Source organism: Megascapheus bottae, chromosome 10 (assembly GCF_031878675.1).
Source record: "Megascapheus bottae isolate mThoBot1 chromosome 10, mThoBot2.hap1, whole genome shotgun sequence".
NCBI classification, from domain to species: Eukaryota; Metazoa; Chordata; class Mammalia; order Rodentia; family Geomyidae; genus Megascapheus; species Megascapheus bottae.
The window spans coordinates 29,487,643-29,559,731 of NC_143518.1; the positions used below are offsets into that span (position 1 = coordinate 29,487,643).

At 38.8% G+C, this 72,089-nt stretch overlaps 1 protein-coding gene and 1 non-coding gene across 3 annotated transcripts; both read right to left on the reverse strand.

Annotated features, from left to right (window-relative positions):
• Window positions 1-14,510: 14,510 nt before the first annotated feature.
• LOC150057814 (lymphotactin-like) lies at window positions 14,511-41,652 on the reverse strand. Of its 2 annotated transcripts, XM_090339787.1 has the most exons (4): window positions 41,220-41,652; window positions 38,549-38,667; window positions 15,635-15,749; window positions 14,511-14,874 (listed from the first exon to the last, which is right to left on the reverse strand). In XM_090339787.1, exons 1-4 carry the CDS (start codon window positions 41,222-41,224, stop codon window positions 14,706-14,708), a joined length of 408 nt encoding a protein of 135 aa, XP_090195913.1. In that variant the 5' UTR covers window positions 41,225-41,652; the 3' UTR covers window positions 14,511-14,705. The 2 variants fall into 2 exon arrangements, with proteins under 2 accessions (XP_090195913.1, XP_090195912.1); XM_090339786.1 differs by lacking the exons at window positions 38,549-38,667; window positions 41,220-41,652 and adding an exon at window positions 18,327-18,804.
• Window positions 28,177-28,283, reverse strand: LOC150057815 (U6 spliceosomal RNA). The gene has a single exon (XR_016536947.1). It is a non-coding gene; the product is annotated as a U6 spliceosomal RNA (small nuclear RNA).
• Window positions 41,653-72,089: the final 30,437 nt, after the last annotated feature.

The window sequence follows — 72,089 nt, forward strand, 5'->3', positions numbered from 1 at the left end:
AATGATTCACTAGAAGCCAAACAGACAGCTAAATGAATGCCATCATCTTAAAAGGAAAAGACAACTGGCTTTAGAGTCACAAAGAAGACCTCATGCTAGTGTGAGACATAAAGTCAGCTTTAGACATTGAACTGAGCTGGAAGAGTGGACTTCTGAATAGGATCACAAGATACAGACTGAGCTTTAGGTCTCTAAAAACTCTAGAACCCCCATTGGCTACAAAAGTAAGCAGATAAACTCATAGCTCAGAAACCGAGAAAATAATGCATAGACACAACTCACAGATATCTCAGTGGTAACTGTGTGAGTTAGATTTTACATCACTGTGACAAATAACCTAAGAGAAGCTATCTAAGAGGAAACTGGGTATAGTGGCTCACATCAGTAATCTCAGCCTCTCAGGAAGCAGAAGGTAATTTTTTCTTACTTTCAAAGTATTACATTTTATAATTAAAGATTCCTTTAGAATTATTCTGATTAACTTGATTGACGAAAAATGAGGACAAATTAAAGTAAAAAAAATGATATTGTGTTAATATAAATTATCTACTACTGCTGACATTTTTCTTTTTTTTATTGTAATTAGTAAAAGGGTTACATGATATTTGCCAGATAGAAGGTGCATTAATTCACATACATTGATACCCTTTCACATGTCTTGGTACCCATTTCCCTCCCCCCCCCACACCCCCCACCCGTCTTGGTTTTCCCCCCTTCCCTATCAAATTTCAAATATCCAAATACAAATAAATTCAATATATCAGATAACAAAGTGAGATACTATACCAATATGAGATAACCAAAGGACAGTAAAGGAGATGAGAGACAACATAGTACATTAAGGACAACAATCATTCATTATATGGCTTTTGTTTCACTATCCTGGAGGTCCTTTCAATTAGCTTCACATTATATGTCCTTATGTATCAAGATTTTGCTCTATTGCAAATCTCTGCTAGTAGAGCCCAAGGTTTCTACTGATTATGACAAATGAGGGAAACCATTGAGCCTAAGTTCCTTTGAGTCTGGCTTATTTCACTTAATATGATTTTTTCTAAGTCTTTCCATTTCCTAACAAATGGGGCGATGTCATTCTTTCTGACAGCAGCATAGAATTCCATTGTGTACAAATACCACAACTTGTTGATCCACTCATCAACTGAGGGACATCTAGGTTGGTTCCATATCTTTGCTATGGTGAATAGTGCTGCAATGAACATTGTTGTGCTAGTGGGTTTAGTATGTCCTTGTTTCTGGGTGGTTGGGTAAATGCCAAGTAGTGGAATTGCTGGGTCATAGGGGAGTTCTATGTTTAGCCTTTTGAGGCACTGCCACACTGCTTTCCATAGTGGTTGAAGGAGTTTGCACTCCCACCAACAGTGTAGTAGTGATCCCTCCTGGCCACATGCCCTCCAGCATCTGTTGTCATTCGTTTTCCTGACCCTGGCCATTCTAGCTGGAGTGAGGTGGAATCTTAGAGTTGTTTTGATTTGCATTTCTTTTATGACCAGAGATACTGAGCATTTCTTCATGTTTCTATAGGCCATTTCTGTTTCTTCTTCAGAGAAGACTCTCTTTAAGTCTTTGGCCCATTTTTTAATGGGATGGTTGTTACTTTGGAGATTAGTTTTAGAGTGATTCAATTTTTTGAGTTGTTGATATATTTTAGATATGAGGCCTTTGTCCGTTGTTTGGTTGGTGAAGATCTTCTCCCACTCTGTAGGCTTCCTGATTAGTTTACTAGCTATGTCCTTTGCCATACAAAAGCTCTGCAGTTTAATGCAGTCCCACTTATCCAGCCTTTCTCTGATTTGTTGTGATTCTTGGTCCTTATTAAGAAAGTTTCGACCTTTGCCAAGGAGGCCTAGTGTATCTCCTATTCCTTCCTGTAGAGATTTCAGTGTGTCAGCTTTTACCTCCAGGTCTTTGATCCATTTGGAGTTAATTCTAGTGCAAGGTGACAAAGAAGGATCCAGCTTTAGTTTTCTGCAGGTGCTTAACCAGTTCTGCCAGCACAACTTGTTGAAGAGGCTGTCTTTCTTCCATTCTATTTTTTTGGCTCCCTTGTCAAAGATTAGGTGGCCATAGGTCTGTGGTTTAATACCTGGGTCCTCAGTTCTATTCCATTGGTCTTCAGGCCTGTTCCTGTGCCAGTACCAAGCTGTTTTGAGAATTATAGTTCTGTAATAGAGTCTAAAGTTTGGAATTGAAATTCCTCCAGCGCTGTTCTTTCTGCTAAGAAATGTTTTTGCTATACGGGGTCTTTTATTATTCCATATGAAATTTTGGATTGCCTCTTCTATTTCTTTAAAGAATGACATTGGGATGTTGATGGGTATTGCATTGAATTTGTCTGACATTTTTCTTGAAGCACCTCTGGAAGTCTCTTTCAGAGATTGGCCCCTTCTAGTGTACACCTCATCTACAGCCATTAAACGAAGAAAAACAATAAAACGTGTGTTGAAATGTTCCATTTCTATTTGTCTCAAGCTAATATTAGCCTTTTGCCTTCTTTTCCAGTGAACGGGTGGTCTGTTGCTATGATTGGTAGGTTCTATTATGACCTCAGGGGACTGGGGAACAGGTTCAAATCACAAGTGCCACTCAATAATTCTGATTTTAGTGAAATTTCAATCTCCTCCCAGAAGATGCCTGCCAAATGATCCATGGATGATTTGAATGGGATCAGCCAACTCCTATTTTAAGAGAATAGAAGAAGGATTTGCGGTGACACAGCTTATTTCATTCCCTGGTTGATGATCATGGTATGTTTTTGAGAGCAGACAGGCTCTGCTGTTGATTCATTCAGACAGTGGACCTTTTCTCTCACATGACAAGATCCCTTCCTGTAGTGGCAAGACGTACAGGCAAATGCATCTAATGCGAAGCTGGAATGCCTGTGTTCCCACTGTCCCTAGTTGCTTTTCATCTCTCATATCTCTTTTATATTTGGTTTTAGAACAAAAATTATTCATTTGGCTGAGGAGCAGTGGCAGCAAATAATAAGGTAAAGCTGACAGATAGAGCTGGCTTCGCTTTTGAGTATTATGACCCAACTTTGCCGTCCAAATTGGACTGGGTCAAGTTTGTAACAAGTTTAGCAATAAGCAGTAATGTGTGCAGAATGACATGGCTCCGTTTATGACTTGAAGCCTCCCGTGCACGCTGAGAAACCTTCCTACCACTCCGGCACAGTAGTCAGTCCTCCTATGAGGCTCGATCCATGGGCAGGAGGAGCACACATTCTATTCTTTTGTGTTCTGGGCACCTGGCTAGGAATCTACAAGATGGGCCCACAGGAGGAAAGCAGGCCTCCGCATAGAGCATGTAGGCTTGGCACTCCCGCTGGCCACGAGGATAGCCAGACGCCTGCGGAACACAGGGCAAAGCATAACACAAGCCAGGCTTTCCCAGCAGTTACAGAACATCTCGGAAGAGCTACAAGGATACTCAGGAAACTGCGTTCATAAGTGGGGTCAAACCAGACCCCATCTATTTGGAAAACATAGAACTAAAAAGGGAAGGTGCCTGGAAGACTAGAGGATGTGCTGTCAGAAAAAGGAATCATTCAGCCAGGGGTTTTCAACCTTCTATGAGAAATGCTCACATCCCACAGAGAATGGGTAAGTTCACAGATACAGAAAAAGAACTTCAGCCAATCCTCTCACCTTCATATGGAACTCTAAAGGAAAAGGGCATTTTTAGAGCTGCTTTGTGAGGATTCCTTTTTTTTTTGACAGTATAAAAGGCTTGAACTCAGAGATTCATATTCTCACTTGGCTTTCTTGTTCAGGGTTCAAGTTTTACCAGTTGAACCATTTACCCATTCTGACTTTTTTATGTCTAATTGGGGATGGATTCTCATAGAGTTTTTTGCCCAGGCAGGCTTTGAATTATGATCCTCCTTTTCTCAGCCTCCCAAGTAGCTAGGATGACAGACATGAGCTACCAGGGCCCAGAAGCTTTGTGAATATTCTTGAAGGTCTTTGTGGAATTGGGTGAATGTGAGGCTGTTCGTGTGTGTGTGTGTGTGTGTGTGTGTGTGTGTGTGTGTGTGTGAGAGAGAGAGAGAGAGAGAAAGAGAGAGAGAGAGAGAGAGAGAGAGAGAGAGAGAGAGAGAAAGAGAGAGAGAGAGAGAGAGAGATTCATCTTGTTTCAAGACACATCAAGTACCATTTCAAACAAAACAAACCATATTACTATCCCTTAAAATTGATAGAGAGTAAATAGGGCAAATATCAAGATACAAAATATATGTCAAATTCAAGGAATCTCAAATGAATTAATGCTATAAGAAGCTTTGTTGCTGATGCAGAGATGGAAGTAACACTCTTGGAGTGCCTGCTCCACTTCAGGCACCCAAAGGATGTTTTGTCTTCCATTCTTTAGATACAACAAGTCCAAAGACAAGTTGAATATCATCCATGAGTTTCATGAGTGCTTCCAGACTACCGGTTCTACTCTCCTTGTTGTTCTCCAAAGGATCCTTCTTTGAACATGTTGCTATCCAATACTTTTCTCTACCATGATTCCTATTATTGTTCTGGTTAGTTTTGATGCTCAAGTGGACTTGGTTTTAATTTCAAGCTAATCTCTCTATATATATTGTCTACCCTCCCCTAGACCCTGACTTCCAAAAGCAATATTTTGTCACCACCGAGGTACAGAAGCACATCTGTGACTTTACTTTCCTGCCAGTACATTCTGCTTTTGTATCTCATTCCTTCTAGCACCCGACTGTAACAGTTCTTCCAACTCATTATAACCCAGAACACTGGTTTTGCTGCCCTGCACTGTCTCCACTGTCCTTTCCCATGTCCTGATTCCTCACCCTTGCTCTTCCCTTTATTCTTTGACCTAACCACATTCCCACGTTTAGTCATTCTCCTTGATTTCAACTTTCCTCTTTCCTCTCTCCTTCCTAACTGATAGTATCTTCTCTCCGTCTTTCCATGTTCTACTAGTGATCTTGAAATATTTGATTGGCCAAAAGCAAGCTCCCTCGTAGTTATACCACCAAAGCTGCTGTCCTACTTGAAACATACTTTATAACCTCTACCTTCTTTTTGTGAATCCATGTTCCCTTCTGCAATATCTTGTTCACTAGATTTCACAAGAGAACGTGAGAAACATTAGGCATTCCATTCCTAGATATCTAGTCAAGAAGATTAAAATGTTTATGTCCACAAAAAGGCATGTGTGTGAATGCTCACAGCAACAATATTCATTCCAACAAGTCAATTAGTGAACAGCTAAACAAATGTGATGCAAATTGTCATGCAAGGGAACATGATTCAGAAATAAAAAGGATTGAACTACAACTTGAATGACCTTCCAAAACAGAATACCAAGAGGAAAAACAGACCATTAGCTTTCATTTGATTCTGTTTATATGGAACACACAAGAAAAGTATTCTACAGACACAGAAAGCACATTAGTGTTGTCTTGAGACTAGAAGTAGGACCAGGAATTAAATGCAAATGGCACTAGGAATCTTTGGAAGGTGATGGAAGTGTTCTAAAACTGAGTTTGTAGTGATTGCAAAGCTCTGTAAGTTTACTAAAAACATTATTCTATGTTTAAAATGGATGGATGTTTGGCATGTAATTATATTCCAACATGGTCATAATATGAACAAAAATAAATCTCAGATATAAATATTGTGCTCTTCTGCTAATCACTCCAATTACATCATTTCTTGCCTGGATTATTTTATTAGTAACTATAATCTCTCTCTTTTTTTCTTAACTACTTAGCATCTGTTCTTCATACAGTTAGCAGAAGGATTCTTTCAAAATACAAAACAAGCTGGGCGAGGTGGCTCACACCTGTAATCCCAGCTACTCAAGCGGCTGAGATCTGAGGATCAAGGTTCAATGCCAGCCCGGGCACTAAAGGACCTCAGACTCTAATTAACCACTAGGAAAAAAAAAACAGGAAGTGGGGCTTGGCTCAGGGGTAGGGCGGTAGCCTTGAGCTAAAGAGCTCAAGGTCAATGCCCAGGCTGAGTTCAAGCCCCAGCAAGTACTGCTCTGAGAGCCCCTATCTCAGACCTTGGCATAATCTTCTCCCTGTCTAGAATGTATTTCCTTGAGATATCTTTATGGCTTCTCTCCTAAGCCCTTCAAGACCCCCAGATATATCTGAGAACTCAATCTGACTCCACTGTATTTTAAAATTGAACATCACTTCTTACTCCCCCAAGCCCTCATCACATCCCTACAACACCTGATTACTCTTCTTTGTTTTTCTTTATAGTAGTCAACATCTCCTATCTCCCAAACACAAGGATTCTGCTTCTTATCTAGTTCACTCATCACTATATTTCATTTCCTTCTCATATTCACCATGCAAGTGAGGTCATCTTATTCACAGAGGGAGACAATGAGGCTCAGGGAGGTTTCATATTTTATTAATAGTGACACAGCCAGTAATTATCCAGGCTATAATCTAAAGCCAGATCTGTCTGACTCCATTCGGCATACTTACTATATCAAGTCCCAAACTGACAATATTAAGGCAGAATCTAAAGAAAAGCAAGCTAGATTCCCATTAGACAAAATTTTGTTGTTTTATTTCTTTTTAGTCATAGTTAACAGCCTTGATGATTTTGAATGTCGTGATTGTTTGTAAGACAACAGAAAAATCTGTGTAGTACTAAAGAAAAGCTTCAGCTGAACTAGTCTTTCTTACATTTGCTCTATCCTTTACAAAAAAGCAAAGCCCCATTATTCTGCAATAAATACATTTCAACAAGATTAAAAATTCCACACACTTCCATAAACCCAATTTAACATCAAGATTACAAGGTTAGAACTATATAAGATAGATGACACCAATTCATTACAATCTCCTTCCTCCAGTGCCTGATATATTAAACCTCTTGATAGCAATTCATGTGATTTATTTGCACCATCAGAAGATAACTACATTTTTAAATTGTTTTTTGCTTCAAGTTCATACACACAAAATGCAATCAAGTAAAGTATTAGTTGCTCATTTACATTTAAGCTCATCTCAATGTCAAGGCATTCTGTGTTTAGAGTTTCCTTTTATTTCTATTTCATCCTTTATATTTCAGGTATTTTCTCAATGTACCTAAGTATGGATTATGGACACCACTATTATCCCAAGCTACTCTAAGTATATCATTAATACCAGGGAGAAATAAAGGAACAAAATGGAAAGATAGCTCTCAGAACAGTGACACAGCATGACCCATGTCTCCAAACATCTTTAGAAAACAAGTATTAAGGTCCTAAGGAAGTCTTGTTCTCTAAAGTTCTAAATCTACAGAGGTGGTGCTATATGAAAAACACTGCTGTCTCACAGGGTCTTGCCAGTTACTCAGGAAGATTCTCCTTACTAATCCCTTGAGTTCCCAAGGGTGGGGGACAAAGTGATGGCCCTAAGAATTAAAAGTCATCACTATGGTTACCACAGGAGAGCTGATGCTAAGTATCTTGCAGCCAATCAATCCCAATGCAATGTAGAAGCTCAGGATGCTAAATGTACCATGAATAATCATGCCTGATGGGGAGAGAAGCTAATTAAATATTTCAGACTTGCTAGGGTAACTGCGGGAAGGAGATGATCATTTCTGTTCTTAATCTACAACTATCTTTACACAACAGTTTTAAATTCCTTGTGGAAAAATGCATATGAGACCTCTCAGGTTTCTTTCCCAAGAATTCTCAGTCTGTCTGCTGTGAAAACAGTGCAGGATACATAAGCTCTAACATCGTATGTTCTTCTCCAATAAATGGGTAAAAGCAATTCTATATTTACATATTTAAAAATTGCATTTCTTTGGTCATAGCTGTAGTTGGGACTTACTGTATCTTTGATCCATGTGTAGTATCTTCAGACTATTCACAGTGTCCTGGTTACACTGTGCTGATAGAAACTGACTCACACATTGGCTCCTGGGCCATATTTTGTCATCAGATCTTCACAGAATGTTTTCTAGTATCTCTAGAGAAAACAGAATGTGAGACTTGTTAGTCATTTTGTTTGTAATTAGGAAAACCTACCCCTAGCCACATCCAGAGAAAGATAAGAACCTGACTGAAAGGGAGGGAGAATGGTCACAAATCAATTGAAGAGGTTTATTGATCTACACTGTCCATAGCATCCACCTCTGCTATATAGAGAAGAGACACTCAAAGTTAATTGGAATATTTTCTTCAGAATCCTTATTTGTAATTTCTTTTTGCAAAGATATAAACAGAATTCTTGAATAAAACAAAAGGAAAGAATTGGACCCAACTCAAGAACTCTGGCTGAAATTTTATCTTGGCTCAGTGGACTAGCCTAAGCTGTATCCTCCTTTGTCTTTGTCTGTGAATTGTTACAATTTCTGTTCTTCCCACCTCATTTCCCCTGTCTTTTGCTGTAAAGCCTTAGTCAATTATGCAAGTAAAAATGTTCTAACCAAAGATCATTTGTAAACAAGGGCATTGGGTGTTTCAGATTTTCAAGGAATCGAGATAAATGTGCCAGTAGAGAGTATTAAGCTCTCTTCATATGCAATTTTCATTTACTTGTTGACTTTTGCTCTGCCAGGTGTTGGAAAAGCACCCTGAGTAGAACATGAGTGGATCTTGCCTTCACAGAGTTTAGAGTCTAAATGCCTCAAGTGGTAATGACTTGTGTTTATGTCCCTTTTACTCATCAAATTCAACAACCGTATCTGAATGGACACAGTGAAAAGGCCCTGCCGTTGGGGTAGATGAGTAAGACACACTCCCTATTGCTAAGAACTTCCAGTATTTTTGATAATAATAAAAAAATCCTAAATATCTATAATTAAGGGCAGAATAAAATAAACCCCATAAGAAAGTCCTGTAGGGGGCCGGGAGTTTGGCCTAGTGGTAGAGTGCTTGCCTAGCATGCACAAAGACCCGGGTTCAATTCCTCGGCACCACATACATAGAAAAAAGCCGGAAGTGGTGCTAAGGCTCAAGTGGTAGAACTCTAGCCTTGAGAAAGTCCAAGGACAGTGCTCAGGCCCTGAGCTCAAGCCCAGGACTGGCAAAAAAAAAAAGGAAGTCCTTTAGGCTTTAGAAAAGGCATTGCTCATGACCTATGACAATGTTAATTTGTTAAAATCCTCTTCCACTTTCTACCTCCAATCATCCCTTCCCAATAACATCACAATATGATGACTATATCAAGAATTAATCTGCTCATAGCCATCAAGATTCAATGACTCCTGAAAGCCAATCAATTGATTTCTAAGACCCCAACACAGCACCTTTGAGAGCCAACTTAGATTCAAACCATTCCAAAGAGGGAGCAGATAATACTCTGGGCTGCACAGTGTGACAAGAAATCAACCCACATCTCTTGTGTTTGACTGAAATCTTTCTAGGGAACTGGAAGTCCAATTTTTCTCTCATTTGAGATACTTCTAAAATTTATTCCTTGTCTTCAGAAGTACAGTTTTGGGATCTTCCTTTGGCCTCTACCTTCAGAAATCTGTTCCAATTTATACTAATTAAATAAAAGCCCTGTGGTCTCCTCCTCACCCTGTTGTTGAACTCCACCTTTCAGTCCAGCTTGAACACTGCTATTGCCCACTCAGAATCATTTCTTTCACCTTATTTCTCTTTTCTCTCATTATGGATTCATCTCTCTGCTCCTCCTTGCCTCCCACTGCCTTGTGACAAATCCTCCTAAAATAACAGTAATGACTCACTAGTGGATACTGTATTCCATTTATATGTACCTTTTTTTTACCCAAGGGGCATATAAAAAGTTTCACAGATGGTCTTATTTTTACTTCACTCTTATGAAAGGATTGTCTGTCCAAAGGGAATAAAAAATATTTGAGGCTTTGTCTGAGTTACTTGAATATTCAGGCTGATAACCAGTTTTTCTCTTCTTCATGCCTCTTCTCCCTCCTGGTGTACAGTATAAATTAGACCACATCTAACTCATCAATTATGCTGCTTCTAAACAAGTTATCCAAACTGAAACCCCCAGTGCTTTTCTATATTCCTTTCCTTTTTGTTTTGTGTTTTTAATTATTTTTGAAATGTACCATGTACCCAAAGTTGGCCTTGAATTCAGTGTAATTAAATCTGACCTTGAATTTACAAGCCTCCTGACTCAGTCACCTAACCATTGGCTGAGCTGTTCATTTAAACCTCAAATCTCTCATGTTCCTCCCTGGGCCCCTCTGGTTAAAGTCCTACCCTTTGTCCAATCTAACCTCAAACAGGCTTGCTCTATGAGCTTTTGAACCCATACATCTATGAAAGGAGCCTCTCTGCTTTGATTCATGCTCTTTCTGACAAGAAAGCCTCCTTTAGCACAACCATCTCTTCCTGGACAGCTCTGCCATAGGTTTAAAGGCACAATTCATACGCTCACTTCTGTAGAACTTCTCCTAATTTCCATAATGGATTTAAAGCTTTCTCTTCTGCATTCCCATAGCTTTTTATGGTAATTGCTAAACTAGATATACATATAAGACAGTATATATTTAAAAGAAGGTAGTGGAAACCTGACAGGTCCCATTCTGTATGCCAAGTAGTAGTAGCTATCCTGGACACCAAGTCTAGTCCTTTCTGAATTATTAGATAAGACATAAAATGAAAACTGAATAGACTATTATTTTAGGATAATATAATTAATAATAGAGATAAGCCCAGGAGCTGAATAAATACATGGGAGAGGCTGCACCTCTAAAAGTTGGTGAGCACTGAGCTAGGCTGTTTGAAGCATCTATGTGAAAATAGCTTTGATGACTGTTATAGGCTTATGTCAGCAATTCTGAAGGAAAGATACTCTATCCAATGTTTTGTCATGCTATACACATGGAGCAAATACTTAAGATATTGAATAAATCAGAAAAGCTTGGTTTGTGAATTTCTGAAACCCCACTGATACTACATGTATTGTTTCCTCCATCCTACTTCCAGTTTCCTCTGTCTGGTTGCCTCCAATTTTGTTCCCACAGTTCTAACCTTAGCTTCATCAGTAAGTAGTGCAATTCATAAGGCAAATCCCATGAGTTTTTTTTTTCCTAACTCAGACTTGGTTCCTGCAGCCAAGGAAATTAGTGATGGAGTTGTTGGCCTAGAGCTTTTTACATTTCTTGCTGAGCCATCCCATAAGAGTCAGGCAGGTTTATACATAATCACTGTGCTCCCTGACTAAGCAGAGAAAGAAAGCCTTTGTTGTACCCTACCAGGTCAAGTTTAAAATTCACTAAGTTCAGCATCACTGTCTAATTGACGTCCTGGCTTCCATCTTATTCTCTACTCTGCATCTTTCATCGGGAAGCCTCTGCATTTCCCAAAGGCTTTAAAACAAAGTACACATTGATCAAGATGCATTGTACTTATAATCTGAAATGTTGAATTGAAATTTATAACTACTTAAAGATAATTTTAAAAATGTTTTAAAGTACATATCTCTTAGTCCAACAGACAAGATGGTATCCCTTCTGTATTTCCAAGATCATCTTTGGCCCTTTTACCTCTTCTGTCTTACCTTCGTTTTGTCCTTTAGTCATAGTAAACTATTTGTATTTTGTTGCTGCGTTAGAGGCCTTTGTTTGTGCTACTCATTCCTTTTACTTAGAATGCAACAAAAACAGATAGCTGACGTCTCATTCAGGTCTTAAGTAGAGGGGCATTTTTCCAAAGAAAGCCTTTCCTGATCTTCCCTGTACAACACCTAAATCAAGTTGTTCCTGTACATCCAAAGCTCTGCATTCCATATCATTTAATATATCCAATATCTCAGCATTGGCTGCTTACTACCTCATTTTGTGTTTCTCCCAGTGTAAGCTTCCTAAAGGTTAAGGATCTGAAGGCACACTGTCTGATTTCACTTTTGCATTCCAGCGCTCAACAGAACACCCAAAACATCCTGAGCATCTATTAAGTACCTGTCCTGAGTGAGTACAGGAAAAGCTGACTCCAGTTTCTGGGGAAAGAGGAGAGATTTTTATCACCATGAAAAAGGAATGTATCTGCTTACTACTGAATCACTAGCTACTGGAACATTGTGGAACCTCAGTAAATATTCCCTGGAGGAATTATTTGAACAAACAGGAAGATCAGATAAGGTTATCATGTCTTCCAGAATGGTTTCTTCATGGATTTTTACCTATGATTTGATTGTTTGGGAACTGGCTTCTGAAGAGAGAAAGGCTTCACCATAGAGTTGTAAACACTTGGAACCTAGAATCCTGTTTTCTTGGACTCCATCAGAATTCTGCCTCTCAGTCACTAAGATACTTGAAGGAAGGACATTTATTTCTTGATATCTGTTGCTTTGCCTTTAATGGAGATCTTTTATGTGATTAAATGAGTTAGCATTGGTTAAACAAGAAAGTAGTTCTGTTTACATAAATTTTAAAAATCTAAGCATTTAATATCAAAAACTTGAAGAATTAAAAAATGTAAAACAACCAACCACCATATTATTATCTCCTGGAAACTCTTAGGGTCTGGGAAACATTTGGGAAACACCAAATTGGATTCACTCAGGAAAGTATCCAATTCATCTTTAATGATTTTGCTGTTTTTTAACTCTCATACATAGAGTATTATACTTCCTTACTACAGGCTTGTTCACTTTAAAATATCTGAAAACTACTGTGGAAAGTTGGCACAGAGAAAAACTACCCCAGACCCATGCTCCATATTTAGTTAGAAGGCAACCTTTTAGTGATTTCCAATAGGGTTAACTAGTCACATGACTAAAATGACCTGATCTCAACCAGCTGACCTCAGTTGCCTTCCAAAGGTACTAAGTATTGAGCCTTCCTTCAGGATAATTCATATTTCCCTCTCCATTGAAACTCTCCATCTAACATCTCTTCTTCCTGTTTAGAGTCAGATAGCATTGGGTACACATTGATGAGTAGAACCATAACTGAAGAACAAATCAATTTAATGAAAGAAATTTGTGTGGGGGGGTGTTGAACAACTAGATGAATATGCAGTTAAACATGACTATAGGGGTTCATATTTGTAATCTCATCTACTTAGAAAATGGAAACCAGAAGGGTCACGGCTCCAGGCCAGCCTGGGTAAAACAGTTAGCAAGGGGCCGGAGTTTAGTCTAGTGGTATAGTGCTTGCCTAGCATGCACGAAGACCCAGGTTCAATTCCCCAGTACCATATACATAGAAAAAAGCCAGAAGTGGTACTGAGGCTCAAGTGGTAGAGCTCTAGCCTTAAGAAAGTCTAAGGACAATGCACAGGCTCTGAGCTCAAGCCCAGGACTAGCAAAATAAAAAGTTAGCAAGGCCCCCTTCTCAACCAACAAAGTGGGAAAATAATGCCAGGTATGTGTGAGGCATAGGTAAGAAGATCACAATACATGGTCAGCCCAGACAAAAACAGGAAGCCTAACCAGAAAGTTAACTAAAGCCAGAAATGTGATAGAGTTTCTGCCTAGGAAGCACTGCCTGCATTCAAGCACTAGTACTATATCAAAAAAAGAAATATTGAAAATTGTAATTTATGACAGCTTTGACGGGCACTTAAAGCTTATTTGTAGCAAAATATAAACTTAAAGTAGAAATAGTTACATTAGGTGATGAGATTGTAGCTGATTGAAAATTATCTACTTCTACTTGAAGTTTCTCTATATTAACTAGACAAGATGGTTAATCTTGTCTTTTTATAATAGGAATTACAAAGAGACACAGAGAGGTAAAGGAGTCTGAGATCAGACTTGAATGAAGCCACATTTTGAGCAAGGGCCCCTCAGAATGGCAATGTGATGACAGATAATTTTCCTCACTTCTTTTATAAATAATACTCTTCTGTAATAGATGGTGAGTTGTTTTCATTTTCAGAGTTGTAACCCATGTCCCCCATTTAGAGAATCATTACCAGTTTAAATGTAAGAATAATGAACTTAGCCCTGATCTCTGTAAACCACTAATCAATATGTCTTCCATCACAGATGCCAGAGATAGAGGAGAAAGAAAGATATTGTCAAGACAAAAACAGAAAACTGGGCATAAATGGGTCTCATCTATAATCCTACAATTTGAAAGACTACTTTAGAGGCTAAGATGGGGACAATCTTGATTTGAGGCCACTTCAGGCAAAAAAAGAAAGAAAGAAAGAAAACTTCAGGATTTCATCTAAACCAATAGCAAGGTGAAGTAGTATGCACTTATAATCCCAGCCCATGGAAGACTAAAATCGAGGCCACAGTTCTAAGCTAGGGTAGTAAAGTCATAAGACTTCGTTATGATGGAGTTAGCATGGTGTTGCATATCTGTCATCCCAGCTTCAGAGAGAAATGTAAAATATGAGGATTGCAAACAGGTATCCACCCAGGTAGCAAATGAGGTCCCAGTTCAAATGTAACCAGTTCTGTGGGGGTCCCCCCACAGGGAGATTAGAGGCATGGCTTAGCAGAAAAGTATCTTCCTATCAACACATGACTCTAATTTCAAACTCCAGTGCTATTAAAAATAAATCACAAATGATATATTAAACCTTTTCTGTTTTAATGAATAGACTGTAGAATCACCTTAATAATAAATATGTATTAATTATGACAGCTAAAGGTATAAAAAAACATTTCAAATAAAAATACAAGATAATCATTTTACTCATGTAGCACTTTCAGAAAATGTAACTTATAATCTTATTCATCCATCTGCTTATAATGTGAAGTGGGCTGGTGGCTGGCTGTGCAGGGAGAAGAGTCTAGAAGGCTACTACCCAGTCAAGGTCACGGCTGTACTAGCGGTTTGTTGGGTTGTAGTAGGTTTGCTTTGAATCATGTCTTTTCTGGTACTGGACCTGTTGTCCACACTTTTGATGGCTGCTTTCACCCACTTGTCTTGCGGATCTGCACACACTTTTATGCCACGTCTGGTAATAAAACTGTGATATAAGGAAAAGATAGACAAAGTTAGCCATATTCTCCAAGCCTTGTGGTAAAGGGTTAAGATTTGATCAGACATGACAAGATCTTTCAAAACCATGTGAACACAATCCTCTTCTTCTGCCATGAAGAAGTATCTGCGGATGGTACTCAACTTCTTTGTTCATGGTTATTCACAGGTTCCTTTTCTCACAATGCTACCAAATTCTACCTAAACCAGGCATGTAAGACCATGATGTTGAATTATTACACATCTTCTTCATTTCAAATCTAAAGACACTTATCTTACTCTTTTGGATTATAGATGATGGTTTTAATGCCTTATAAAGCTCATAGTCACATTTCAAAGAGCTTGAAATCTTGAGATTTCAAACAGCTTGAGATCTTGAAAGGGGTAGAGTATGGAATCTAGTTCTTTACTTATTCTTTTGCAATGGGACAATTGATAAGTCATGACACTGCTTAAATCCCACCCTAAGCATCCATACTGTTGTGGCTGTGTGAAAACCTCCTGACCTTGGTCAGCCATCTCTAAGCCTATCCCTCAGAACTGGATGCAGTATTCATCTGGTTTCCAGCTAGACTCTTCTGTTCATAAAAAAAAATAAATGATTTGATGGGGTTTCATGAATACAAGATTCATAAAAATACTATTGGTTACACTGTAGCTTTCATGCATGCGGATCTGCTTCTTGCTACTACATTTCTGTAATTCTAGATAATCCACCATGTTTGGCTTTGGAATTTGGAAGCACTCACATGACAGCTTTCATGGGGCCCTCTTTGATGGTGTAGGTCTTGATTCTACGGACTGGCAGTCTCTGGGTTGTGAGACTCACACAGATACTCTGTTCTGGGACTTCACTTCCTACACCTAGAGAAAAAGATGAGAAGGGATAAATAAAAATAATAAAACTGTAAGTCACAAGATCAAGATAATCATTGTCTGTTCAATTATTCCAAGAAATAACTCCATCACTTTCATTCTCTTGCATATCATAGCTTATTAATAAATAATTGATTAATACAACACAGATGTACTGTAGTTTGTGCCCCAAGTGTTGAAGGCACTAGTTTAGATAGACACTAATCTTGAGTTTTCAGAAGAGATGATTTCAGATATTTATAAGCGTATTCATGCTATAAGTGTGGTAAGGGAGAATAATAACTACGAATAATTTGGATAAGGCAGCATTCACTGAGAGAGGCAGGTTGGTTTTGACTGAATAAAGATATTATTGAGTTTAATGGTAAAATGTAAAATAGAGTGTTGTCATGCCCCAGGAAGAATTAAACTGTTAATTTTAGAGAACTATCTGACATTGCAGAAGGGAAAATAACTTAGAAGAGTTCATGTTATTAAGGGTTTGGTAAAAATCGAATCTAAGTTTCTAAAAGCTTAGGAGGACAGAGATATATATTTCACAGGAAAAAAGTACCTAGCTGAATTGTCTAAAAGAATCTCTCAGAATGATCAAATTTGAACTGCAATGTAGCTGATATTGGAAGGCATTTAAAATTTTTTATTGTCTTTAAGCAGTTGTATAAAGGAGCTTCAATTCAAGATGTCAGTTTGTGAATAGAATTCATCTTCACTAATGTCACCCTGCATTATTCTCTTTATCTCTCCAACCCTACCCACCTCCTCAGGTTACCTCAGGTTCACATATATACACTAAATATTATCTGTATTCATCCACCCACCGTTTACCTGTGCTCTCTCTCTCTGTGTCCTCCCCACTCTGACAATGCATGGTTCTCTTTTGAACAACTAACTTATCGTTTGACAAGATGAATACCAGGAAGCTCAAATATGTGGAAGGGATTTTTTTAAGCAGGTAACTAAGCAAGATTGACATTTTTTTAATTCATTGTTCTTTTCTACTGTTCTCAGAACACTGCCTATTCTTTACCCTCTGCCTTTGCCAAATTATTTTCAATGCTGAACTGTGGCTGAACTCAGTTATAAGGAGGGAAATCTGCAGGTTTTCTCTCTCTCACTATTTAAGAAGCATGATTTTTTTTCTTTCCTCTGTAAAGTACATAATATACACCACTAAGGCCCAGAGAATCCTATGGTACTACAAACCACAGAACTTACTTATGCTCAGCAATGCTGGGTGTCTACACTTAGGTGCAGTTGACTCAAAGCAAAGATGGTTTTTCTCTATTTTTATCATAAGAAGATAGGCATGAGTGAGACTTACAGAGCCCTTGAAATGGAAAACTTGATACTCTGAACCAGTCTCTGGCTCATAATCTTTCCCAGGACATCATTCTCCTCCTAAAGACTTGCTCTCCACCAAAGGATGCATTTGTCATCTCAGTAAAATGTCAGCCATGGCCTGAGTTAGTGATCTTAAATCTTGTGGTTTCACCAACATTTTTAATTTTTCCCAATTTCAAGGAGTTCCAGCATTTACCTCCTTTAGTCAGCTTACCCTTTGGGGAGTACTTTTCAGGTTATTGTATTATAGTTTAAGTCCACAAAATAGGATGCCTGGAAGTCTAAAATTAAATCCACCCAGTCAGAAAAATGGCCCCTTAAGAAATGACTGATGAGCCTCCTTGGAGAGAAAAAGCAACAGCTATTTAATTCTAAAAGAGAAAATAAAGAAAGAGTGGAGGAAGAAAAGGAAAAAAAAGATGGGAAATATGGGAGGGAGGATGAGAAAGGGAAGGAAAAAGAAGAAAAGAAAAGGAAAACAGAAAGAGAGGATTTCTTGAATGCTTGAGCAGGCTTATTATAGCTGAATCTCACCTGGGTATATTTTGAGGATTCATTTAATTTTGTACAAGATATCAATCTATCTGTTAATACTTATTATGTAATTCTCTGCAAATTCAAGAAGTCTATCATAAATTTCAACATTCATAGCAGTAATAATAGATCCCTCAACTTACTTACAGGTATTATTTTTCTAGATATGACAGAATAAGCTTCCTGTCAAATTAATTTTGAATTTTTAGTTGACTTTTTAACACCGAAAACATTTACTTGCTTTACAGCATACATCCTCTAGCTCATCCCCACATGGTGATGGAACCCTCATAAGTTTTGAGACTTTAAAGACCAATATTAATGGGAAAAAGCTACAAATGCAACTATAATCATCACCATCATTTCAGTAGATAACATGACCAAAGATTACTATTTCTCAGGGGATTGGATGTGACCAAATAAATAATCTATAAATAAATCACATTTATTTCAGTTAAATCCTAGCAGAGAGTGCCCGACGTATAGAGAGAGTGTTAGTCGATTTATAGATTAAAAAGTTTAGAACCAGAATGGTTAAACAATGTATTCCAAATCACCCAATTAGGAAAACTTGGAATCCAGATACTAAACAGGAGGCTTGCCTTAGGAGAAGCCATTTACTGCCATCACAACTTGAGTTATGCCCCGAACATACTCACTAGCTCTCTTACGTAAACATTCTTCACTTACCTTCCACAAGACATTGGGAGAGACAGCAGATGGCCAGGATGGTCAGGAAGAGAAGCCTCATGGCTAAGGTTCTGCTGAACTTTGCAAGCCGAGTGTGAGGATGGAGCTGCTCAGAGCCCCTTTTTAATGCTGCCCCCCTGGAAACAGGGAGCTTTGGGGGTAGCATGATGGCATGGAAAGACTTTGCAATACTGACACTTTTTTTTTCTTTCTTTCTTAAACACAGATTCTTTTACCCTGTTCATACTAGCCCCACACCTTGTGGCCTTTTTCTGTTCTACTGTGGTTAATGTGTCAGTGAAACCAAATTTCTGCATGAAGCACAATGTAACTGTCTCATCTCAGCCCCCAGGCTTAAGTTAGATCTTCCATTGTAGATAAGCCCTCAAGTTCATGCTAATGTCATGGCTCCACTGTGGGGTCAGTGTACAGGAAATGGAGAGGAGTGGTCACTCTGTAAGTCCAGGGCTTCCGCACCATAAATCAGGAGCTCTGGTGCCCCTGAATGACTCTCTAGGGAAAGATGGGAACTGGTTGCCTCAGAGCTTCTCATTCTCGGGCTTTCCTTCTCTTTTCATTTCTCCCCTCTATACTTAGTCAAGTTATCCCCATTCCTTTACATCCCTCTCACCAGTTGCCCAAGAAACATCTGACATTTCCTACACATCTATTGCACCTACTGCAACTTGTCTTCTGCCACTTAATGGGTATATTATAAAGGATATCGAGCCAGGTGCTGGTGTCTCAAACCTGTAATCCTAGCTAGCTACTCAGGAGGCTGAGATCTGAGGATCATTGTTTAAAGCCAGCCAGGCAGGGGAGAAGTCACTGGGAGACTCTTTAACAACTCAAAAACTTAAAGTGATATTGTAGGACAAGTAGTAAAGCATCAAGAGGCTCACGGACAGCGCCCAGACCCTCAGTTCAAGCCCGGCAGCAGATAAAGAAAACAAAACAAAACAGAAAGCAGATACTAAAAGTAGTTGTATTACAACCTTATTTTAAGGAAAGAGAAAAGTATTGAATCATTTTGGCAATTGTCATTTTTAATGTTTTCCCAGTGGCTATTGATATAGCTGTTTGCATAGTGTGATCATTATAAATACTGTGTAACATAATTTCAATGTGTTCTTTTGTCTTCATAGTCCCCCCTTGGGAAAAATAAATATATATGTATGTATACACACACACACACACACACACACACACACACACACACACACACACACACACACACTGAACCTATATCCCTTATATTACTATTATTAGATCATACCAATTCAGCATTTTTTTGTCAGTTGTGGGGCTTGAACTCAGGGCCTGAGTGTGGTCCCTGAACTCTTTTGTTCAAGGCTTGCACTCTACTACATTGAACCACAGCTCCACTTGAGTTTTTGCATTGTTAATTGGAAATAAGATTGTCACAGGGACTTTTCTGCCTTAGCTAGCTTTGATCGTCAGTTCTCAGATCTCAGCCTCCTTAGTAGCTGGGATTACAGGCTTGAGCCACCAGTACCTGGCTTGGTTAAATTTTTTAATTCAATCTGATTGTCCCTTTAATAATCAGCAGTTGGAATGATGGTCATGTATCTCTATTTCTAGCTCTTGTTGAGTACTACTATATAGTCTCCCCACAATGTAGTTTCAATTTGCAATGCCACCAGTAGGATTTGAGTTATCAGTTGTACTGTAACCTTTGGGGTACTCATTGTTGTTGTTCTGTTCCATTTTATTTTATATTATTTTCTATATGTATTAATAAAATGCACTAAATATATGCATAGTTTAAAGCTTTGCATTGCCACCAGGATTGTAGAAATGAGTTTCTGTTTCCATAAAAATTATAGCTTAATCTCTAAGAAATGTTTTGTTAGTGACATTTAATTTTTCAGCCAGACTTCACTCTGAACTTTTTAACAATTTTTAATTATTGTCTACTTTCATTTCTTTGATCTGTAAATACTTGAACATATTTTCCACTCAAACTGCTCTCACTGCTTGACATGAAGTAATGTGCTTGCTTCCAGTTCCCAACTACAGATGTGTGGCAGTCCTCTTAGACTCACTGAAAAACATCTTACACACTGTTGGTGAGCATAGAAATTAGTACAGTCATAATGGAGAAAATATGGAGGTTCCTCAGAGAACCTAAATATAGAGCTACTCTGTCATCCAGCAAGAGATATGGAGAGTCAACCCAAGTGTCAATCAATGGATGAATGTAGAAAGAAAATGGAAATATGAATTCAATATCATGTTATTAAGCCTCAAAAAGGAGAAATCCTTTGGACGGGCGAAGAACAGATGACAGTAGGACATTTATCTGTTTTCCTCTTATGGCTGGTTCATTTAGAGCCTTAATGAATTCTTTTCACATAGTCAGAAATATATTACATTTTTCTCTATGAAAAGTTTTAAAGTCTTGAATTTGACATTTACAATTTCATCTTTCTAGAATTAATTTCTTTTTTAATATTTTTATTGTAATTAATAAAAGGGTTACATGATATTTGCCAGATAGAAGGTGCATTAATTCACATACACTGATACCCTTTCACATGTCTTGGTCCCCATTACCCTCCTCCCCACCCCCCCATCTTGGTTTTCCTCCCTTCCCTATCCAATTTCAAATAACCAAATACAAATATATCCAATATATCAGATAACAAGGTGAAATATTGTAACAATATGAGATAACCAAGGGACAGCAAAAGAGATGAGAGATAACATAGTATATTAAGGACAACAATCATTCATTATATGGCTTTTGTTTCAATATCCTGGAGGTCCTTTCAATTAGCTTCATACTATATAGCCTTATGTATCAAGGTTTTGCTCTGTTGCAAATCTCTGCTAGTAGAGCCCAAGATACTAGAATTAATTTCTGAATGAAGGGTGAGGTAGAGAGCTTCAAGGCAAAATTTCCTTATAGAAACCATCTTTTTTCTAACTCTAGGTTTTAAATAGTTGCACCTCTCCCCACACCATCTGTTCTGTAGTAAAGTCCTACATGGATATACATCCATTTCAGGTGCTTTCTTCTGGTCTGATGCTTAGTTTGTCCTTACCATTCATATAAGCACTGTACTGTTCTGTACTCATTGGTCATTAGCACAGCAAACCCCTTTTTCATTCTTTTCCTTCAGAAATATCTTGCCTGAAACTCACTAGTGATCAGAAAAATTTGATACTAAGTTGACCATGAGACTTCACTTTCAAATGGCCAAAGTTAATTATGATAATAGTACCATTTATGAAAACAGGTTGTTATTCATGGCAATGGGAGCTGTGACGGCATCTACATGTCAAAAATGAATTGTTCTTTGAAAATATACCTTTTGCATATCATAAAAATCCAGAAATTCTGCTTCTAGATGGACACTTAGAGAATCTCAAGGAGAGACACATATATGTGCATTATTTCCATGTCCCAGTGCTTAGACTGAGAGCAGATGAATGGCAGTCTATTATGCAATTTAATTAATTGAATATATTAATTCAGGTGTAGGCCAAGGATGATGAAGCCTGCATAATCATATCATTAAAATCAAACGTATTAAAAATAAACACAAATATTCAGAAACAGTTGTCTATCTTGGATGTTTTCCTCCAAAAGTGACACAGGAAGCAAGGTGCTTCTCCACTTGAATAATGTCATTTCTTACAGCCTAACAGAACAACCCAGCATGGGGAAGGCTGCCAACTTCTCTCACATCTCTCCACAACATCTCTTCCCAGTATTTTGTTGTACCTAATAAACCTACCCTAACATACATTGTAACCCAAAGCCCATGGGTTTGGGCAACTATGTATTATATAGTTGGTATTTATATGTCCTTTTCATACCATACAGAATAGTTCACTGCTCTAAAAAGTAACCTGCGCTCTACTTATGAATTTCCTATTCCCTGGATGTCTCTGGCTAGCACTAATCTTTAATGATTTCAGCAAGACAAAATTTCTTCCCCTTGTCTTCTTTCATTTGCTTATACACATTTAGTATCTTCATTGATTGATAGTTTTGTTTCGTTCAAGTGCAAATATATATTTCAGTGTATAGATGTAATAGTTTGTCAGTTATTCAAGCTTCCAACAATATCCATATGTAAGTTTTTGTATGGACAAAGGTATTCAACTCATTGGGGTAACTACCTGAACACCAAGGATGAATCATATGGTAAGACTGTGTTTAGTTTTGTAAAGAACTGCTAGAATGTCTTTTGTCATATCATTTTACATTTCCACCAAAAATAAATGAACATTCCCTTTGCTTTTCAAACTCATCAGCATTTGATATTGTCGGTGCTTTGGATTTTGGCCATGCCAACAAACATTTTCTAGTCACTTGTATATCTTTTTATTGAGGTATTTTTGTAGATTTTTAAATAACGTTATTTATTTATTATATCTAATTCAGCAGTAATTCTTTTTTAAAGATTTTATTAACATTGATTTTTACATCATATTTCAGATGTCATGTTTAACAAACAAGTATTCAAGAAAGGATTCTCTATATACAATCACTGGCACATAAGATTTTGTAGATCTTTTGCCCAGTTTATTTAATTGGATTATTTATTTTCTCATTGCTGAGCTTTAAGAACTTTGTGTATTTTGAATAACAGTCTCTTGGCTCTGCTAATGGCTAACTGTAAAACACTAGAACTTTCCCAAGTCTGTTTCTTATTTTGAATGGGAACAATATCTATTTCACGGGGTTGTTTTAGAGAACAAAGTGACATTATTTTAACAATGTTAATTAAGAATAGTAAGTCCTTGCTTACTGAGTTTTTACATTTACTCTTTACCTAATATGCCTAGCAGAAAAGGTAAGGTTTATGGTTGATGTCTTCATCAGCTTAGAATCAATAGTAGCAAAATAATTAAGTCAAAAATAATTAAATATGTTAAAACAGTACAAGAAATTTTGCATAATAAGCTGAATTTTTGAGTAATAAAGCTTTATGATATAGAAAATAGCTGCATATAATAACTAAATTTAGTACCACATCCAATTGAAAGAAGGGATCAGTATATCATGTGACCAAGCTAGTATGTATGTCAGTGTATCGTGATGCTGAGGCATAACTAGGATATAAGTTGCATGTTTAGTCTATTATTGGAAATATTTACTATGTTAATTCTAGTTCATTCAGAATGAGTTTTCTATAGAAATAGTATTTCTAGAGACAAAGACAAAGGTATATGGTTTCCTTGTTTCTATTGAAAAATAATTTTGCTTTTTATTTTTATATGCATAGCTCATGACAATGACAGAAATTTATTTGAAAAACAAAAGAGCAACGGGTTTAGCTAAAACCATCTATAATGCTAGTAGCCAGCAATAACCATTTCCAACATCTCTGTATTCATCTTTCAAAAATATTTCTGGGCAGAGTCAGGTATAGTGGAGCATGTTTGCAGTTCCAGCACACAAGAGGCAGAAACAAACGTACGGGAGAAGGATGTCAAATTCAAAGTACAAATTCCAGGCCCATTTGCACTTAGTACAACTTTATCTCAAAAGAAGTAGGCAGGAAGGCAGGAAGGCAGGAAGGCAAGAAGGAAGGAAGGAAGGAAGGAAGGAAGGAAGGAAGGAAGGAAGGAAGGAAGGAAGGAAGGAAGGAAGGAAGGAAGGAAGGAAGGAAGGGGGGAGGGAGGCAAGGAGGGAGGGAAGGAAGAAAGGAGGGAAGGTAGGAAGGAAGGCAGGAAGGAAATTTCCAAGTTGTGAGTTTTGTTCAGTGGTAGAGCGCTTAGCTTGCATGCCTAGAACCCTGGTTTCAATTTCCCAGCACTACAGTGTGTGTGTGTGTGTGTGTGTGTGTGTGTGTGTGTGTGTGTGTGTGTATGTGTGTGTGTGTGTGTATGTGTGTGTGTGTGTTTCATATACATTGAGGCATATTTATGTCTCAAAATTGCATACACTGTTTTTTTCATTCATAAGTGTATTTTGGGCTTATAGAATACTTCAGCATTTTAATGACAACACAAAATTCTATTAAAAGTATATCATAAGGGCCAGGAGTTTGGCCTAGTGGTTAAAGTGCTCACCTAGCATGCACAAAAACCTAGGTTCGATTCCTTGGTACCACATACATAGAAAAAAGAGCCAGAAGTATTGCTGAGGCTCAAGTGGTAGAGCTCTTGCCTTGAGAAAGCCCAAGGGACAGTGCTCAGGCTCTGAGCTCAAGTCCAGGACTGGCAAAAAAAAAGTATATCATAAATAATTTTAATTATTCTATTGGTAGTTATTTAAGTAAACCACCATGTAGATGGTTATTACCAAGCCTTTGTATTTCTGTGAATGTATCCAATCATTTCTAGGCAAATTCCCCAAAGTGCAACTGCTGGATTAAATACAGCAGTGTCCATGGTGAAAGTCATTTTATAACTAGAATTCACCACCATGCAAAGGAATAAAAACCAGCCCGTGATTATTTGGGTAAAGTAGCACACAATCACAGTAAGTGTTTATAGTAAAAGCTCTGGCAGCATTTTAAAACACCTGCTTCATTGGAAGAGAGCACTAAGGATTATGCAGACAGAATATGAAGGCAATTCTCACCACTGTTTTCTTACTAGTTTCCTCCATCTTCCCCTCCCCCTCCTCTCCCTCCCCTTCCTCTCCCCGCCCCACAGGGACAGGTATGCACACACAGAACACAAAAGCAATAATGCATTCACACATACACACAATTGCCAGTCTTGCTTATAAGTACAGCATTGAAAGCTAATGACATCACATTAGTGGAATTTATAGTGAGTCTGTGTGGTTTATTGAAAGTAACCAAAGCTACAGTAAAATTTTGTCACCAGTGGTGATGAATACTTTCAAAACCATTAACCCTTAAACTCAAACCACCATCAAGCACTTCTTAGAGGCTAAACTTGGTCACATGTATCAAACTTTCTCCTGCCATTTCTGGCTTTCTAAAGTCAGTGATCAGGTAAGTCAGAATGCTTGTCTCCTTCGATCCGCTTCCTCCCTGTTTTCCTAAGTTTGGACACCCAGGCTATGAAAAGAGAAGTTTGAAAAGCAAAGGTTTATTTTTGAAAGGAGGAATTTGACTGGACTTAGGGAGAAATGATGGGGGGGAATAACTTCATTAGCAGGGGAGCACCTAATGATGTACTTAATGATGTACTTGCATTATAAAAGCTCTACACTTAACTCATTAAAACGATGTTATCTATATTTTCCTCATTCTTCCCCCTTCACTGTCAAGAACTGCTACTGAAAGAATCACCATGGTATGGGAAATCAGAAGAATCATCCATTCCAAAGGCCCTTAAAAGAAACAATTCTTACTGCTATTCTGTAAAAGCCCATCATTTTTCAATTGAAATTACACTAAGTTTTTATTTTTTGGTCAGTCATAGGACTTGAACTCTGGGCCTGGGTGCTGTCCCTGAACTCTTCAGCTCAAGGCTACCAACCTGTCTCTAGAGTTACAGCACCACTTCCGGTTTTCTGGTTATTTAATTGGAGATAAGAGTCTCACAGACTTTTTAGTGTCCAGGCTGACTTTGAACCATGATCCTCAGACCTCAGCCTCTTGAGTAGCTAGGATTACAGGCCTATCTTGCCCAGCTTGAAATTGAACTAAAATTTTATGACAGAAAATTTTCTACAGACAGGTAGATAAAATAATGCTTGATAGCTCAAAGGAAGAGTTGAAAAGTAAGAAATATTTGGTTCAAACAAAGAAGAGAATCTTATGAAGGAGACTATCTTAAAGTACTAGAAAGTTATTATCTGTAATATATATGCTTCACTGGATCAATCTAAGATAAATGGGATAAAACTATAGAGAAGAACAATTTAGCAATTGGATTTAGCCTAGTTGCATGAAACTAAAATTGAACTTGAAGGGTTTTATAGAAAATGAGACAGTATGTAGACATTTAATCTCCCAGTTAAGACAGAAAGTATACTTAAGTTGTAGAAATATTTAGTTTCAAACTTCAGAGAACCAAGTGTATACTATTTCTATTTGTGAAATACCTATCTACAAAAGACTATCTACTGCAGTAGTTCAGAACCCAGGTCCTAGAATTAGATTGCAAGCCTTAAGTTTGGTCACTTAATAACAATGTGGCCTTCTGTTAGTTACTTAATGCATTTACTCTCTCTGTGCCTCAGTTTCTCAATCTACATTAAATGGAGGCAATAAGGCTAAGTACCTCATGGACTGTTAGAAGAATTAAAAGAATTATCACATACAAAGTAATTAGAATTGTTCCTGGCTTGTATTAAGTTTCCAAATCATATTAATGTTATTAATTTAGTGTTATTATGACACAAAATCTTAATGAATGCCTGAGAGTGAAAGTTCTTGAAAGAATATTTTAGAACTATGTAATATGAGGAAAATTGCCAACAATTCAGTAAAAAGAGAACAAAATATTGCTATTTTTTCAATATCTAGATAATTGCATGGGAGGTTTTGTCTGATTTACCTCTATCTCTACCTTCCTTTTCAGTTTTTGCTGTTCAAAGTTAACAATAAAACACAAAACTCTAAGCAGAAATGCTCTGGTCCTACGTGAGTTGCTGTTTTTTAAAACTGAGAAATGGATGCTGAACTGTAAGGCAGGAACCATATCTGCTGCTCTATAAGAGCAGATTTTTAATCAAAGTCACATTGTATCCATGCTGTAGTGTGTTCCTACAAGACTTGCCAGATTTTAAACATATACATACATACATTTATACATATATACATACATACATTCATACATATATACATACATACATACAGATATATATTCATATATTTGAATTTCAGAGAAACAACAAACCATTCTACATATTGCATGGGGGCATTCTTAAGAAATGTGTTGTTCAACTAAAATCTAATGTAACTGGAGACCTTGGGTTTTTTATTTGCCAAATCTAGCAGCCTAATTTCCAGTTCAAACCAAGACGCTGTGATTTACCTCAGGCGATAGTGGCAAAGAAACTACCACTTTCCTGTTAAATTTTGTTTTCCAACCAAAATATATTCTCATTACTTTTCTATTACAAGTAATTATAATCTTATTTGTGAATGACTTTTCAAAACTCCACACATAAGCACAGCAGTGTTTCCTAGTTGATTCAATAGAAACTAGTAAATGAAAAGAGAAAGCAGGATAAATTAGCTTCTATTTTTCTCTGTTTTCTCTAACACAGAGAATGATTTCCAAACTGAAGAAAGAAGCAGCACTTAAAAAGCAAATTGAAGTTGAAACTACATAGTAAATATCAAGAAAGAAGTTAGACGTTATTATGAATTCATTGTAGACCAAGATGAATTAGGTCGACCCAGTTTCAATAGCACAGGTCCTACATTTTCTCTGCTACCACAACTGGGACCATTAATTTTCCCCTTGGTCTCACACTTGACCACTAAAAAATTCTGAACATAGAACTTAACCACAGCCACACACCTGTCATGCTAAGGCAAACCCAAAATAAAGGAGAACCCCTACCACCCACTAATGAAGCCCATACCAGACCCCTAGCTACAAAGCAAATTTACTCCATTACTTGATTCTCTCTAGAATCACTTTATTCATGGCTTATTCATGGTGGGTGTGAGAATCAGCCATTGTTGAGGAATAGTGACTTTTAGTACTGATTGAGTTGTTGGTACCAGAAGTGAAGTCCTAAGGAAACCATCTCTGGTGCCATCCTGGTTAGCTCTTGCCTATGTTCTTTCTGAGCCTAGTCCTTTGAAAATTCTGATAATTTAGTGAACTACTCAGTAGCTATTTGGTCTCACAGTATCAAGAAATAGTTTCTTTTTTATTTGTTTCTCACTGCATCTATGATTCAGTCTTTATTCTATGAAGCTATCCTATACTATGGCCTAAGGAATGCGTCACGAATTTGCATGTCATCTTTGTGCAGAAGCCATGCTAATCTCCTCTATGTTGTTCCAACTTCAATATATGTGTTGCCAAAGCAAGCACTTAGATTGTATGTTTCTGTAATCCTAGAATCTAAAGAGAAAAACACCTAAGCCACTGCCCTGCAAGACCAGACAACCCCAGTTTCCAGGCCATGGTTGTTTCTCTGTTCTTATACTCTCTGTAGTTACACACACACACACACACACACACACACACACACGCGCGCGCACACGTATGAGAGCTTTGTGCAGTCTAAATCTTCCTGTACATGCAGACCACCGAGATGTGAAATTATTGACTCTCAAAGGTATATCTGCCAAGATTCCACGATGCTTTGATTTACCCGACTCTCATAGCAGAATCTGAACTGACTTTGTGCCATGTTGTGAATATGGGTATGCCCCTTCCACCCAAAACTGAGCTACACCTTCTTTCTTTCTTCTTGCTATCTATGTGCTATTGGGTTTTCTTAAGTAAGCCAGTGAATGATAGATGAGCTGTTGTGGGTCATGCTATCCAAACAATCATGCAAAATGATGTGTTGTCTGAAGATAGACACTTTTGAGTGTGGAGATTCTATGAGTTCCAAAAGCGACAGCGTTCAGTCTGACCATCTTCTAGAACAGATTAGTAAACCAATTATTTGTGAGTATTAAGAAGAAACCACGATGAGCAGAAATTAGGTTATAGTCACTAAAAATGTCACATAAATCTAATTATATATCCTTTAAAGCTTTTTATTGTAACAAATAAACCTAGCTTTGAAAATGTCAGACAGCTTTTAAAAGCAAAAATTTAGGAGTCTTGGATCTACCCAACCTTGGTTCACAGCTTGCTCCCAAGAAATAGTATAGCTATTTCTTCTGTAGCCATAAAAAATTCATTCTCTCTCTCACTCTCTCTCTTTCTGTCTCACTTTCTACATTAAACCCATCTTTCCAATAGTGAAAAATAGAAATTATTCAGTAACTTTTTGTTATCATGAATATGTAAGCATTGCTAATGGAGAGCAAAGCAATACTCAATTATTGCATGTCTTTTGTGTATGTTTTTGCTTTTCTTGAAGCTGATATTTTTGCTGTCTCTTCTTTGTCTTCATCTCCTCCACTTCTTCCTTTTTCCTCCTCCTCCATGTAACCTCCTTATGGCTCCTTCTTTTCATTCATTTTTTTGCCAGTCCCAGGGCTTGAACTCAGGACCTGAGCACTGTCCTTGGGCTTTCTCAAGGCTAAAGCTCTATCACTTTGAGCCAGAGCACCACTTCCAGCTTTTTCTACATGTATGGTAATGAGGAATCAAACCTGGGTCTTTGTACATGGTAGACAAGCACTCGACCAGTAGGCAAAACTCCTGATCCCTTCTTTTCATTCTTTTTTAAACAAGTTCTTTTTGTGTGCCACTTGTTGACCTCAAGCTCAAGATACGCTTGCTTCAGTCTGCCAAGTGCTGGGACTATAAACATGCACCTCTTGACCAGCTACTTGAAGTTTCTAGTTGACTTTTCCTTTAAACTTCTCTTGTCTCAAGCAACCCATTAACCCTAACTTTTCCCACCAGGTCCCACACATGGCAGATCATGTAAGGACCGTCCTTATTCCTCAACACCTCTTCTGCTGCCACCTTAGAATATTTGCATTGAATCTTTACGTCATCCTGGGTCCCCTTAAAATATTTGTCTTAAATACCCAACAAAAAAAGTAGGAAAAAAAAGTAGGGCTAGAATGACTCAGTAAGATGGCCACCTTATCAATAATAATAGTTATTAATAATAATAGGTATTATTAATAATAATAGGTATTACTATTATAACAATGTAAATGTCTCATCAATGGTTTTGCCATGGAGTAAAACAAAGTCGACGTTTTTAGTGAGTACTTGTACATTTTGAAGCATAAAAGGACCCTGGGACTCTCCTCTTAGATCTCCCAATCGGGTCAGCGATTCAGAGTTGCCTGCGTTTCATTTCTTTTTTATTTCATTATTTTATTGTATTCTATTTTTATATGTTTTTATTGTAATTAATAGATAGAAGGTGTATTACTTCACAAACATGGATACCCTTTCTCATGTCTTGGTCCCCATTTCCCTCTCCCCACCCCCACTTCTCATCTTGTTTTCCCCACTTCCCTATCCTATTTCAAATAAGTTGCCTGCCTTTCTTTGCATTGCTCGGTAATACTAACAGCAGCCTGAGCTTCAATCAACTTTGCAAAAGAATTAGGATAAGAACAGAGAACAGAGTTCCTATTCCTAAAGCCAAGGTGGGATAGTAATTAGAATTGTTGAGGCTCCAGTAGAACTAGTTTAGACAAGAGACTGTTACAATGATATAAGGTTGCTCAAAAACAACAGGCCCCCCCCCCCCCCCCCCCCGCACCCAGACCCAGGTGGCAATGTGAAGGACAGCTGGGCAGCTGCTCTCTTATTCTACTCTGTCACAGTAAAACATCTGCATCTTCTGAGCCATGGCAGGCCTGGAATGCCACAGACATCTGGCTTCTGCTTTCTCGGTTTGAAGTCCTAGACAGATTACAAACAAAATCCCTTAGTCCTACTCTGAAGTCCCCAGGGAACCAAATTCTGAATCAAATGCTCATTCTCAGATCAATCTTCTAGAGACTTTCATGATTGGAATGTGGTTATTTTCATGGAAACATTTGAATATAGTAATAGATCAGGTCCTTTCCTGAAAATCCAAAGAAGAATCAAGTAAATGGCCTCAGGCATGGTGGCTCACTCCTGTAATCCCAGCTACTCAGGAGACTGAGATTAAATAACAAATGTCCAATAAAATAAATTTACCAAAGAGCAAACCAATCAACAGACAGAAAAATAAGGAGAGACACAAAGGTACATTGGAGCTCAAATAAAAATATACAAATCCATCAAGTAATAGACAGGGAAAATCTGGACATGTATTTGTTCCAGAAAAGTTAGTAACTTTCTGAAAAGCTATTTAAGATGGGAGAGAGACAGGTACAGAAATAGAATAAGAATGATAAGAAAGTTTTGGACCTTAGCTCTGATTTTTCAGGTACCTCTTCTCAAGAGTGAATCCATGAATAAAATTAATAGGAAGAATAGAATTAATGATTATCCTCTTTGATTTAGTTCATACTTCTGTATGAACTTGTCTAGATTTCATTGCTACTTCTTCATTTATGTCATTGTTGGGTCACAGCTCTGGGTCTTCTCCCACGCTGTTCCTATAGCCTGGATCACCTTCCCCTCATGTCAGCCAAGTTTACAATGCTTTTTTCTACCCATGAGCATGCTTGCCTTGTGTCCACGGGCAGTAAATTAAACTATTACTCCGTACCCAAACCATGACCCTTGAATAAGTTGTCCTCTATCCCAGTTAGGTCTTAGCTGTGCCCTATATCATCTACTCCCTGATATTAGATGGTACATACAGAGAGATGTGTATTTCCTCATGCTGTTGTCCCTTTCTCTCATTCACGGATGGATATTGTGTTTCTTAGTGACCACCAGGCGTTAGATGTTACACTAGTAGCACGTTCAGAGGAACAGAAGATGATTGATTTCTTGATTCAAGAACCTACAAACTTAGTTGGCAGATCATCAATTCCTCTTTCCCTTGCTTACATTCTGATCCATAAGTGGCAATACATTATTCCTTGAGCTCCCTCATTACTTCTGTTTCCTCTCCACTTTTCTCTTTTGACCAGCAAAGAACCAAGTAACTCTTTTTGTTGGTGTGGCATGGGCTAGACTTTTCCTCTGCTTGATATATTGCCTGACAGGAGACTTGGTGACTTCCCCACCCTCAGGACAAGAATGTTTGTGGTAGACCACTGTGAAGCTGAGGTTGGGGAGGTAGGAAGTGGCGGGAGGAGGAAATGGTTTCTATTTTGGATGTGTTAAGTAAAGGAAAGCTAAAAGCCAATGGGGGGGAAAACATGTCTTCAGCCCCCAACTTTCTCAGCCTTAAAACCTGTACTCATTAGACTTTCCATGGGAGATACCCATTCACAAATGATTGTGCACCACCACCTAGCCAGCAGGCTGGGGAGGGCAGTCCACGTACAGTGGGCTGCTCATTGAGGGGTCTCTACCGTGCTAGTGGAAAAGATGAGCTATGTCCCATTCACCGCCACACAGGCTCACACTGTGACACTTTCATCATGTAGTTGCATCATTGATGCTAGCTTACAGCCTTCTAGTTCAACATGTTTGCCGTGTACTTCATTTGGGGTGGTGTGTGTAGCAAAGGCAGACTCTTATCTTGTGATGCCCTCACCTCAGCTGTCACTTTCATGAGGATATCCTTGGCATCTGCTCCATGTCAGGCTGGCTGGGACACTCCCTGAGCATATCAAAAGACTGTGTTCATCCACAGATAGCAAAGGGGCTTGAGGGCCAATCAGGGTTACACCTCTGAATAGTTATTGTAAGACAAGGTTATCCATATAGGCAACAAAGTTGCTGTGCTAACCATCCTCTTCCATCATCTTATATTTGGCAACAAATCAAACACATAGAGATTTCCACTTCAAAATATTTGTGATCACTGTGAACATTTTTAATCAAAGCTGTAATGAAGTCAGAAACCAAGCAAGTGAGTGGTAGAGAATGAAGCCAGAGAAGTGACAGAGAAAGACGATTGTGGATCTTATTGCATAGATTTACTTTGAATAAGAATTAAGATAAGTGGAAGCAATGTGTGAGAACACGTTACATAATCTGATCTAAGCTTCAACACTGTGGCTGCTGGGCTGCTATAGATTGTGGCAGGGAAGGGACTAAAATCAGCCCCGGGAGACTAGTTAGGAGTTGCTGCAGTAATGCCAGGAGGAGGATCAAGCAATACTTCTATTCTGAAGGTTAAGATGGCACAATTTGCTGATAAACAGAGTGTGGAATAGCAGATTATGAGGAGAGGAAAGGATGACATCAAAGCTTTTCCTGAGAGACCTTAGAAGAATAATGTTACTGTTAATAGAGATGGGGACATGTAGGAGTTGCTGGCTTGGAAAGAATATCAGTTTAGTTTTTGAGCATGTTAATTTTGAGATGCCTAAGACACATGCAAATGTAAATGTAAAGTAGATGGATGTATAAATCAGGAGCCTAGAGGAAATGCCTGAGCTAGAAATAACATTTTTAGAGTCATTGGAATTCACATGGCACTTAAAAACCATGTAAATGGCTTGCAAAGAATACTTAGAGTAATAGGAAATGACATAAAGGGAGGGATATAAGGAATGATCCTTAGGATTCTCTAAGTCTACTCATTGGGAGATAAGAAGAAATGAAGAAGTAATCAGAAAATAAGGGGAAAATCAGATTCTGGTGGTTTTCTCAAAACCAAGAAGGAAAAGCATGGGAACAGAGTGAGGAGTTTAGTCAAATAATGTAGATATATCCCAAAATCAAGACTTGGAAATGACTGCTGGATTTACCACCACATGGCAATTACAAATAATCATGAGGGGGAAATTTTCAGAAAATTTCCCAAAGTAAAAACCTTACTGAAGAGGGTTCACTGGGAGAAAAGTTAAGACAGTCAAGATAGGTCTTTCTAGAAAAGGAACAGCCCTACTGGCTTTGAACCATGATTCTCAAATCTCAACCTCCTGAGTAGCTAGGATTATAGGCATAAGCCACCATGCCTAGTGCGTTATATATAAAAAGTTTAGGGCCGGGAGTTTGGCCTAGTGGTTAAAGTGCTTGCCTAGCATGCATGAAGACCCGGGTTCGATTCCTCGGTACCACATATGTAGAAAAAAGCTGGAAGTGGTGCTGAGGCTCAAGTGGTAGAGCTCTAGCCTTGAGAAAGTCCAAGGACAGTACTCAGACCCTGAGCTCAAGCCCAGGACTGGCAAAAAAAATAAATAAATAAAAATAAAAAGTTTAAAATATGATAAGAAATGAGAAAAGGAATAGCCCTAGATCACACCTGTCTTATATGTATCACTCTAGAAGCAAACAGAAAGTGAAAGGAGGGCTATAAGAGAGTTTATATATATATTTAGGCATGATTCAGGTGAAAGTTTGGCTGTTAATGCTTAGGGCATCACCCACATCTATTTGGTAGCCCTATAATAATTTGAATTCACAAATATATGTCCTTTGAAAAAACAAGTTGTATAAAAACTTCTTGGCTCAATTAATACACACTAAAAAGTGAAAATAGGAAATAAATGAACTCTCGTGGTGTGGTGGGTACCATCAGGATGAGGGAGATGGTAGAAAGTAAATGGGGATTGATATTGGTCTAAGTTGTGTATTTGCATATATGAAAATAGAAACCAGTTGAAATCATTTTAAGGGATGAGTAGAAAAGGAAGAATGATAGCAAGGGGTGATAAGTATGTATGGAAATGTCACAACAAAACAGTTTTACCCCTCTCTTATTTTTTCCCGCTTTTTCCTTACCAACTCCCCTCCCCGCAAATTGTATAATTTATCTCCAATAAGTGTCTAATGAGTGTCAGTGTTGAATTGGTTTACTCTTTGCCCCTTCGTTTCTGTGATTTCCCTTCCCTTCCCTAAATCAGATAAACTTATATACAATACAAAGGATACAAAAATCAAAAACAGTGACAAAGGGAATAAACAAAGTGGGAAGGGGGGAACAAATAAAGAAAAAACAAATAACTGCAAACAGTACAATAAAAAACCTCCTGTTTCCATTTTTTGAAATCCATTTCAATAAGCATCATTTTATGGTTATGGCATACAACTGAACCATTGTGATCCTCTCCTAAGAATATTCTCTTTTGTCCTCACATTGTGAATGCTTTGTTGTTTAATTAATCATGTCCAAATACAATTATTTGCCTTATACTATCCATTGGATTAATTTGTAGATTTATAGAGAGACTTCTCCAAAGTTGAAATAGGAATGGCTAATAGAACACCTGTAATCCTAACTACTCAGGAGGCTGAGATCTGAGGAGCAAGGTTCAAAGCCAACTGGGACACAAAAGGACCTGAGACTAGAATTAACCCCTAGAAAATGGGAAGTGGGACTTGGCTCAAGTGTAGGGTGGGAGCCTTGAGCTAAAGAGCACAGGGACAGTGCCCAGGCTGAGTTCTAGCCTCATGACTTACAAAAAAAAAAAAAAAGAATATTAGACACATGAAGAAATGCTCAACAATTCTTGCCATAAAAGAAATGCAAATCAAAACAATATTGAGATTTCACCTCACCCCAGGTAAAATAGTCATTGTCAAGTAAACTAATAAGAACAGGTACTGGTTAGGAATGTCACCAAAAATGACCCTGTTGATGGAAATGCAAACTTTCCTCCAAAGTTAATAAACATGGAGCTTCCCTATGACCCAGCAATCCTATGCCTGGGCATTTATCCAAATGACAAAGCAGCACTCACTGAAGCCACTAGCACCACCACATTCATTGAAGCATTATTCACCACAGCTAAGATATATAGAATCAACCCAGATGCCCCTCAGTGGATGAAGGATCAAGAAAATGTGGTGTATATTCACAATGGAATTTTATACTTCCATCAGAAAGAATGACCAATTTGTAAGGAAATGGGAAGACTTGGGGAAAACAAAAACCATATTAAATGAACTAAGCCAAACCCAAAGAAACTTAGGCTACATGGTTTCCCTAACTAGACTACATCTATAAATCTACAAGTTAAATTGGTTCTTGGTATGAAATAAGGGAAACAAATAGGGAATACTTGCTAGAATCCATAAAAAGTATACTCCTTCCAAGTATGGTCTCAATAAAAATTTTATAAGTAGACGTTAAATATAAATTATCTGTTTTTGCAAGTTTTTGTTAACTTGTTTGTTTGATGAGGTTTTGTTATGTAGCCTTACTTCGAACACAGGATTATCCTATACATAGCTTCACCTCAAACACAGAATTATCCTATCTCAGCCTCCCAAGAGCTGAGGTCACAGCCATGAGCCCCCATAACCAGCAGATCTTGGATTTAACAAGAAAAATATTTCCATTAATTCCAGAATTAAAAGGAAACTCATCTCTAGTCTTGGACTGAGCCTTTTCCACCTATTTTAGCTACCACTGATTAGGATTTGATTTAACCTAAATAGTCCAAAAGCAGTCCAAAAGTCATATGTCTATGGAGCATGGTCTTCCTATTAGAAATCACCATTGATTGTCAAGGTTATCCCACTGAAGTAACTGCCTACATCAGCAGTCACTTTCACCAGTTTTAGCTATTTCAGTTCATGATGTCACCATAACCAATTCCTCCAAACCAATATCACTAGCAAAGTTGTAGTTTCCTACCAACCTGCTATCTAGCTTTACAGTGTGACATTCAACTTCTCCCTATTGCTTCTAATCTTTCCCCAAGCTAGGAGTAAGGGAAACGGCTACATAGTTACTATCAAGTTACTCTTCCAGATTCTTGGTCTCAATTTTTTCTCTATAATGACTTATATAACAAATGGAATCATTGTTCTTACTGCAAAGCTTTTCTCCTTTCTATTAAATACTTGACATTGAATCCATTTCTCCCTATCACCAAATGCCTTAATTTTATTCCTTTATGGCCTGTTTCAATTATTCATTTATTCATATTATCTCCCCTCCTGCGAGTGATTTTTTTTAAATATCAAAATATTTTAAAGAGAACAAGTAGTTTTTGGACTTCAATTACTTCAGAAAAGCCATGTGGTATGAAAAATATTTTATCTCTGTTCTTCATTTACAAGTACCTATACAAATACACACAATTAAATGTGTTAAAACATACAAAATACAGCTGAAATTGCTTTTACTGGTGGCTGATATTTACTAAGCACTTACTCTATACCTAGCATTCTCCCAAGCATTCAATTTGCATTATCTTAGCTGATTCCCCACTTTATTTCTGACACATGAGAAATTGGAAAGGGTATGGCATTTGTCTAAGTTTACATAGCTAATAGATGACTGATGAAAGATTAGATCCAAAATGATTTGACTTCAGAGTCTGCTATCTTAGTAATTTTCAGCTTTACTACTTGGTCCTGATTCCTAAATCTGGCTTAATTTGTGAAAAGATAGACAGACAGACAGACAGACAGACAGACAGACAGACAGACATATTTGTAAATGTGTGTATATATACATACATATTTAATTTTTATTTAAATTTCCAAGAAAACTTATCACTTATCTATATTGACTCACAAACAAGCTACAAAACAAAAAAAAAAAACTCTCCCAGATGTGATAATGTATATTGGTGGAAAGAGTTACAATGCATTGAAGCATTATGTTTCTAAAATTCATAACAATTTTGCATTTCGTTCAACACAAAGTGATATAAAAGGAATATTTTCTCTTAAAAGTCATAAAATGCATACATATTTGTAAATTAGATGACAGACATTGTAAGGTTGTCATTTTCCCACAAATATGTGTAATTTCAATGTGGAAATTTCCAAAAAAATGGGAAGAAAAGAAATTTTCTAATCTTATTTTTAAATTTGTAGAACTGAACAATATTCATATGTAGTTGGAACAAAGTTGAGAAAAGAAAAATAGGACAACTTAATTGAATATGAAGATATAAAACAAAGCTGTGGTGATAAAGCACACACTAGCATTAATTTAGTGCAAAAAGCCAGAACAGTGGAAAGTTTAAAATCATATCTATAAAAACATACATATGTGCACACACAGAGAGCAGATGAAAATAAGGTACATTATTCAGGTATCTGGGGAAAACTTTGTGTTTATTCTGCAGGAAAATTATAAGATTCTTACTTATTTCATACCATATATAACATACCTCTGATTAATTAAATGCTTAGATTAAAAACAAATACAGAAAGAAAGAGAAAGAAAAAAATAAAGGAAGAGAAGAAGGAAGGAAAGGAGAGGAGGGAAAGAGGAGGTAAGAAATGGGAGAAACATCTTATTATCTTTAGATAGAATAAAGATACATGATCACATCTCTCAAAGCATAACTTGTTTTTAAAATCTTATATATGCCAGGTGCTGGTGGCTTATGTTTATAATCTTAGCTGTTCAGAAGGCTAAGACCTGGAGAACGGAGGTTTGAAGACAGGCCTAGCAGAAAAATCCCCAAGAGTCTATCTCCCTTTAACTAACAAAAAGCCAGATGGGAAGTGTGGTGTAAGTGGTTGAGTACCAACTCTGAGCAAGAAAGCTGAGTGAGAATGTGAGGCCTGAGTTTAAACCTAACACACACACACACACACACACACACACACACACACACACAGATTCTGTCTCTTATTTCAAAATTAGTGATAAGCAATTCCCTTACCGTTCCCTTCCTAGTGTGTTTAACTTTCAGAAACTGCCTTGTTCCTTTATTTGAATTTTGGTCTTAAATACTCACTTGACAATGCATTGCAAGGGGCAGATAGATAGATGTCCATTGGGTCTGCCAGTCTGTATGCAGTATCCTGTACAGCACTAGGTCTGCATAATAGGTAAGCAATAAGTGGGCTCTTGCATCTAATGAGAAAACAATTTAGGCAAGATAACACAAATGTCAGTAAAGTGACAGTGTCAGTAAAGTGACTCGGAAAGAAATACAGCAGACAAAGATCATCATGTAGCATGATGTCATAAACTGACTTACCTAGAGCTAGAATGAACACTTTCATTAATCCTCAGATGGGTAGAATACTCAAAACAAAGCTTTCAGCTTACCTTCAGCCATACTGAAAATGAATATTCGGTTTGATTAGAAAAGGCATTAAGGACAGGGGCAGAAAGTATGTATGTTCAAGAATGCCAGTCACAGGTATGATCTGGCTCTGGTTGGCCATTAGTTCAGTTCTGAATCTTCCAATTCTGGGGATAGTGTTGCTATCATCACTTGAGGGGAGCAAACTGGTTCATCAGGCTACAGGGTGCAGTTTGGTTATCAGAGGTAAATTGTCCTCACTTGAGAATGACCTGTTTGTTCCACAAGGCTCTTCTCCTTAGTAGTTCAACCCTTTGTCATAAAGATGTTCTCCATCAATCCTCTCTTTCTTAGAGCCCAAGGAAATTGCAAGGTGACTGTAGAGTGAAAGCCTTAGAGGAAAAAATAAAAGCAGACACAAAATGGAGGCAGAGGTGTCCGGCTTTCCTCTTGCTTGTATTTAACTTGGTAGCAGCAATAGCAGATTTCAGTACCTTTCACAAAGACACTATCAATAGACTAAAAATTAGGTCATCTGTAGGGTGAGAAGGACATTTGTTTTTTATTCCAGCAGAAAATTGTGTTTAAAGTTCTTCCTCAGGACCGAATCTTAAGATGAAGTCATGGTCCCAGGGTTGGGAGAAATTTAGTGATTATTTTTGACTTGTCGGGCCTTGTTTACTAGCCTGGGTAGTTAAGTTACATGTCTTTTGTTTCTGTCTAAAGAGATACTCAAACACCCACCCTGTGGCATTCCACAGGGCCACATAGTCCAGTTATCTTTTCACTGGCATGGTTAATCACAATGTTTTCTCTCAGAGACCTTGTGCTCTCATCTTCCATTTTGAACTTCCCTTTGCATTTTTCCCCATAGTTTGTAGCTAACTGCGACTCATCACCTTGCATGCTGTGTCAGAAGCTCCAACAATTCTCAAGGGTTTCTACATTTTTGCTACAGACTTCTGCAGTCTGGACCTCCTTTGCTTACAGAACCACCAGTGTTAACTCTATCTAGACTACCAACTTTACTCAGTAAAGGAGCTCTCTCTACCCTCTACCAAGCCAGAAACGGATTGAATTCCTGTAGGAATGACAGAGCTCTCTTGATTTTGTCACTTGAATGCTTTTAGGGATAATTAAGACAAAAGAATTGAAAGTCCTTCTGGAAGGACTCTTGTCTTTTCAAAAGGTTCTTTCATCCTACCAGGAATAGCCATTGAGGGAGTGTGAGGCCAAAGATGGTAATGAAGATCGACTTATTACATTCAAAAGGTGATTAGTGACACCAAAATACTAAAGGAAGCTTTCAGAGGAAAGCAAGCTTTGTGCCAGTGTTAATTTGGAGTTTGGGAATATAAAGACACATAGCCAGCCATTCTATATTTCCATACCTAGCCTTGTCGAAGAAGGAGCTCAAGTAAAACCTTATACTGATGGTCAACACAAAGTAAAAGTATGCAGCTCCCTGTCTCTTGGACTTCCATGGAGGGACTTGTCCATATTGAGTTCTACTGTCTGTGAGAAAAACTCTATTCCTATTTATCTTCTGACTTTTGAAAATAACTTCTCGTAAGTGTAATGTGCAGAGGGGTTATAGGTAGGTAATGAACACATTTCCTTTTAAACCCTCGTTCCCCCCCAGTCTTTCCCCTCCCGACTTCCCAGCACCCCCAAGTTGTACAAGTTGTTTCTGATATAGAGTCTAGTGAGTATCACTGCTGAATCTGTTCACCCTCTGTTCCACTGTTTCTGTGCTTCCCCTCCTCCTCCCCAAATCAGATAAACTGATTTGCATGGAGATCCAGTGACAGTGGCTTTAGGTTGGGGAAAGTTCTGAGGGCGAGGGCAAGAATCTCAGGAGTTATGATCGAGAGACTTTGCAGGAAACTGAGGATGTTTATAGTCCTCTCCAGCTGGAAGGAAGGGGTTCCCCACTCTTCCACTTCCCTCTTCCCCAACCCCGGTGCTTATGCGAGGAAGGTTCATGAAGGCCTCAGGACCCTTCAGCAGTGATCCACCAATCCCCATCCCCCACTTCGCCTTCTGCCTTTCCACCCATCCCAATCTCAGGCCAGCTGCCTCATAATGCTTTTGTATGGAGGCCTGTGGATTTACAGCTCTTTCATATCCTTTACTTTGTGTGGTCTTCCCAAAAGAATCACAACAGGGGAGGAAGAGTATGATGTGTCTATTTCATTCAGGAAGAGATTGAGCTGCAGGCAGGATATAGTGACTTGTCTGAGCCAGTCGATGTATGGCAGAGAAGAACTCAAAGCAGACTGAGTACCCCTCACCTCATGCACAGAACTCTCATACACAGCCCATCAAGCTGCCAAGACGTCAAACAGAGCAACCCTGAAAAAACAGTTATCAATACCTCATGAGCTCTAGAAAGAAAGGTGGCACTGCGGAGTTCTTGGAAATTCCGAAGGAATGGTGACCTCAAGGCCTGCTGCAAGTGTCTTTGAGATGCAGCACTCTTTGAGATGAAGCACCACCTGAAACTAGTGCCGGCCTCCCACAGAAGCAACACAGAACAGACATGGAGCAAGACTGGAATGTTTAGCACATGCCTGCCAGCTTCCAAGTGACTGAGTAAAGATTCTATCAGCAGTGAAAATGATTTTGTCTCAATACTTGCTTCTTGCCTCTGACTCCTGGAGACAGACGTGGAGAAGCTGGGAGACGAGAGGACGCCTTCTTGAACAGAACTCTTCAGAGATGATTCCATGTGTGCAATAGGGCAACAGAAGAAGATGGATATCAGACCTGTGAGTTTTCAGGGCAGAGCCTAGAATCATTTTGGTACTATTTGAATTGTATCAATGACCTGAAGTCAAACTCAACCTGCCACCAACAGTCTGTATGACAATGAAATTGAAAGTTCAGCCTGTGTCCTAGACCAGAAACCTAACACCAGGGATTCCATCCATGTCATGTCCATGTACTCGTGCCAACAGACCAGGTGAAGGAGAGTCACTACACTGCACCAACACATAAGGGAAAAGGGAAAACAAACAAGCACCGGCCAGGTGCTTGAATAGTCAGGAGCCATTGGTTCAAATCCAGGAAGGATTAGAGATAGGAAACGAGAGATAGTCATAATGAAGTAGTGTCCAGTAAAGAGCAGCCTGCTTGATTCTTATCTCAGTTCTGGTTCTGCAAAAAGTTCTCCAAGAAACTTTCTTTGTCATCCTGTGAGGGAAGGAATCTGGTTCCCGGGAGATGATCACTCCTTCTCTAGGGCCCAGGCTCACCACCACTGAAAACTGTGCTCATTGGCTCCTCCTTGGAAATAGTGGGAGTCTCTTGTCATGAAGATGCTGTTGTTCTCTCTACAATCCCAGGAGACTGCATGAGATTCACAGCAAAAGAGGACAGATGGAAAATGGAGGCAAGCCTACTTAGCTGCCCCTTAATTCCCATCAACTTGTGATGCGGAATCAATGCTTTTTAGAGAAAGCAGATGTTTAAGTCCTTGTGATTATTGGACATTGGACTTGAAGTCAGGAGACTTCAGCAGGCACTGATTTGGTCACCGATAAAATGAAGCTGGTAAACATAGCAATCTCTAACTTCTTACCCAGTCCTCAAAGGCAAAATCATTTTCTTCACATGGATGGCTAAACATTATGTTTTCTAAATTCCTTCCTGGTCTTAATATTTTATAGTTTCATAAATATATTTTCTGAGTCATTTCTCTGCTCAAGTAAACATACGGCACCTAGGATCCCAAATGAGACCTCTGCAGCAACTTAAGGGCTGTGGGTTGCACTGAATTGAGAAATGATTGTAACTGGCTATACCACAAGCTCATCTCTCTGCCAACCACCTTTATGCAAATTATTTTTTAAGTATTCTCTTCTTCCAGACAAACTGGAAATGGGACCCACTGTGCACAAGTAGCCTCGTAGAGCGCCAAAGAGCAGCACGCAGGCTGCTTCTCAGACCTTAGCAACAAGGTGGTAGAAACAGGTTTCTAACCTATATATACTCAAATAGGCAAGTGGAATTCTGTCAGTTAAGAGGCTTTACAGTTCCTCGTGACAACCAAATCCCTTTCCTTCTGCAACCCCCAATTGTCATAAGAGGCAGCTCTGTCCTGCAGATTCCCATGTCCAGGTTAAACTCGTCAACTCCACAACCTTTGTTATCTCAGAACTCAACTTACAGTTTCTGAAAATACCTAGAGACGTCTCTTTTTGTGGTATTTTCTGCTTCTAGATCCTGACTAATACTGTTTCTGTGTCAACTCCATACCATTGTTGACAAGGCACTCCATTCCTCTGATGGCAGGGAAAATAGAAACGAAGAGGCCGGTAACAGTAAATTAAAGATGAAGATTATAGGTCCTATCACATAGCCCACAAGACATTCTTGTTCCCCTTCTTTCTGAGTATCTCTCCTCACTAAAGCAAAATACATTCTTTATCTCAGGCCTAGAAGTTAGAAAGCAAGTTTTATCACTTGAACACGATCCAGATTCTCACCATTCAACCCAGGCAATGTATCTCAGAATTTCTTCCCAACAAACACAGCAGTTTCTCTAAATGAATCATTGGAGAACAAAGTGTTTTTTTTTCAGTTCATTAGCACTGGTATTTGGGCCTGATTTTGAGGACAAAGTCCCAATATACAGTGGAAGATTTCTCAGTAGAAGTGGATAAAATCAACTATTAATAATCAGCTCCAAGCAATCTTCTTTTACTTCCATCTACTTCGCCTCTCCAGATTTTAACATGAACAACGGAACAAAAAGGAAGCTTTTTTTCTGTACTATTTTTCATGGGAAATTAGGAAGTCAAATGATATATAAAGAAATGAATTTCTTTTAAGCAAATGTTTAACATAGTTCTCAGCACCCATAAACATGGAAAAGGCAGAGGCATCCTTCATCACTCACTCAACCCCTTCTATAAAAGCCCTATACGAAGGATGACCAAAAAGATCGCTGAAGACAATGAGGTGGGGAGACAGGAGATGATGACATTTGACAAGGGCCCAAAGGTTAGGACAATGTAAATTAAAATAGAAAAGCTTATGTGGTGTGAGAGGAAATCCCACCACAACCACGGCAGTCTTTTCCCCCCACAGATGATGTACAGTACACACACAGACAAGTACCCATTCACTTGGTCACACCCACAGCTGCCTACAGGGAAGCAAGCCACTGAGTCTTTATGGCAGCTCCCAGGCCTACTGTAGAGGAAAGAGTGGGAGGAGCTGTGATAACTGGGCTCCCAAGCCAGTACCAGGGTGGGTGTCAGAGGAGAGGAGCTACTGAGGAAGGACAAGGGGGACAGGGGATGATACAGGAAGTCCTACTGTATGATGTATTTCTGTCTTCAATCCTTTATCCCTCCTCTTCCACTGTTGTTGTTGTTGTTTAAACAGTTCTCTTCTCCAAGGCCTCCCGTGTAGACACCAAAACTTGCTTAGTCTAAGAAGTAGAAAATGAAAGTGGATAGCCACAGGAAGTTACAACCTTAAGCTACAGTTCCTGTGTCTGAAGGTTTCACTTACAGATCAGCTCTACTATTGTATGTATTGAGACAAGGAATTGCCGAGAGATTTTACACAGAATAGATACAAAGAAAGGAAAAGTCCCTCATCCAAGAAATTGCTGGAGGATATTATCTTTCCTCCAGTGCCACTTCTGTTCATTATGTCTTTTGTGATTTTGATTCACACTTAAGAGATCATGGGAAAAATGGGAGAGGGTGACACATTAAAGTTTGGTTGCAGAGCCAAAAACAGCCTGAAACGCTTTTCCAATTAGAAAGAAGCAGAAGATGAAGGTTAACGCTTAGCTTAAAGGAAAATGACTAAGCAGGTGTGAGGTTGGGGAAGGAATAAACACACTGGTCTATAGAATAGAAGAGAGCCACGCTGCACCCACTTAGTCTCCACCAACTGGGCATCACAGATTAGTGGGGAAGACAGATGATCTAAATGACTGTGGAACTACTGCTGTTCTTACCCTCTCAAATTCTTCTGATCCCAGAACATAAATTTTAAATGGATAACCTTTTTTTAAATTGGGCCCTAGCTTTGAAAAGTAGTAATAGGAAGTGAGAGATTAAAGGAATGTACATGTGTGTTCACAATGCTTCTATCTGCAATAAAGACTTTCTAGCTGAGATAATGGCTCACAATATTTCCATAGTAGAATCAAACTTTATTACTTGATTTTTTTATTTAAATTAGTCTAAGACCTGGATTTGAATTCAATACCTGCCACTCTACCAGTTGAGCCATGCCCCTAATTCTTTGGTCAAATTGTTCTTAAACTAACTAGAAAGCCTACAAAACATTTCTTCATGTGTCCGTAGGCCATTTTTGTTTCTTCTCCAGAGAAGACTCTCTTTAAGTCTTTGGTCCATCTTTTAATGGGATGGTTGTTTCTTTGGAGATTAGTTTTGGAGTGATTCAATTTTTTGAGCTGTTGATATATTTTAGATATGAGGCCTTTGTCTGTTGTATGGTTGGTGAAGATCTTCTCCCATTCTGTAGGCTTTCTAGTTAATTTGCTAGCTATGTCCTTTGCCATACAAAAGCTCTGCAGTTTAATGCAGTCCCACTTATCCAGACTTTCTCTGATTTGTTGTGTTTCTTGGTCCTTATTAAGAAAGTTTCAACCTGTGTCAAGAAAACCTAGTGTATCTCCTATTCCTTCTTGTAAGGCTTTCCGTGTATCTGCTTTTACCTCGAGGTCTTTGATCCATTTGGAGTTAATCCTGGTGCAGGGTGACAGAGAAGGATGCAACTTTAGTTTTCTGCAGGTGCTTAACCAGTTCTGCTAGCACCACTTGTTAAAGAGGCTGTCTTTCTTCCATTCTTTTTTTTTTTGCTCCCTTATCAAAGATTAGGTGGCCATAGGTCTGTGGGTTAATATCTGGGTCCTCAGTTCTATTCCATTGGTCTTCAGGCCTGTTCTTCTGCCAGTACCAAGCTGTTTTGGTCACTATAGCTCTGTAATAGAGTTTAAAGTTTGGTATTGAAATTCCTCCTGCGCTGTTCTTTCTGCTGAGAATTGTTTTTGCTATAGGGGGTCTTTTATTATTCCACATGAAATTTTGGATTATCTCTTGTATTTCTTTAAAGAATGACATTTGGATATTGATGGATATTGCATTGAATTTGTAGATAGCCCTTGGCAAGATTGCCATTTTCACGATGTTAATTATTCCAATCTAGGAGCATGGGAGGTTTTTCCATTTCCTCAGTTCTGTTTAATTTCCTTTTTTGGGTATTTAAAGATTTCATCAAAAAGGTCATTTACATTCTTAGTTAAGTTAGTTCCTAGATACTTTATTTTCTTTGAGGCTGTTGCAAAAGGAGTTGCTTTCCTGATTGTTGCCTCGTTCCTCTCATTGTTGGCATAGAGGAAGGCAGTTGAAGAAATGCTCAACATCTCTGGACATAAAAGAAATGCAAATCAAAACAACTCTAAGATTCCACCTCACTCCAGTTAGAATGGCCATGATCAAAAAATCTAATAACAATAGATGCTGGAGGGGATGTGGACAGCGGGGATCACTAATACACTGTTGGTGGGAGTGCAAACGCCTTCAACCACTATGGAAAGCAGTATGGTAGTTCCTCAAAAAGACTAAATATGGAGCTTCCCTATGACCCAGCAACTCCACTATTTGGCATTTACCCAATGGTCCAGAAACAAGGACATACTAAATCCACTAGCACAACCATGTTCATTGCAGCACTATTTACCATAGCAAAGATATGGAACCAACCTAGATGTCCCTCAGTTGATGAGTGGATCAACAAGATGTGGTATTTATACACAATGGAATTCTATGCTGCTGTCAGAAAGAAAGACATCGCCCCATTTGTAAGAAAATGGAAAGACTTAGAAAAAATCATATTAAGTGAATAAGCCAGGCTCAAAGGAACATAGGCTCAATGGTTTCCCTCATTTGTCATAATCAGTAGAAACCTTGGGCTCTCCTAGCAGAGATTTACAATAGAGAAAAACCTAGATATATAAGGCCATATAGTATGATGCTAAATAAAAAGACTTCCAGGATATAGAAACAAAAGCCATATAATGAGTGATTGTTGTCCTTAATGTACTATGTTATCTCTCATCTCTTTTGCTGTCCCTTGGTTATCTCATATTGTTACAGTATTTCACCTTGTTATCTGATATATTGGATATATGTGTATTTGGTTATTTGAAATAGGATAGGAAAGGGGGTAAAACAAGGTGAGGGGCAGGGGTTGGGGGAGGGAAATGGGGACCAAGACATGAGAAAGGGTATCAATGTATGTGAAGTAATGCACCTTCTATCTAGTGAATATAATGTAACCCTTCTATTAATTATAATAAAAGATATATGAAAAAGGTCAGGCCATTGAATGCCTTAACTGTGCACACCATTGCCTGTCACATCAAGAAGTATACTCCAAAATATCTTCTGTTCTCCCTGCACAGAACAGGGAGAAATGAAAATGACTTTACTAGGTTGGCAAGGCTTGGGTGGTACTCTGCCTGTGACATGATAAACTGCAGCATTCTTTACTTCAGAGACATTTTCTGGTCTTTGAATACTAATGGATCTTCCTACTTGTACTGCATCCCTTATCCCACCTAGGTGCTGTTGGTCACACAGCAGCCAGAATGACTCTGTGTGGTCCCCAGTATTAGTCTTGCTCTTCACACCTGTCTCCATGCATCATGTGCTGTGGTCAGTCCTACACTACCCTCTCCAAGGCATAAGAGGAAACAGCAATGTCCCTTAAGCATACCCTGTTTCTGAGTGATGTTTATTTCCCTTACCATTTGACAGCAACTTTTAAGATCAGCAAAGTTCCATCTGCAATACCTATCACAAAATCTGTTTGTTCTTTTAACTCTGACTATCTCAGCAGCCCATCCTGAGAAGCCTGGGCCCCATCCTGCTAGCTGCTTGCTGTGGTTTGAATATAGTTTACAACTGGTGCTAAAGTTTAATCTTCATTTTAGATATGAAGAAATTAGACCAAATAAAACCTTTGAAAGGATTTATGAGACTGCTGCCATGAATGGATTTGTCTATGCCTGTGATTAGTGTATCGGCAGGTCTTCTGGGAAATGACCCTTCTTTAAAATCCAGTTTTCCCCTTTTCTCCCTGTGTAATTCTGTGCCACCTGAGAACACTACCAGCAAAATGGTCATCACCAGATCCGGCGCCCAACTACAGAACACAACTGTGAACCACAAGAAGCCTGTCTTCTTTGTAAATTACTCAGTCTGTGGTATTGTTCTATTAGCAACAGAAAATATACTAAGACATGGCTGATGTCTAAAAGGTCAAGGCTTTCCATGATGCCACAAATCTCGAAACCATGGAGAAATGTTTGAGGGTGCTGGGATTCCATATCTAACCAAAGACTTTGACTTCTCTGTCAGTGCTCATCTTTAGTCTCTCCCTAACATTTAATTTTTATGACAATTTTCCTCCTTCCTTCTTACCTTCAGGTAACAAAATCCCTCACAGACATTGGAGATGACTGCTAAATGATGCTGAGATATGGATGGGCTTCTGTACATTTCAGTAAAATCAAATGACATCAGCAAATTGCAAAAGCATCCTCAGATGAACCACTGGACATGGAGTCCCAGAAGTCTATGAATTTGCAAACAGAGGTGATTTTTAACTGACAATGACAAAAGGGAGACAGGTTTGAATCTAAGGATGAATGTTATGGGGTTTATGAAGATGTCCAAGATAAAGTGACAGGATTTCCCATACTTTTATAAACTTATTAAACTAAACCAGAAAAGCTTTCTTTCATGTGTGCCTTAACCCTACCCCTGAGAGGCATAAACAACAGTAATGCCACTTTATCTGTATATTTAATACTTGTGGCCTTAACCATGTGTGGTCAAAAATAAATGGCAGATATAGATAGATAGATGATAGATAGATAGATAGATAGATAGATAGATAGATAGATAGAATATAGATAGCAAATACATTTCAAAACCAAAAGTTTGAATTCCTGCACACATATCCCAAAGCTCAGTTGATACAAAGGTTCTCCATTAGTTTCATGTTATTTATTACTGTGTTCAAATCACTATGTGATATGCTTGTGTGTTTCTCTGCCCTTAATTATGTGAAACTACAATTTGCCTCCCTCAAAGCAAACTGTTTCTCAAAATCAGGGTGAGCATTAATGTGCTCAGTTTAAATGAGAAAGTGATATTCTCCATTTGTTGAAAGGATATGTCATAAGCAGAAGTTGTTGGCATTATGAGAAAAATGAATTGATTGTCCTCAGTACATTATGGAACCTGAGCTTCTATGTTTCCCCCACCCTCCCCAGCAGAGATCTCCCTTACACCCTGTAACCCAGGATACCAAGTATATACTGTATGTGTTAATGGGGATGATGATGATGGTGATGATGATGATGATGATGATGATGATGATGATGATGATGATGATGTCCTAAGGCTTATTTTGTACATCTACCTCAAACTCAGCATGCCTCCCAGCCCACTCTGTCCTTTCTGGACTGAACACTGTAACAATGCTAGAGCAGGCTAATCACCTCAGTTCCTTACAGAGGAGATCACCTGGAATTGCCTGGGGAAGGAATTTGATGTGATACAGATTGGTGCCACACGCATAATTTTCCTTCCTAGTGACCTCTGTGCACTGAAACAAGCCCCTAAAACTGCTGATCCCTATAGCACATGTCAAAGTGTGGCCATCCATTCTTTAGAGACTGTATTTAACCCCCAGAATGGAGAGATTTCTAACAATAAATCATTCTTGGACCTCACAGGCTATGTCTGCTTTCCCTGCTCATTTATACACTATCTTATTTCTGTTTTCCAGGAAGTTATTGTACATAGATTAATTCTCATGTAGACTACTGGCCCACAGACTACTTTATCCCAAGAGATAAATTCCCAGAGCCTTTAGAATGGAGGTTAAATACCACTGATTCTGTATTCCAAAGATCACAGCTTTGGAATAAGAGTGAATATCTGGAATTGACTTTCTAATATGTTGGACTCCCCAAGACATGGGAAATAAAAGAGGCTATTCAGCCATAAAGTAAACCACCCATGTCTCTTGCTTCTCTTTCTGAATAAGTTATAAACATTGGGCTGCCTGCCTGTGATGCCTGTTGCAAGGCCACTCACCCGAGCAAGGATGTCTACACTGACAGAACTCTGACTTTACTAGCTCCCTCTTTTGAAATTAGTGTGTGGGATCAAACATGAGAATAACAGTAACCAGCCACTGAGCAATAGCCAAACCTTCATCTAGAGCTGAGTCCACTATTTCCACAAGCCAGAGATGCTGTGTGATAACAAAGAATGGCAAAGCTTCGTGACCAAAAAGAATGAAATTAATCTCCTCCAAACCTTTTGTTTAGAAAATGGAGGCAAACTTCTCTTAGATGAAGTATTCTAAATTATATTCTAATAGTAACAGAATCAGAACTAATATTGAAATCCAGGTATTCAGGTCTCCTGGTCATGGTACAACATCATCCTGCACAGCATAGCAAAACATAGAGCACCTCTCTAGGATTCCAAGTAGCACAAGCCACAGGATATTGTGGTTTTTTTCCATATATTTTTTATTGTAATTAATAGAAGGGTTACATGACATTTGCCAGATAGATGGTGCATTAATTCCCATACATTGATACCCTTTCACATGTCTTGGTCCCTATTTCCCTCCCCCCCACCCCCACCCCTCATCTTGTTTTCCCCCTTTCCCTATCCAATTTCAAATAAACAAATACAAATATATCTGATATATCAGGTTACAAAGTGAGATACTGTAACAGTATGAGATAACCAAGGGACATCAAAAGAGATGAGAGATGACATAGTACCTTAAGAACAACATTCATTATATGGCTTATGTTTCTATATCCTAGAGATCCTTTCATTGAGCGTCCTACTATTTGGCCTTTTGTATCAAGGTTTTGCTCTATTGCAAATCTCTGCTAGGAGAGCCCAAGGTTTCTACTGATTATGACAAATGAGGGAAACCATTGAGCCTAAGTTCCTTTGAGTCTGGCTTACTTCACTTAATATGATCTTTTCTAAGTCTTTCCATTTCCTAACAAATGGGGCAATGTCATTCTTTCTGACAGCAGCATAGAATTCCATTGTGTACAAATACCAAATCAGAGAAAGGCTGGATAAGTGGGACCTCATTAAACTGCAGAGCTTTTGTATGGCAAAGGACATAGCTAGTAAACTAATTAGGAAGCCTACAGAGTGGGAGAAGATCTTCACCAACCATACAACAGACAAAGGCCTCATATCTAAAATATATCAACAGCTCAAAAAATTGAACCACTCCAAAACTAATCTCCAAAGTAACAACCATCCCATTAAAAAATGGGCCAAAGACTTAAAGAGAGTCTTCTCTGAAGAAAAAACAAAAATGGTCTATAGACACATGAAGAAATGCTCAGCATCTCTGGTCATAAAAGAAATGCAAATCAAAACAACTCTAAGATTCCACCTCACTCCAGTTAGAATGGCCAAGATCAAGAAAACTAATAACAACAGATGCTGGAGGGGATGTGGCCAGGAGGGATCACTACTACACTGTTGGTGGGAGTGCAAACTCCTTCAGCTAGTATGGAAAGCAGTATGGCAGTTCCTCAAAAGACTAAACATAGGGCTCCCCTATAACCCAGTAATTCCACTACTTGGCATTTACCCAATCATCCAGAAACAAGGACATACTAAATCCACCAGCACAACAATGTTCATTGCAGCACTATTTACCATAGCAAAGATATGGAACCAATCTAGATGTCCCTCAGTTGATGAGTGGATCAACAAGATGTGGTATTTGTATACAAAGGATATTGTGTTTTAAATGAGTATTCCTTGGACTAAAGGAGAATCCTTTTGAAGTCACTATTATTTCAAGTAGGAATTGCCAACTAACAGTTATTAACACTTTCTCAATGTGGTAGCTCTTTGTTCTTGACATTTCTTTTGCAGGGGTGTCAGTCCTGGGGCTTGAACTCAGGACCTGGTTGCTGTCCCTGAACTTAGCACTCTGCCACTTGAGCCCCAATTCCACTTCTGGTTTTATATTGTGGGAGGTGATAAAGAATCTTACAAACTGTTCTGTTCAACCTGGCCTCAAACCAAGATCTTCAGAGCTCAGCCTCCTGAGTAGCTGGGATCTGCATCTAGCCAGACTTTTTATCTGCATTATTTAATTGCCTAATAACCTGATTGTGTATTACTGCTACCCACAGTTTGCTGAATAGAAATCTGAGAGACGGGGCACCAGGAGAGTGGCCTAGTGCTAGAGTGCTTGCCTAGCATTCATGAAGCCCTAGGTTTGATTCTCTTGGTACCACATACATAGAGGGGAAAAAAGTGGTGCTGTGGCTCAAGTGGTAGAATGCTAGTCCTTGAAGATAGAGTTGAAGGAGACAAGATTCAAATACAGATCATCCATCTTCATGGCCTAGGACTTAGTCACTCTGTCATTTTAACAATAAGCTAACAGAGTCCAAATTTTAAAATGACTATCTACAGGATCATGAATCTTTCATCTGTTGTTCATGGTAGGCTCTTGCCCCTGGAACATTTAGCATCTGAATTCTGGCCCTCTCAACTGAGTCAGTCACTGTAGCAGAAAGTTCTGCTATCTTTGTTATGATTCACAGCCCTATCCATCCTCCATCTCAACATTCTAGCAAAGTGTAGCAAATCTTGTCCTTGTGTGGAGCTCTTGTTTGGAATTCTTGTTTGGAATTTAGGACACACTAAGGGCCAGGATGAAATTAGCATCTGCTACCCTACTCTGTCCCATATTCTACAAATGACAGCTCAAAGATTTGAGCAATCCTAAGTGCTTTCTTAGAGTAACTTGGGGGAGCGGAGATGAGGGAAAAAATAATTTAAAGCAAAGAAGAAGGAAACTAGGAGCACAAACTAGGCCTGATGTAGTGGCAAGATGGTGTCATGGAAATACAGGGAATGTTAATGAATACATTCTTTGGTTTAAAGTGTATGGGTTTATTTTAGAATCTGTTATAGGTTGGGCTATCAAAATGTTATGTTTTCAAAAGCATACTCAGAGGATCTGTTTCAATTAATAACAGGCTTTCTGAGAAACTCCTTCCATCAAATCCACCATATTTCCCAGAAGGATCAGCTGCTATGTGACCCAAGAATGCATCAGAATTTTCCCAAAGGGCTCCCACTGGGATTTAGTGCTGCCACAGCTATCTCCAGTAACAAAGTTTGCTCATCCAAAATTACAGATCTAAGGCTCCAAATCCTTAAATCAACTTCTATCCAGAAATACATGTGTTTGGGGGAGGGAGAAGAACAAGGATTCTTGAAATGGGTGTACAGGCAGGGACATAACACCAAAGAGGAGACAAACTCTACTGATGACTCAGTGTTATGCCCAGTGTTCTCAGAGTATGAGACAGATAGAGGACTTGAGGTTGGCAGGAGAGGAGATTAGGAGGAGTAGAAGTGAATATACAATGAAGTAACATGGTATCGTGTTCATTACTTTTATTCTCTGCTTCCTGCCAGGCTCTTCACAAACACAATCTCATATGGCTTTATGCCAGCTTTGTATAGGCAGTCTTAAGAGGTGCCTTGACTGTCCTACAGGAAACTATGTTAGCCAGTGGAGCTAGCAGACACATAAATCCAGCCCACACTCAGCTTTCTTAAGCTAAAGTCATTTGACCAATAGAGTTTCACTTTTCTAATTCACAGCAAGGTACGATCCAAGCTAGAAAATAAGAACAGCTCTGGATGCTGTTGTCCCCTTTTACATCTAGAAAGCCAAGACTGGAGATGGAGAAACACTTGCCTAGCATCACCACAGTAAGTTTCCTGGTGACAAACCAGGTCTATCTGCTCCCACCTCACTTTTGTCCCATTCAACCAAGCTGTCTTAGGATTTGGAGGGCTGAGAGGGAAGTGTCTAAGGAAATCCTGTAGGATTAATGGAGTGAGCAACATCAATGTAAATGCTTAATGAATTATAGCTGAGATGGACAGTAGAAAGTTCTAGAACGTACTAATGATGAGACAGCCAAAAGACACATATTCCTTTCAGTAATCATCTATTAGATATCTGTATCAAGCAAGTATCAACAAAGAACACTCAACAAAGAACAGAAGAAGACAATAACCCTGCCGTCAAAGCTTACTGCTAATACTTAACAGTGGTTCAGTGGAAAACTAAAAATCAAGCAAAACAAAGGGGAATTAATCAGAGAGACTGATAATTGTTTGTGTTGAAAGGGACAAGAAAAATCCACAGAGCCAACTAAATGTTGAGCTAGGGGTTATGCAGTGTCACCAAGGCCCTAGGAGCAGTACAGTGAAAGGCAGGGTAGAAATGACTGTGCCTCTTTTCTCTCCACTTCTAGCACAAGAAGCCTGTGTCAAAGGCCTGGGCCCACAATTTCTCTGCTGCAGGCGTCACAGGGTCAAAGAACAGACAGAAAGAAAAATGGCCCCAGGGAGTAAAACTGACTCCTGTACTGTGATTTGACATATTGGATTTTCCAGGCACTGCAGCATACTTTCTTGAAAGTGTTAGTTTGGAAGAGAAAACAAGCCAATTCTCCCTTTGAAAGGACTTGGACACAGCTGTATGTTGTGATAAAGAGCAGGAGTCAGCTCCTTGCTGGGGATTTTTCGGAAGGTTATTTCTGCTGGTGTCTCTTGGGTGCAGTCTGACTGCACGCCCAAAAGAGAGTGAACAAGCACCTCAAGCAGCATGTAGCAAGCCCTTCCCCAGCATTCTCTGCACTGTCCTGGGAGAAGGAAAAGCACAAATAGAGAGCATATGATGGTAGACTTGTTTGTTTGTTTTTATTCTGTCCTTAAGGCACCATGTGGAGGAAGGGCTTTGCTGTTGCTATTGTTGTTGTTTTGGGGTTCTGTTGTTACTGTGGTTTTCCCTTGTTTAAAAGATAATAAACTACAGTTTGGGCAGATTATACAACTTGACTTAGAAATGAACTTTAAAGAACAATGCCAAAAATTTGACCCAGTTTTCAGAGATGAAGTTATTTTTGCTTAAGAGGCAACTTAGTGACATGGTTATGATTAGAGTTCCGACAGCTGGCTAAACCCTCAGCCTAATGTTAATTACGTTGTAAAATCTAAGTGCCAGTGATTTTATATAGAGATTCCCTTCTTGAATACTTGTTTGTTAAATACATCATTTGAAATATGGTGTAAAAATCAATGTTAATAAATTCTTTAATAAAAAAAAACCAGGCCGGCTACTAAGCATTTGAGAGACTCTGGAAAGTTCATTAAACAACATTCCCCCATGTGTAAAATGAAATTGATAATAGTAAGGATTAGGTGTGTTACTAGATGTAATACACATGAGATTATGCCTGGAACATACCAAGTGTTATATTACCAGGGTGATATCACCATGCAGGGAAAGAAGTTTTAGAAAATCATTCTATAAACTGAAAAAGGAAGAAAGAAATACGTGAGGGGAAAATTAGGGAAGAAGGAATAAGGAGTGTTTTCTGCCCACATCTCTAATCCTAGCTACTTAGAAGGCTGAGATCTGAGAGGCCTGGTTTGAGCCCAGACTGGCCAGGAAACCCCAATACCAGCACATAAAATCAAAACAAGAAGCAGTGCTATAAAAATAATCTAGTCATACATAAGCCATGCCTAGAGTCTTCAGCCTAACTTGTACTTAGCCTAGTCTTCCAAGGATTCTGGAAGCTTCTCAGATGGTATGTTGGTAAATAAGTGTATGGATGAGGTAGATAGATTAGACACATAGTTAACATAGATAACTTTCGATAACAAATGTTCTGGTCATGATACTAATGATACTAGACTAGGATATTAATGTATTCTGTTTCATAGTTCCATAGTGCAATGAAGAGAACAGTGACCCAGCTGTGCCTCCACTTCCAGGTCTGCAGAAGTATATGTGCCAGTCATACAAGTACCTTCAAATCAATGGCTAATAATTCATTGTTCCGAACATCAATGGGCTCCTTTCTTAGGAGAGCTCTGAGTTAAGCCTTTTCTCTTGAACCATGATGGATTCCTAAAAGGCAGAGTAATTTCATGTCATCATGACCATTGTAAACTTCACATTTCTTTAAGAAGTTGGATTATGAGTTACACATATCCCTGAGAACCAAGTTCACTGTTTCCATGATTACGGGAATCTCCAGAAAATTAGGTGACAAAATGACCCTACAACTTGGGACTGTCATCTAAAATGAGGGCTGTCTTGTCCAGGACTGTACCCTTAATTTAGGAGTTAGCACTAATTCTCTGAAAGTGGGTAATACCAGAATAACATTGTAGTATATCTAGCCCCAAAGGCTGTTGTAGGAATAAAATGAAATCCTATATGAAAAAGGACCTTAGGAATTGTTAAAGACTTAAAATATTAGCTATGTGATAAAACAAGCTTGTGATGATGTTGGCTCAACAGAAGGATTTCTGAGTTGTTGGAATTTTTGTGTAGTATTGTTTTGGTTGGTTTGGTTTGGTTTCAGTGGTAAAAGTGCCTGCCTAATATGCAAAAGACCCTTAGTTCAAATAACAATACTAATACCTGCAGAAATAGAATATAACATATGTAAGTAGGAATAAATGTATAGAGAAACATAAATATACATAAATTATATTTATATGTATAAATATGTTTTAAATAGAAAAGATTATAAATACAGAAACAAAGCAAGTAAGTTTGTATAATAAGAGACATGGTTAAACTAAGGATAGGGATTATTTCTGAAATAACTTGCTAGGGAACAGGCATCTGAAGCAAATCTTAAGACATAGAATTAAGAGAGAAAGAAAAGCTAAAGCACATTCAATGCTCAGAGGACAAGGAAGCAAAGGCACAATGACCATAAACCTTAAACATGCATAAAGAGGTTATCTTCATGGAAGCAAGTGATATAGCAGAAAGATAATTAGAGCCAAGTGATTATTAGGCCCTACCAAGGGCAAGATTTTACAGCATCCTATAGGCAAAAGAGGACTTGTGACCCATTTAGCTCCATCTGATGTGGCAATTTAAGATATATGTTTTTATTCCTCTATTTAGGATAATTTGGATGTGAAGACCAAGAAACACTGATGACCAGTTTCCTTATTTTAGAGAATGAAATTTATGTGATATAATCAAATAATGTGAACTCAAACCAGAGCAGGCAGGATGCACATTTCTGGCTAAATGCCTATCCTACAGAAAAATTCTTCCTCACTTGAAACAGGAAGTCAAGAAGAACATAACGACCTGCCTTATTACAGAGAATATCCCTGGCTTTTCCTCTAGGTTCATTTACTCCAGCAGCAATCACACAGAGACAAGAGCACAGGAATATGAAGGCCCCGAGAAAGCTTGAATATGTTGCCCATGTGGGAAGAGTCAAGTTCTCGGTGCAAAAGCATCTGATCAGCACAGAGCCCATGATCTGGTCTTGTTAACTCCAGCCACTGGCATCCAACAGCAACTAAAAATAGCAATAGGACCAGTCAATGGAAAATGTAAGCAATAGCTTCCTGAAAGAGCTGTACCATATGACAGGTGATTTCAAACACTACGTTGCTCTGTGGTAGAGGAAAGAGATCTTGATCATTTTAGCAAGAGGTGTTCAGATGAACTTACCAAATTCCTCTCTTGCTCTCCCATCTGGCTCTGGCTCTAACCAACTGTAGCCCTCACACATGCTGGGCAAGTGCCCCACCTCTGAACCACACCCCAAACCTCATCCTTTCTCCAAGGCAGGATCTGGATCTGTGATCACTGTCATTTCTCTAATGCCTACCTTTCTCAGAAACAAAGAATAGGAAGTTGGACTCCAATTTGCCTTTGCTGAGACACTAAATTATGGACTTTGTTTTTGAAGAGGACACAGGAAAAAAAAAAGAAAAAGGAGAAGCAAGTTACATGTTATTTTCTTTTTTTTTTGCAACTAAATTATTAAAATGTGAGGATTGGTGGTTGAAAGACATATTCAGGAAGAAAATAATCACCAAGCACACGGCATTTGATAGAAATGATGCAGAAACTTGAGATGGAAATGAAAGCCTATGGAAATGGAAAAACTTTGGCTCCATCAAAGATGTTGGCTTTTTTCTCTGGGAAGCCACAAACATTGAAATGATTTAGAATGTGTCTGTCATAAACATGGATATTTTCCAGAATCTAATCTATAAAGTATATTAAACCAGGAGAAGACCCAGCTGGTTCCTAAATAGTCTGAAGGATAAAATACTCTTTTAAAGGAATATAATTTTACTATTTTCACATACATATAAAAGAACGAATGAGCTTGGTAAAATGTAATGGAATTTCTTTAGAGAAATTGAATAAACGGGGATAATTTTGCAATTAGCAGATCACTATTTGCATACTAAGACACTGAAAATATATTTCCTCTTAAAACCATCATTACTCCAAATCTAGTTTTCCATGCTAATTCCTTAAACACTGCAATAGTGTTTTCTTAAAAACAATAATTCCTGTGCCAAATAATTGCAGTTTATCATCACTAAGATTTTAGTCTTATACACACTAAGATAAAAAATGCTGCACTATATAAACTCATTGATTCAATTCTATCAAGACAAGTCATTCAAATGAAAAACATTCTAACTCATTAAGTTATATCAATGAAAGAAAATAATTAGTATATTAAATACCTGAAATCATACTTTCTAGAACTATATTAAAATCAAGTAATAATATTATCCATTTGATGATTTTAGGAAATTCTTGACTTCCTGTGAATAAGTGAATACTATTGGAATTTCAACATCCATGGCTCTAAACCTAAATTTTCCACAATGACTGGCCAAGGGATTTCTGTAATGTTCTTTTTCTTTTAGGGGTCAGTGGTGTTTGAACATTCAGCCTCATATTTGCTAGGCAGGCACTCTACCACTAGAGTCATACCCTCAGTGTTTATTTCTGTGATTTTTTCCAATGCTAAATATAGAAATTAAATTTATATTACCTTTTGGCTTATTTTCCAATTTGACATTTGTACTAAATTTTAAAACCACATTGAATTCCTCTTAATGTTTTATGAGTAACATTTAGTGCCTGAAAGTATCATCTTAGAAATTTATATAGCTGACCTGACCTATATTTCAGAGCTGTTCTAACAGAGTTGACCAAGAGCACTTTCCCAAACAGCCATCTTGAGTGTTGTTTTAGATGGATCTGCTTCCCTGGATTTCATGATGATCATTTGCTTTCAGGATAATTGTGTTACCAAGGAAATAGACAAATACTAAAGAGGAGGAAAAATCATCTCTGCAAAGCCCCTTTGTCCTTCCTTCTCATAAAATTCTTTATTAGTAAGCACATGGTAGAGATAGCTTTGAAAGACTTTGAAAGACAAATGAGGGTAATAATAAAAGATGTGCTTGGAAGGTAAATTTGGGAATCTGTTGGGCTCATAGAAAAGCAGAAAAGAGATACATGGCAACTCCACCGAGGTGGGTTTTGTGTAATTTAAGCACTAAGAAGGGATTGTTTGTTTTGTGTTTTGTAAAGGAAGAGGAAGGTAAAGAAGAAATAAACCTCCCTTAAAGAGGAAAACATCTGCTGAAGTGGAAGGGGATAAGTTTCACTTGTTGTTCAAGAATGAGCAATAAAGAAGCTGTATCAGGGAGGTCTGGGGGTGCTCAGGAGATCCATGAATGAATCCCAAGGCACAGGAGACATTCTCGAGGGTAACTACTCCCTTGAGAACCTGGAAACACTATACTCGAGAATACAAGGCTGCAACTCAGGAATGCAGATGCCAAGCCTCAGGAAACCATCTAAATGTGGCCCTTCATACTCTTACTGCTGAGCCAGCCTTAAAATTGCTGGATCCTGCACCTGCACTTGAATAGTCTAAGGAAGCTGAGAAATGATGCTACAGGGCCAGGAGCGTAGCCTAGAGGTAGAGTGCCTGCCTAGCATGCCCGAAGGCATGGGTTCAATTCCTTGGTACCACATACTCAGAAAAAGCCAGACATGGTGCTATGGCTCAAGTGGCAGAGGGCTAGCCCAGAACAGAAAGTATCCAAGGACAGTGCCCAGGCTCTGAGTTCAAGCCCCAGACTGGCAAAAAAAAAAAAGAGAAATGATGCTACAGAAAACCTCTCAGAGAGAATGGAGAGAGGGGGATGGATACACACAGACCAGCCAGCCTTCCACAGTGACTCACAAAATTCAAGATGATGGCATCTTCATGTTGATGATGGAGTTATGAAAGGATGCGTTTGGGTGATATTTGTTGGCTATGAAAACTATGAAGTTATTTCAATAATAAAATCTCAGGGGTAAATTTATTTATGCAAATAGCCACTATGATTCAGAACTAACTGTTACCCTGGCTCCTTCCATAGGAAACAAACTTGAAAGAACATAGGTCTGCCGAGCTATGTGTCTCCCGTCTACATGAAGAAGCTGGAGAAAATGGAAGCATCTTCAATGAGAGCAGTTACCTAGAGACGCAATGGATGGATGGAAATCACTCTTTGCCACCTTCTCACTTGAGGACCTTCTCTATCCTCTTTTAATATAGTTTCCCTTCCCCATCACAGCCACTCACTCTCATCCTTACCCTCATGTTGACCATTCTTAGTATATACCATCATCTAGTACTGTGCATTTATTCATATTTTTCCTTTTACTTACCTTTTTTCACCACCTCTAAAATAAGGGCAAAACTCTTCTTTTCCACACTGAATTCTAATACCTAGAATAGGTGCAAAGAAGTGATGAAGTCCACAGAAAGAGTCTAGGAAAAGCCGAGAAGAAAAAGAATCCACAAGAGCAGAGCACTGTTCTTTGCTCTCCATCATGATCCTCCTCCCCCACGAACTCAAGTCCCTTTCTCCTGAAGATCAATTGGCCTGAAAGCTAGTCAGGCTACCCTTTTGAGGAGTTCGGAAAGTAGGCTACGAGAGGCAATGATAGGCATGGGTTGTAACTATTGAGAAGAGTTCACATTCTGATCGGCTTGCTGCAAAGCCCTTGTCTTTCCACTAAGTATTATAAGCTATGTTTCTCGGATATATAAATTTATTATCATCATTAATTACTATTATTTCATGCCTATATTCTGCTAGCACTCTTTGAAAAGAGGGTTATAAGGCTTAAACTATAAAAGACCTTCAAAAGTGTAACTCGAAAGATATTTTTAATGAATTGATAAAAGATATGAGGCTAGTTATTATATGCCAGCTTACAAAAGGGAAGCAAATATCAGAGAAATGTAAATGTTTCTCCAGGTGCAGCACACTCAAAGTACTGTTTGGGGATGGGGCCAGTGTCAAGGCTACTTAACATGGTTCTAAGAATTGTGGAACGGGGAGTCCACACTGAAGTTTCCTGATTGCCAAAGGCCCTAAGAAATTTTCATGAAAAATGACAAGCAGTGGAGAGAAACGGCAGATGTTCTTTTGTATCTCTGCATAGAGAGGGAGGGAAAAGTAAGAGGAAATCCGCCAACAAGATGGGGCATAAGGTGAACATAATGTAACCCTTCTATTAATCACAATAAAAATATATGGAAAAAAGAGGCATAAATCAAATTCTATTTATAGGTTAATCATTCTGGCCACTAGTTATAATCCAACAAAAGCCAATGGATCAAGAAACACCGGTGAAGCCTCCCAGATGTTGTGGTTTGCATCTTATGTGGCCCAAGTACCACCAGCCAGCTGAGCTTTGATGCCAGGATGAGGAGAGCCCAAAAGGCGTCATAAACATTATTTAAGAAGGACCATCTATGCCTGGACCCTTCACTCCCATGCAAACAAGTAATGTCCAGAGATCCAAGTGGCAGCAGAGTGGAAAGAAAAGAAAGGCTTGGTAATGTAACAATTCTTCAGATCAGAAGGAAAACTGAGGATGGAGGGGAGAGTATCATTAAAATCGTAAGGACAACATGCTCTTCACATCTGAACAAGGACCATCTGAATTCCTGTTTTGCAACTGCTGCTAGAGCTCTGAGGCAGAAGGTTGATTAAACCCAAAAGGTGAAGCAGTCATTCCTTCATTCAATAGTTATTAATTCAGCATTGTTCTTGGCATGAGGAATGTATTACTGAGACACAAAGCCCTTATTTATGTGGAGAGAAATGGCTGATTGGAAATCACACTATGTAAAAGAAAGTTGGGTGGTAGTTATAAGTTGCTGAACAGAGAAACTGAAACAGTGTAGGAAACTCAGAAGTCCAGTTGCAATTAAAAATACTGTGGATGCTGAAAAGGTGATCCTTGAGAAGAAGAAAAAAAAGAGGTCTAGGCATGGATGTTTCTGGGGTGAAGAACCTTGTGTTCAAGAGTCCTACCCTAGAGTAAAAGACTTGAAGAAGAGGGACAAGGCGTAAGACAAGTGACATGGTGGCTGGGGAGGGAAATGTGTGGGATAGAGGAGTGACAATCGAATAATCTAATCTAATGACATCAATCTAATCTATGATAAGAAAGAACCTGTGGTTTATTATGGGTTAGTGAGATCAAGGGAAGTAGCCAAGAGCTATGTCAATAGCCCAGGATAAGATGGTGGTGGCTGGGACCACAGTAGGAACTAATGCACAGGAAAAGGTGTAATCAGATTCTGGAGACATGTGAAAATAGAACCTACCTGGAATTCCTCCTGGGTTGAAAGTGCCTTGTGACAGATTAAGAGGTGATCCTAACATCGCTTGGTCTGCCTGAGGAGAAAGCAGCTAATAACAGAAGATCGCTGGGAATTGTAGCACAGAGAAGGCATAGTATGGAAACTGAGAGTGGCACAGTCACTGGGAATCACTGTTTTGCACAAGACAGAGACTTAGCAACTCTCTGGAGTTGATCCTGGGGAAATGGAGGGTAAAGGATGTAGGGAAAACCCAGAAGAAATCTAGGATCAGCCTAAGATCAGCAAAAGTCAGAAGCTTAAAGAATTCACTTGTGGTTATTAGAGTTTATTGACATCTACAATTGTTTCCAAAGATTGCAAGGATTAAAAAACAAACAGTAACTCTTAGAAAGCACCAGTGACTCTTGCCTATAATCCTAGCTACTCTGGAGGCTGACATCTGAGGACCATTGTCGGAAGCCAGCTTGGACACAGATAAGTGTGTTAATTAGAGATTATCTCTAATTAACCAGCCAAAAGCCAGAAGTAGTGCTATAGCTCAAGTGATAGAGTACCAACCTTGAGTGAATAAGCAAGAATCCCCAGGCTCTGAATTCAAATCCATGTCCCAACAGCAGCACAAAAGCTCTACAATATCCCCGTTTCTCTGATTTCCACAGAACTGGAGTCAATATGCAGTAGTTTAGCCTGCAGTTTAGTCTCAAATACATGTTTGTTCTGAAAATGTATACCTCCTGGATTATTTCTTGTGTCAGACATATTAGATTAATTAGAGCAAAACAGGAAGCAGCTGTTTGTTATTTACATCTCAGATTACTTCATTTCTAGCTAATAATCCAATTTTCCCAAATTCCATTCATCATCACTTCAATATTTTACATATGTGATGATGAGGAACGTTATTATTTATTACTGTGGGGATATTCATTGCAGTCATGATCTGAAGCTACATTAACCTCCATTAGCAGAATCTTTGGAGAATATAGTCTCTCAACTAATAGAGCTTTCTGATAAAAATGGAAAATCATCCACATGTTTTTCCAGTTTCCTAAATAATGTCCTAGAGAACATGAGTAATCTGTGAGATATTAAACAAGAACCTTGTCAAAAGAGAAGAAAGGAAAATGAGAAAAAAGCAAAAAATATCAAGTTGAGAGATACATTCCATGCTCATTAATTTGAGGAGCATATCTAACTGCCAAACTTCATATATACACTTCTTTAACACAGTAACATGCATTATAAATATTCAACAGAAAACAAATCATGTTAAAACTTTATATAGCTGTCCCTTGGTTATCTCATATTGCTACAGTATCTCACTTCGTTATCTGATATATTGGATATATTTGTATTTGGTTATTTGAAATTGGATAGGGAAGGGGGGAAAACAAGATGGGGGGTGGGGGTTGGGGGGAAGGAAATGGGGACCAAGACATGAGAAAGAGGTGAATTAATGCACCTTCTATCTGGCAAATATAATGTAACCCTTCTATTAATTACAATAAAAAATATATGAAAAAAAAGAAATGCTGTCCTTGGCTATGTTTTGTGCCAGGAGATTTCTGTGTTTAATTACCTCTTTGAACATGTTTTACTGGATTGCAATTACACACTTACCTCTGATCTTTCTTATTCCACACTACTCTATTAGACAACTCTTGCCCTTTACTAGCGCCTTTTAGAGTATCTGGCAGAAAAGAATTAATCAATACACATAGTAGGTGTTCAACAACTATTTGAGGAATAATCATTCTGAAAAGTACATTAAATGAATGTTAAAGAGGACTTCTGAAATCTCCCATTTTATTCCTAAAGACATTTTTGTCTGGTAATTGCTGAGAGTCCACACACCTATAATCTTTTGATGCACAAACCACCATGCCAAATGACCTCATTCTATGCAATTATGAGAGGGTTATTGAGGAAACTAATAAGTATGGTTAACTTCCAGAGTCAAGGAATGCCCTAGGAAAAGCTCCTCTGCATAACGTACTGTTTCAATGGTTTGCTTTGATTTGGTTTGGTTTTATTTTGGTGTTGGCTTGGTTTGGTTTTTGCAGATCTGGCAACTCAACCCAGTGCTATGTACATGCTAGGGAAGTAGTTTACCCCTGAGCTATATCACCAACCCCATCCTCTATCTGTTTTCCAAAAGTAAAAAAAAAAAAATTTTGATGAGCAATAGCTATGCTTTATTTCTTGGCAAATTATCAAGGTTTTCTGCACAGTGTATTCTGCTTTGGTGGTTCAGGTTTAGGTCTGCCTTTCCTAATAAGTGGTTCATGGAAATCATTGGCAAAGGTCGTTAGTGCTTAGCTACTCCATCATTTTCTTCAAGGAATGGTTAATTCAAAAGTTGTTCTATTCTGGGCTTAGAGGTTTATGGCAGTAATCACAGCTACTCAAGAGGCAGAGATTAGAACAGTGGTTCAAGGATAGCCCAAGCAGAACCTTAGTGAAATTCCATGTTTTAAAAAAAAAGCAGAATATGGGAGGGTACAGGTAGGAAGTCTATGATCCTAAGTCAAACCCAAACTCAAACTCACCCCAGGCAAAAATATGAGATCCTATCTAAAAAATAATGTAAAGAAGGAAGAGTTAAAGGTGTGGTTCAAACATCAGAACACTTTCCTAGCAAGTGAAATGCCCTGAGTCCAAACCCCACTATCACCCACAATGAAAAAATAAAAAAGGAAAGAAAGAAAAAAAAGCCAGGGTATTTCACACCTGTATTCCTAGCCACTCAGGAGGCTGAGATCTGACAAACTCAGTTCAATGCCAGCCAGGGCAGAAAAGTCTTTGTGAGACTCTTATCTACAATTAACCACTCAAAAACCAGAAGTGGCGCTATGGTTCAAATTGGTAGAGCACTAGCCTTGTGCAAAAAGAGATCGGGGACAGTTTCCAATCAAACCTTATAACCAATTTAAAAAAAAAAGGTTTTCTGATATTTACTAAAAAAAAAAATCACTAAAGTAATGAAGTATTTTACCAATCTTGTCGCTCTTATATTACTATTAAGTTTGTTGTTCTTTTTTCTTTTTCCATATATTTTTATTGTAATTAATAGAAGGGTTATATTATAGTCACCAGATAGAAGGTACATTACTTCACAAACATTGATACCCTTTTTCATGTCTTGGTCCCCGTTTCCCTTCCCCACCCGCGAAGTTTGTTGTTCTTAAAGAATCAATTTGTCTAAGATAAGCAAGTCACCTGTTTTCCCTCTGCTCTAACACCCCAAACAACACAGAAGTTCTGTGACTCTGACACATGTAAGCCTTTCTCTCCACAGCAAGCCAGGCAGCAGTTCTGCTGTAGACACCACTAGGCATCCTCTAATGTGATTCTGGTACTGTCTACATGAAGGTAGCATCAAAGCCCACAAGCCTCAGCTCCAAGGCTGCCTCTTGGCTTTCCCATGCCAGTCATATTGTTTGAAACTTAAGACAAGCTACAAATCAGGGTTCCCATAATCTTCTCTCCTGCTATTGATTTATTCAAGCAACTCATGGAAGTCAGAGAAGTACCTATATTTGCCAGTGATTTTTAATAAGACATTATAAGGGATAGAAAAAAGCAAGGTGTTGAGTGAGATGTGTGGGAAGGGGTGCCGAGTTCTGAAACCCTCTACAGGCACAGCCTCCTCCAGCACCTCCATGTGTTCTGCTGCCCAGAAGCTCTGCCAACCCTGCCTTTCGAGTTTTTGTATAGACCTCATTGCATAGAAATGATTGCTAATTGACTGGGTGGGGACACCCATCAAGGGCTGTCTATTCAGAATCTTCCAGGCAGCATTTGCCCACCAAGGTGTGAGACAGTACCCCTCTGGAACAAAGAAGGTCTTAGGATCTACTCTCAGACCAGACCAGATTGATCAGAGACCTTCTTTATGGTCAAATTCATGGTAGAAAGGGTAAGGAAGAGTTGAAATTTTGTGGCCACACTGGGGAGGCAAACACAAACCAAAGCATATACATAAATGTATATCTAAATATATATGGTAGAGATGGATAGATAGATAGATAGATCATCATTGGATGACAAAATGCCTATGCAACTTAATACCAATTATGTCTGGTACCTAATTTGCAAAACACAAAACAGAAATGCGACTATTTTGTATTCGGACAACACATCACCCAGAGGGCTTCTGATTTAAAAGATTTCCTGTGATTGTTTTCCACAGAATATCTCCTCTAAGTAGCCAAGGTGCTTTGTAAACTTTCTTTCCATTAATCATATCCCCCAAGGAAAGAAATAGGTTGAACACATCATTGCCCTAATTTCACAAAGATAGAGAAATAAGTTGCAGAAGCAAAGTCATTTGTTCAAGGTTACCTAAGGTCCCACTGTGCTAGTAGTTTGGAAAGAGAGAGAGGCCTGGCTTCCAGCCAGTCTGGAGAATCTGTTCTCTCCAATCAAAGGTTTACTCAAAGTACAAGAGAGCAAGGAATTTAATATCTGGGGTCACCAACACATCAAGCATATGATGGATGGTACAGCAGTATTAATATTCAAATAGATGAATATAAAATGGCTTGTCTCCCACGCAGTGCCTCCCGCTCAGAAAAAAAATTATATCTATATGAAAAGAGAATAACACTGTAAAGGATGTCATGATACTTAGTGATTTATTTTCATTAGCATACCAATGAGTACATGTGGCTAACTTACACTCTTAGGAACGATTCTGAGCGCTTGGGAAGAAGGAAGGAGAGACCCAAAGCCTCTAGAGGTGTATTGTACTAATACATTTTCCCCAAATACTAGTTTCTAAAAAAGATTTCCAGTTCTAAGGAAACAGCAGCTAATGGCTAAAAGAAAATCCCACAACTCAGTAATTAACCCTGCATTATCTTCTTCTTTGTCTTGAGTTGAAAGCATTATTAGAACTGACCGTGTGTGTCTCTCTGGAAGCCTGCAGGGAAGCTGGTGAGTAGAATGAACCCTTAGGTACACAGTTGAAATCCAGAGCAGCTTCAGGCCACTTCCTAGGTGCAGGTGCCAGTCTTGTTTTCCACAGTGCTCGATGTGCACTTTGCTGTCTTTTTTCTTGTCCTCACAGGAAGAGGTCAACTCTGTTCTTACAACCCAAGTAAGAGAAGCAGGGGAGAAAACTCTGTGTCCTGCTAGACAAGAGCTAGGCTGGATTATCTTTTCACTTTTCTTGGGACAGCAAAAAGAATGATGGCCCACACTCATTTAGTACTTTGCTCTTTATGGAACATTTTCTACCTAGTTCCTCATTTGATCCTCACAGCAGTGCTGGGAGATAAGTAAGAAAAAGGGTTGTCTTTCATTATAGAAACTTTCAAACGTAAACACAAGTAGAATGGTTCTCTCTAGGACTTTACAAAGCACGCACATATCTGTATCCTTCTGTAACTGAAGCAATGTAATAACAAGAGAGCAATACATAATTTACCCTTATTATCCCTAACTATTAAGAATTCTCCAATATCATCTCATACACCCCCCCAACAGTAAAATGAGTACTACTTTCCTATGGTGATGTTTTTAGATATAAACAAACAGGCTGGAAGATGCAGATGATGATGGAAGATGCAGATGTATTATTATACAAAAGGAATTATGATTTTCAAGTTCTGTCTCCACTCTGAGTCAGAATTCTTTAGACATACTCAATTAGAAAAAGACAGAGAAGCCACATGGAACTCTATAACTTCTGAGTGAGCAGGAGTATCTTACTAAAATGTAAATGACTACTACAATTAGAGGTAAATCACTAATAAGTTCTCCTATTACTTGAGGGCCCATCTCATTCCTTATGGTGTTCTGTTTTGGTGTACTTCAACCTTGTTCCCTCTGGTAGGCTAAATGTCCAATGCCTCCTCCATGTTCACCTTACCCAGGTATTTTTCTGGAACCATCTACCGGGCCAACATCATCTTGAACACAGCAAACAACTAGAGAAAACCTGGTAGACTCACCTCCCCAAGATTAGTCAGTGTTACTAGAACCACAATCCCCTCTAAATTACCTGAAAATAATATCAAAATGAGATTTTTTTTTGCTCCACTGAATCATAAGAAATTATACTGATGCCATGATTTGTGAAGCAGAAAGAGAATTGGCAGTCTTTCCACATGGCTCAAAGGTATACTTTCAATTTACAGAGTCCAATTTACACTTCTCCATCCATGTAGGAAAAGCATTCCTCTTCCCTTTCAATGGGTCAGAAGTCTCTCCTGAGCTCAGCTCTCCTACCCTGCCCTGTTATACCAACCAGGGTTAGACTTAGCTTCCTCCTGGAGCTCTACCTCCAACCCAGAAGTATTCACACTTTCTTTTTGGCTTCTAGTCTCTTGAAATTACCCACCAACATCTCCAGAACATCTCCACATGGATTTCGTATGCTTCCAATCTTGACATCAAAGATAGTGCTTAGATCTACTTGCCTATTTGGCTTCATGGGATCAGACAAATATGAAGGTTATATAAATTTCTTATGTCCTCCTAGGGGAGGAATATAAAACATTTCAAGACAAAAACAAGTTCTGGTCATTATCAGGCATCCTTGGAAATGTGAGATGACAAAACAACGTCCTGTTCCCCAATCCCCAGTGTCATGTCCCGAAAGGGAGGAGAAAATATAAGCAAAACAGATCTGCTACTAGACCCAAGGTATTCAGGAAGGGACCCACGTCAGCATCTTGGAGTTTCCCACAAGGCACTTTCCCCAATAAGTGAAAACATTCTGTATGATACCTTCTATCCAGGACTAGCATATAAATGTCAGAGATATTCACTGATGTTAGGATTTCAGACATGAAAAACAGTCCAGGAAACCAGTCTTGATATCCCTGAGACTGACATCATTATAGCATCTACAATTCTTAATCACAAACAATAAAATCTACTCTGTACAGATCCACGGAGAGTTAAGACGTTTATTTTAAAATATTTTTCTCTTACACTAGTAGGAAAAAAACAGAAAATTAAATCCAAAGTTTTCCAAAACCATACAGAACTGATTCAATGGAGAACTTTTCTACAAGTTCCTAAAATTTGGCCTCATTCTGGTTGCCCAGATATATCATCCTAGCTACTCTAAAGGTAGAGATAAGAAGAATTATATTGCTAGGCTTGCACTAACAAAAAGCTAGTGAGACTCCTATCGCGACAGAAAAAGCTGAGTGTGATGATACATGCCTATCATTGCAGCCATGGTGGCAATTATAAGTGTGAAGATCATGATCCAGGCTATCCTGGGGGGAAAAAATGAAACCCTGCCTCCAAAATAATCAGGGCAAAAGGGCTGGAGACACAGCTCAAGTGGTAAAACACCTTCCTAGAAAGCATGAGGCTTTCACATCAAATCCCAGTTATATCACAAAAAAAAGAACTGAAACAACTTTATCCACTTGATTGTACCCATTTTACTTTCATCATGTGACTAGAGAAAAAGCTAAGTGGTTCAGTTACCTGTGATACCAACTGGTGTCACCACATCCTGATACAACCTCAGGATGCTTTCATTTATCTTATAAAAAGCTCTATGGACAAACAGGACATTACATGCTATCCCTCTTCACAGACTCAAATTCACATATGCATGAGTAATAGAGCCAGATCAGTTTCTAGGCCTTTGCTTCCAAATGAGATGCTTTTCTGGTTTCATCAACTCCTTCCTTCAACTCCAGGCTCAGCAAACACCAATTCAAAATTCTCAATGTAAATCTTGCCTGGGGCTTGTAGGGTGATCACTTGATGGCTTTCTGAAACAGACTCTTAAAGTGAACTAAAACTGATAAGCCTAATTAATGAGTTCCTTGAAATGTGTCTGCCAGTGGTTGCGTTAAGAAAGAAAGGGATATGGAAACCACACACCCTGTTCTCAGCTAGAAGGCATATAGTTGCACTGACAATGCTGACATTTGAGAAATGAACATATGATGTGCCAGCCAAAACACAGTGAGAGCTCAGGATGGTGCACTTTTATTTTATTTTATTCTAAAGGCAATGTACAGTGGGTTACAGTTACATAATAAGGTAATGAGTACATTTCTTGTCAACAAGTGTTACCCCCCTCACTTGTTTTCTCCCATTTTGCTTCCCTCCCATCTCCCCTTTTGTAAAGTTTACAACTCCCCAGTTGTCAAGTTCATTTCCAGCATCGTCTCTTGTGAATGTCACTGTTGCACTGGTTCACCCTTTATCCTTTGTCTTGCCATTTTATTATTCCCCTCCCTTTCCCTTCCCCAAATCAGAGGAAAATGTTTGTGCAAGACACAGAGTACCAAAATCAAAACAGTGGCAACAGGGGATAAACCAAAGGTGGGGAAGAGATTGAAAAAAAATAGCTGCTGTTCCTAGGAACTGAATAGACCTGGAAGGTGGAAATGGGCTTCATGAAGAGGCAGTGGGGAATCTGGCAAGAAAGAGAACAGAGCTGCATTACAGATGAGAAGCTGAATGGGACCCAGGGGAGGAAAACAATTGTGCTGGAGTGCTAGTTTCAGACCCTCACATAACTGCAGTTACCATGGGCTTGAAAATACCTGGAGGATATGACATCAGCAATGATGGATTTTCAACAGACAGCTACTTACAAGGTTAGAACATGAAGGCCTGTCAGGGGTCTGTTCAAACAGCCAGTGATCTCAGGCTGGTGTAGGCTGAGAATTGAGAGAAAGACAAGTGCCAGCATGGGAACGTGGGGAAGCGAGAAGACTGAGAAGGGAGACACAGGCACAGCTGCTCTAGCAGATGAATACCTATCAGGGCCTGTGGCCAGGCTTGGAACTAAAGCACTGTGAGGCCAGCCACTTGCTGAGAGGACAAGGGAGGAGAGAGGTGGGGTGCTAGGAAAGGCCAAGTCCAGCTCCCCTGGAAGGCAACTCTTTCTTTCTTGCTGCATCCGTGGAGTCTAGGATTGTGAATTTCCTTCAGAGAAGCAGTGTGCTGGGCCTCAGTTCTGCTCCAACCTGAACCAAGGAGTTCTGATAAAGTCCAAGGACAAAAGGATCAAACTGAAAGAGGAAGAAAGATTTGCTCTGCACACATATTGATATAGATATGTGATGTAAACAAGAAACTTAAGCCAGTAGTGATAGCTCACACCTGTAATCCTAGCTATTCAAGAGGCTAAGAGCTGAGGATCAAGGTTCGAAACACTTATCACAATAAACTACTCACAGTGTGCTGGAAGTGGTGCTGTGGCTCAAATGGTAGAGTGTTATCCCTGAGCACAAAGAGGCTCAGGGATAGCACCTAGGCTTTGAGTTCAAACCTCAGAACTGGTTTTAAAAAATTAAATTGAAATGTAAAAAATAAACGAAACAGTCACAGGCTGTCATGGAACTTTTCTTTCTGACGGTACTGGGGTTTGAATTCAGGGCTTGGGCGTTGTCTCTTAGCTTTCTTGCTCAAGACTGGTTCTCTGCCACTTCAGCTACACCTCCACTTCTGGCTTTTTCTGTTTAATCTGGAAATCTTCTCATGTACTTTCTTGCTCTGGCTGGTTTCAAATCTCAATCCTCAGATCTCAGCCTCCTTACTAGCTATGATTTCACAACCCAGCTTTTAACACATAGGCCTTGGGGAGATACTTATCCAAGCCATAGTAGGTACAAACTT

What these genes read in the sequence shown, in the direction of transcription:
- LOC150057814 (XM_090339786.1), bottom strand. Translation starts at nt 18,492, where the DNA reads ATGCTACCCCCAAAGCTCCCTGTTTCCAGGGGGGCAGCATTAAAAAGG. An exon ending in CTCCCAATGTCTTGTGGAAG is followed by an intron (nt 15,750 to 18,326) that starts GTAAGTGAAGAA and finishes CTTTTTCTCTAG; the next exon opens with GTGTAGGAAGTGAAGTCCCA. An exon ending in GGCCCCATGAAAGCTGTCAT is followed by an intron (nt 14,875 to 15,634) that starts GTGAGTGCTTCC and finishes CTTATATCACAG; the next exon opens with TTTTATTACCAGACGTGGCA.